The following is a 72,089-nucleotide window of genomic DNA, read 5'->3' on the forward strand; positions in this document are numbered from 1 at the left end:
ACCATTTAACCCACGAGGGGAAACAGAAAATGGGTCCAGATTTCTACACACAATGCCCTGCGGTTCCTCTGGAAAACTGAGTCACACTTGTAACCCTGAGCGAAAATGGCAAGAGCCCAACTCTGCAAATCTAATTAAATTTGAGCTCAAGACACTATTTAGAAAATGCCACATGCTTCATTAATAGTTCTATGTATCTAAAACATAAGAGGGTAGTTTAGTAACTGATGGGACATCATTAGGGTAATAGTTTTATGGGTTGGAAGTTTCATAGACTCTTATTCTATTTAACTGTGGTTGAAAAGGAAGGGCACCACCACTTCTTTCAAATACCAATGTGACTTCAAGAAATGAGAAAAAAAATGACATCAGGATTTAGATTTATTTCAAGTCTTTAAAAATGTTCCTCCCTATCATTTGAGGTAGTGAATGATCTAGCAGCTTTGTATGGTTTGAGGAAACAGAGTACCACAAGATTATCAATAGACAATATGATATTCATAGAATATTATTGTAAAGTTGCATTCTTAACCACTTAGACATTTGCTGCATCCTTGACAGCTCCTCACAGGACGTAGCCTCTCTGATAGATCCAACAAATGGAGCGTTCTCCTTTCTTTCCCAGTGTCTGTTTACCTCAATGTAAGAATTTAAGGCTCATATCTGCTAGTGACAAGTAATGATAAATAACTTATGGAGCCCCAGAATGTTGGTAGCTAAGAACTTTACCACATATTCTAGGAGAGTCTCTCTTTTTGTAGAGCTGGCAAACAGTTAACTATTCGGTATGACCACTGGGATTTCCTAGAAGTCACACATAGTTTTACAGCAGTCTTATCAATGCTGGTACTACCCATCAAAATCCGATGTAAGTTGCACCAGAGGTGCTCAAATACTTGAGGATTCATGGCACTGTTTAAGTATTATAGATTTCAGATCTTTGAAAATGATTCTACTTTCTTGTTTCAATATTAAGTGACCTCATACCCAGCCAATCTCTACTGAAAATGAAGAAGGGCTGATGCTATAACTAGTTAGTTCCCCAGTGGTGAAAAATTCAGTAAGTTCTGGGGTGAATCCATTGATGCACCTGGGTAAGCAAACCTCTATGACAAAGGAATAACACTTTCCCTAATATGGTACAGGGGCATCTTTCCCATATTCAGAGGCTGCTTCTTATTTCATGTTTTATGTCTCATACAGGCTATCACTGCATTTCATAGTTCATTGGCCCAATGATTGATTGAATTGAGAGCAAAGCTGATTGATTGTTCCTCCCTCAAACCTTCCTTTTTATCCAGAATTTTTTTTTAGGAAAAAGCTATTCCTTTAAGGAAGGCCCTGAAAATGAAATTGAATTTTTTAAAAGAGTCTGAGAAAGGAAGCATAGCTACAAAATAATGAGCTTATATAAATCATACAAAAACCAGTCTCATAGTTTTTTACCCACACCTTCAATCATGAACAGCATAAAGTTCTGTGGCTTCAAGGAGCATTTATAAGCCGAAACCAAAAATTGATGACTATTAAAATAAAAAAAGGCTTTAAAAAATTACCAGAATGCTTTATCTTTGAACAAATAAGTAAAGAAGAGGAGATTTCTTAAATAAGAAAGCCTGAGGAAGCCTTCAAGGTATTCTTTTAAACAGTAAGAAATATTCCAATGTAACAATTGTCAAATAGATATTGGCACACTTATTAATTCTGACAAGCTAAATATTTATCTGATCAATCACCTCTTCAGTATTCACTGTGAACACTCACTAAAAGAACCTTTAGAACTGGGTTACAACTGAGGAAATATTGAATGTCAGTGACAGATTCTATGATTTGGACTCTCAACGTCTTTTATAACCACAAGGAGCAAGTGATGTAATCCTAGGTCACTGCTATTGCTATTGCTAGGGCTAGGGCAGAGCCACTGAATAGGAGCTTACATTCTACTCTATCACCTCAAACCAGTCACTCTTCGGGCTCCAAACAATCCGTGAGAGCCAGGACTATGCAACTATGGAGGGAATCATTGAAGAAGACCGAAAGCTGCTATACACTTATAACAAGTTTGGGTTACTAGAGAGAAATAGATATTTTATACCTTCCTGAGACTAAAAACTTAATATTAAATATAATCACTGGTTCTTCCATATTTCAAGCCCTTCTATTTTAAAGCAACAAATGGTGTCATGACATTGTACCATTGGGAAAATGAAAACAAAGCATAAAAGTTAAAACCATTACTTTTCACGATCACATCTGAAGTCATGCTAAACCCAGTAAAATAACATGTAGGACATAACGAAGAGAATGATAGGCTTGGCTGGTATGTGATTCAGAGTGAGGACACATCATCATACTGAAAGTTGAAGCATGCGCTGCAATCCTGCCAGCTGGTCCTCACGTATTCCAAGAACCTGTGAGGAGATCTGGGACCCAAGTTATTGATTCTCTGGCTTGGTTCACAACAAAGCCAATCTCATTCTGTTGTATCATTTGATTGAACTCTGAAAATACTTAAGGGATTTTTTCTTGTCCAGCCAAATGAAGGGAAAGAAAAATAGAAAGCTTATATCCTGTATTAAAGTATAAAAAGAAATAATTTTACATGGGGAAAAATGGAACCATTCAATCAGCCCAATAAAACTAAAATAACACAAACTGTCTTAATGGAGTTGTTCAGGAAAATATAGAAACTTATACACTTGGTTTATAAGAAGCAAAAACTAAGAATAACACATGTAGAGGAAGTTTTTAAGATGAATTCTTAGTGTTGTTACAATGCAACCTTCAGATTAAAGAAGAATAGTCCATCTTTCTGTCTTGCTCCTATAAACAAACATAAGAAAGAATCGATGGTTAGTTCCAAAGGTCAAATTCATTTTTAAAGAAGCAAGAAATATGTCAAAATATATTTTATTTCACTATTTGTTTACTTTCAATATTAATAATGATCAAGTTCACATTTTAAAATGTGTTTGGCAAATGTGTTTCTGAACTTACTAGACATCGTACTGGCTTTAATGAAGTGCCCAAAGGGGAACTTCTGTTAGAAAATTGAATTAAATACAAAGAGTTATACAAAAATTATTTTAGAGTGAAATGTTTAGTTTCATTTAAATCAATCATAACAGAGATAAAACAGTGTAATAGATACATTCCTAAAATATCATGCAGAAATGGAATTTACCATGAGTTAGTAATCCAGTTAAATGAGTGAACTCTGTACTGAGAATTTTTGTAAACAAATAATCACTACCTAGATTATGTAGCATTTCATCTGGTACATTTTGTTTAAAATGAGATATACCTGTTGGAGGCTATAACTTAGTTCAATCCATTCTAAGATAAGTAGTGACATGTTCAAAAGCCTACTGTAAATTGGCCTTTTCTGTTGATCGCTTTCTTTATATAGTACATCTACTAGAAGTTTGCCTAAAGAACATTTTCTTAGACATTTGAGACTTGGTATGTGAACATAATGTTATAAAGACAGAACTAGAGTGGCTTACAGGTCACATTTGTGAGGGATGAAGAAGACTCTCTCAGGTGAAAAATAACCCCCAGCAAGTGTCACATAACAGGTATCTAATCACTTATATGCAATCACAGGCGTCAGCAAGGGATATTTTAACCCTGTCATCTAGAAACTGGCTTATTAATATATGCTTAAAAAAAAGAAGTCTTTAGGAAAAATGATGACTTCATATGTACAATATTTCATGCTTCTTTTATTTTATTCTTTTGTATTTTATATTAAGGAATGACCTTCAAGATGAAAAAGACCATTGTGAGTTTGGAGACTTCATTTGCTAAATTTAAGTTTTTCTGCCTAACGACATAAAGTAGCAACAGGAAAGAAAAATATAATTATGAAAGACAGAGAAGAAAACAGGAGACTATGAAGAATCATTTCTATGTGGATCAAAGGGGGCAGGGAGGCACTCTAGGGTGTTGAGAAATAGAGGAAAAATCTATTTATACAATATACCAATACAGTTTTCAGGGAAAACCGAAAACTGTATCGGTATATTTCATTTCCCAGACACTGCCCTTTTACTCTTTCACAGGGTATTGCTTCTGCTTACATTAACTTGAAAGCAATTTTACTTGCAATCGTGAAATTATTAAGTTATTCCAATTCTTATCAAATATAAAATAATAACATAATAATAAATGATAAATTTAACCAATCAGGGGACTGTGACAAAGTCGGTAAAGACAAGAGGCTGACTATATTGTGTCACCAGGCAGTCTGGCCAGGATGACTTCCCGTGCCTATAGGACCAGAATACACGACAGAGTTCAGAATGGGTGCCGGGTTAGGTTTTCCATTGTCCCACACAGGCCTGTGTCCAGGCAGAAAGGAAAATCATCACACTGCTGCTGGCAATCTAGGCCCAGAGTTGTATAGCATTCTGGAAAGCCTTGGGGAATACTAGAGTACCTTGATCCACGGCCAACTGGCCTGTCCCAAGAGATCAGCCAGCTCTGACTGCAGAGCTATGGAAACTACCTCCAGTTTAAAGGACTATAAAACAGTCCTGGATCAGGTCCCTGATGCTTCCCTGGGAATCTGTAAGGATAAGGAGTGATTATCCTTATAATATCCTTGGCTCTGGTGAGGGCCCCTGAAAGATCAGAAGGTTCCAAGGCATTCATGAGGTTGTAGTCTCCAAGTTTATGTGCTATGAACTCTTTGATATGTCCTTTGTAATGGTTTTATAATTCAATCTTCACAATATTCCTGCAAGGTATCCCCATTTTATTGCTGAGAAAATTGAAGCCCAGAGGGGGCAAATCACTTGTCTTGAGTAGTAAGAGTATTAGATTTTGGGCCAGGACTGCCTGATTTCAAGGGGCACATACTAGAGCTTTAGTGAAACCACACAGCTCCTCTCCAACTAAAATGTATTAATCCATTGGCATCCAGGGGGGATTCCACTCCCTGGTGTGCATCCCACACCTGTCCCTCTCCACATGCACACAGAAACACCCCACCACCAAGAGCCACAGCCCCTAGAAATGCTAACACTGGCTCAAATTCCTCTTTGGGGAATAAAATGCTCTAATAACTAAGGACAGCTAATTTTTTAATCGAAAGAAAAATACATATGGAGGCTTGATATATGCTAGACATTACCAGATTCAAGGTCAGTTTCTGACCTTATTCCTTTCTCTTTTTCCCAGATGACTGAAGAGGTACAATTCATAGAAAGGAACTGAGACCTGGAGGGCAGAGAGTAAGAGAAGGGCAAACGAGCGGCCACCTATAAGAGCATGGCCATGGAGCATGAAGGGCCTAGGTTTCAACTGATCTGTTTCCTTGGGACAAGTTATTTATTTGTCACATAGAGATGAATATAGCAGCTACTTGTTTTAAGAGTCAGATGGCATGATGTTAAATCTTGGCATATGATAGATGATTAATACACATTGGCTATTGCTTTTAATTTTTATTCATTTATAGAGGATAGAGAAGAGAATTATAAAGGCAGTAAAATTTTGGAGAGAAGCACAAAATTAAAAGCAAGAGGAAAGCTACAATCCAATAAAAGAAAAAAGGAGAAGGAAAAGGGCAAAGAAAAAAGGCATTAAGAAGATAATAAAATTAAACAACAGTCACATATAATAATTGAGAAAGGAAGTCACAACCAAGTAAGAGAAAAATAGAAATAAATGAATTGATTAAGAAATGTAATTATGGAGTGAAATGAATATGAAATGTCCAGCTTGCTGCCAACTGGCCTACTCCACAGATGCAAAGAACGTTCTGGTGAGGGAGCTGGCAGGGAGCAGTGGTCCTTTAAGTTTTCTAGTCTGTGATTAAATACAAACTACAAGCAAAAAAAGTGAGATGGAAAGAAGCAAGGTGACACATTAAACTAAATCAGCTTGAAGGGAATGGGAAAGGAAAAACCACAATAAGGAATAAAGCCCCCCTCCCCACTGCAAAAAAAAAAAAAAAAAAAAAAGCAAACAACAGAAAGTAAATTCTCAAACAAATGGCAAGTGAAGAAAGGAGGGGAAGTGAACTAGTGGGAGAAATGCCAGGGAGGAGGACCACCAGCGAAGGGTGGCTCTGGGGAGAAAAAGAGAAGGGGGCTGGAAAGCAGTAAGAAAGAAGCAAACTGAAAAAAAGACTCTGGTGTGGGGGCATTCAGGCGTTGGGTCCCAACTCTGCCCCAAAGGAATGCTGTGACTGAAGAAGAGCCACTTAACCTTTCTGAGGCCCAATTTCCTCCTGCAATTTAACACCATCGGACAGGGACTGGTGATCTAACGACCTCTTTGGGACCTGCTTAGAACACTCTGCAATATCCAGTCCCTTTCTCTGACCTGTGGGGCTCTATTCAGAGGGTTGAAATAACTCTGAAAAGGTAAGGAGAAAAGAAAGACAAACCTGCAGGAGCTACTCCATAAGGCACACTCAGAAATGAATAAACAAATGGATAAAATCTTACAGAAAAAAAAAAGACATTCAAATGTAACAAAGTAATTGCAATACCTACTGCATAGCAGACATAGTGCCAATTAAAGTTTTGTTTTGTTATTATTATATATTTATTTTATCTTTATGCTCTTGTAAATGGTATTTAGTATCAAGTCTCAATAAAAATTTTAAAACAGAAATATGGCATCCCAGGAGATGGACTGGAGAAAGCATGAAAAGGAAAAATATAGGTTCGTGCCTCCCATGATAGAAAACTAAAAACAAAAATAATGTCTTTGGTAAAGGCATCAAAGATCCTGAGGAGCTGGGATGTTCAGAACAAAATCAACAAACAACAGGGGGCTAGAACAGAAAGGTTTTAGCAAAAAAGAAGGAAGTTGTGAAGTTTTGCAGCTGCTGTGCCTCCCATGCTGGTGTGTTACAAATGGGTTCCTGCTGTGACTCTCTGGTCACTGGGCTACTGGATGTACACAGCCTTGTCTGTTTATCACAATCTGCAATGTCATTATTACATAATAATAAAACAAGTAACATCACTAATTATCTTTGAAGTGGGAAAGGCTCACCTATAAAAGCAAACGAAAGGGAAATTCATAGAATAATTAGAAAAAAACAGCAGTTGGTCATGCTCAAATACATACAGGGGCAGAAAGCAAAGCTCCCTGTTACAATGTGCAGCTAAAAATAGAGGATGAAATATTTATTATTTGAGCTGGAAGGAATCTTAAAGGTGAAGACAGGACTTGAACACTAGGTTTGCATTTCTGTGTGTCTGGCGTGTGTCCTCCAGCTGGAGTGCACGCTGCTGGCTGATGCGTCCATACCAGATCACGTGGGGGTTTAGAGTCACCGCAGAGTACACTGTGGCTAGTAGAATGTAAACATGTAATTCATGTTTGTTAAATGAATGGGGGAATTGGTGCATTTCATTCAACACTCATTTTTCAAATGGCCAGAGAGGCAGAGAGTAGATCCCAGGTGTCCTGGCTGCCAGTTGAGATCTCAGTGCACTCTCAGATATCCTTCCTTTGTTCCAGGCTGCCTACCAAGGAACAAACACACAGAGTGGCCTGTGGGGAGCATAGTATGGCCCGGGGCTAAGAGCCATCTCCACAGGTCCTGGCTCTCTCACTCTCTGGGAACTTGAGCCAAACCATTTCTTTCTAAGTCCCAGTTTTCTCCTCTGCAAAATGTTGTCATTGGATCAAATCACTTAAATGACTTAACTGAAAGGGGCACATAAAACCAGACCCTACCTCAAGGAAAATCTCTGGGATAAGGCTGGTTTTCAAAGGAAATTTTGAACTGAAACGAGTGGCCAAGGCTTCTCACAAGGACCATTCATATGAGTATCAGCTGATGAATGAGTGAGTATAATGCAAATTTTGATACATCTGAATAGCATTTAAAATTTTTTTCACACCAGGAAAAGAACTATACACTTGTTTATGTATCTGACTTTTCTTTGGGAAATGGCATAGAACTATAAGGAAGGTGAGTTTTGAAGGATTTTTGTTAGTTATCTGAGTTTTAACAATGAGATTTTAATTTTTTTGCCTGTGTACAAAAAGCTAATTGTTAGTTCTTCACTAGTCTTCTTAAATGGTGAAGCCAGCTTTTGATTTCTGTCTGTCTTCAGGGCTATGGACTAAAAGAAAGGTTTTGCTTTCAAAAGGAAATAAACTCTCAAAAAAATCATTGTTCAAATCTTGAATGCTGAAAACTGTGATTTGTATTTGTGTCTGATGGAAACAAATCCAAGCCTAATCACTTCAGACTTAGCAGACAGGACAAAGGCCAAAGGCAGGTGCCGAGGGGACACTACAGAGCTTGTGTGCCTGGTTTCTCTCTTTGCCCTGTCCTCCCTTCCCCTTGTTTCTGCGCCTCCGCAGTCACACAAAAGCCTTGCAGCATTAGCTGCTCCAAAATAGCCTTAGGTACACGTACCACCTATGCAGAAGATTAAAGTGCTTTTGTCTAGAGGCTACTTTTTTCCTTCTGCAAGACTATTCTCTAGTCCTGAGTTCCCTCCACGTGTGTACTGAATTTTTTCTTTATTTTTTACAACAGACAAAACATGCATTATTTATCTTTAATCTTCCCCCTCCCTCTTTTTTTTTTTTTTTTTGTGATCATCACACAGTACCTGTTACAAACCCTTGGAGAGGAAAATTTCTAATTAATCTATTTCTAGGTTGCAAGTAAAATGAGTCTTGTGCTTTTACCTGAATTCTTCGAGAAAGACCCAAGGATTTTTGAACAGTGGCCTAATTTCGTGTACTCCAATAAATGTAATAACCCCTTAATTTGAAAAGGGCTTTAAATCTGCAGCACACTGTTATACCATCTGACGCTCAGATGCATTTTGAGGAGTAGAGATTATTAACACACGAGTGTCATGGGTGGTAGAGTTTGCAGCCCAAGAACACACAGCTGGTGGGAAGAAGCTTTGACTGTAATCTAATGATCCTACTTCCTAATTTAAGGCTCTTTCATTGGCCAATGAAACAATGTTCCTCTGTTCTTTTTCAGTTCAGATAAATGGCTTATTTCCTTACAGATGCATAGAAAGGGTTTCTCTCTTCCTCATCTCCTTTCTTGGTTTGGTATAACCTTACCAAGAAGTGAAAGTCCAAGAAACGTTCACAAGGTCAACCCTTTCTAACCTGAAGAGAACAGGAGAATGAGGGGCCATTGCCCCCATAGTGCTGACATCTTTGTGTTCGCATCTGAAGTGCGCCCTGATCTCTCCCATGTGTGTGACCTCAAGTGTCCTGACTCAGGCTCACTTTTCCTATCAGGTTTCATGGACTGTATTTACGGCAAGAATTCCTGTCTACGAATTTGGATTAATTCAGGTGTTAGGAATCTACTTTATCTAATTTCCTTTAGAGGGGAGCAAGTAGAAGTTGCTTCTTTTCTGAAGGGAGGACATGCAGATGTGAAAATGAACACCAGGTAGGGACTGGCAGCTGAGAGAATGGATTCAGTCTGAACGACTGGGTCCAACATAGCAGCCCCTGCAAGGAGCCACAGCTTTCAGTAATGGCCCCCCTCATAGATGTCGGCTGTGTGTGTGTGCACGCGCGTGTAACACCTTAAAGACCTGGGACTCATCTAACAAAAAGTATTCTGATTGTCTGCAAACAGAAAAATAAGAGCTTAAAAAAGACATTCTCTTGTATAAGAAACTTCAAGAGGAAGATGTGGGAGAGGGGGAAAAAATCTTCTGGAAATTCAGAAAACCCCCAAACAAGAAAACGTCAGTCTTTGACCCTCCTTACTTCTGAGGAGCAAGCCAATTAACAGTGTTCCCAATGATTTTGCCGGATGTTCTCCCTTCTGTCACTGGCACTGCCAGGAAGAGAGGCTCATGCCACAAAATACGGACTGGGTTTTTGTTTCTCTCCTCTGTGAACTTTCAACAAAGTCTAACCTGACAGATGCAAGGTTCACTTCCCTCCTATTAACAGGTGAGAAAAACACTCAGGCAATGTGAAAAGGTCAAAGGGAAAAGGCCATGAAGACTGAGGAATGGGGAGAGCAGGAAGCTTGGCAAGAAAATTAAGAAAAACTCCTTAATAATTTGGATGGGGTTTTGTTCTATTCTTCAAAAAGAAAATGCCCATTTCTAGACAACTTCCTCTGCTGTAAATCTGACATTTCAAACACACACACACACACACACATAAGCAAACAGGATTGCTCTTAATATTTATATCTGATAATGATCAAAGTCACACTCACCCAGCTCCATCCTGCTTCCTGGTGATTGCTCATCATCTGTGCTCCACCACAAAGCTCATGGTGGTGCCGTCAAAGGAGGGGGGAGCAATGATCCTCGGCCCCAGAGGCTGGGAAGTGATGCTGATGACAGGTTTGCCGTGCAGCTGGGCAAAGCCCTTGGCCCCCACCAGCTGGGATGTGGCTGTTGGGGCTGTAGAGGAAGCAGGAGACTGACCAGAGGCCATGAAGTATGGGGCCTCAGGGAACTTGGCAGCTGCCTCTTTGCTGGGGGATTCTGCAGCCATCTGGGAGAGCTCACTGCTCCCTGGGGTGTGAGCAACTGGTGTGGGCTGCAGGGCACTGGTAGGGAGCACTGTGGGCAGAAACCCAGGGTAGATCATGTAGGTGGGTCCATAGGCCCCAGGACTCAGGGCCAAGGGAGGCACAGGGAGAGACATGGGAGCCACAGCTTGCTGCTGGGAGGTCATGGGCACATCCACATACTGCCCTGTCTCGGGGTCAAACAGTCTCCGGGTCATGGGCTGCACTGGTGTGTCCACCAGGTAGTACTGGCCAGTTGTCACATCCAGGAGCATCTTGCGCTGGGTCTGCTGAGGCTGTGGCTGCTGGAAGGGGTCTGAGGGGACCGGAGCTGGGCCTGCAGGTGCTGGGGCAGGCATGCCAGGTGGGGAGAAGCAAAGGACCTGGGGCTGTGACCCTTGCAAGGTGAAGGGCAGTGACTGCTGGTGGTAGATGGCAGTGGGGGGATGCTGGGGGCTCTGGGGCCCTGTGGGGGCAGCTACTGACTCCCGTGGGTTTTCAGGTTTGGTAGGCCAAGCTGGCCACCTGGTTCCACTGATCTGGGAGCCTTTGGGGCAACCGGGGACCTGACTGCGGGCACTCAGTGGGGGCAAGCTGCAGAGAGTGGCTGCTGAGGAGGCTGGGGGTCCCTCCCTCCCAGCCCTAGGCCTGCCTGGAAGCTCCCCAGCTGCAGAGCTTCCTTTAAGTGGGATGGTCAGGTAATTCTCACAGTCACTATTGCTCTTTTCCAAATTGCTGCCATTTTTCCTGTTGGTCACCTCCTCAAGAGGTGCCCGGGTGGCCGGAGAGATCTTGAGGGACCGAAGTCCCTGAGACTTGATGCTTTTTGCTGCTGAAGGGTTCTCTGGAGAAAGCCCTTGTGGGAATTTGCCAGCGACACCCCCAGTTTTCTGGGCGCTGCTGGCACTCACCGTGAACACATTGCGGTTGCTGGGGAGTGGTGGGAGGGGCTGCAGGGGCTGGGTTCTCTCCATGTCTTTGAGGACTGGGGGAATATAGAGGGATCGGGGCCTTTCCTTGGCCAGGGCCAGGTTCTCGAAGGCAGCAGCACGGGCAGACACACTCTCGGAGCTCGGGTTGGAGTTTCTTCGCTGCAGACGCTCCATGGGTCCCCCTCGCAGGAGCACTCCTCCTTTGTTTCCTGTGCCCCGCTCTCCTACCTCACCCGGCCGTTTGGCCAGCTTGTCGGGGTCCCCCTCAGCACCCCCGGCCCCTTCTCTCTCTTCGCTAGCAATGAGCGACAGAACATGGCTGTCCGTCATCACCGGCAAGGGGTCGCTTTTGCGCTTCCACTCGTTCCTGTTGAAGCTGTACAGTTCTTCCATGGACCTCACCGCAGCAGTCAGCTTCTCCAGGGCATTCCGAGATGGCTTCCGGTCTCGCCCTTCCTCCTCGTCCTTGGCCTTCTCTGGGGTCTTCTGAGCAGAAGCCTTGGAGACGATCTTGAGCACAGGCAGGTATGAGCCCTGCTCAGGCTTATTGGGGGCAATGGTGGCCACGGGCAGCCTGCCAGATGCCCTGTGAACCAAGACCGTGCCTTCTGGCGAGGAGGCATTCAAGCCGTTGCTGCTGCCACCTTTGCCCAGGCTCTCCCTCAGCTCTCGGTCCATGCTCTCTTCCCTTTGGTTCAGCACTGCCTGGCACGTAATCACCATGGGGGACAGGGATCTGGATCCGCCAGCTGCAGCAGCCAGCTGCCTGGGTTTGGGCCCAGTCAGCCCCTGCTCTGGAGTAACACTGCCCTTGTCACTGCTATCGCCTGACCCTTTGATTAGTTTCCTGACATCTCTCACCTGGTGGAGAGGGGCCTGAGCCTTGGACTTGTCTCTGACGTCTCTCACCTGGAATTGGGGCGCTTTTTCCATGTTGTCCCCCCGGCAGAGTTTCTGTTGCACCCTAGTGTTGTCCTCAATGGTCCTGAGGAGGTTAGAGGAGCTGCCACTGGTCAGCTTGGGCGTGAGCAGCTTGGCAATGTTGAAGTCTGAGCTTGGCTGCTGCACGCTCCCCAGCCGGATCTTGATTTCCGGAGCTTTGGGCTTAATCACTGCGGTGGAGGTGGCCTGCGCAGCAGGGTACTTGGTGGCCTGTTTCCCCGGCTGCTTGTCCTTGGGTGTCTGCTGGATGTTGGGGACAAAGAGACGCGACATGATGGTGGACTTGCTGGCAGAGATCTCCCCTAGATCAGCCCTCCAGTCACCCCCCTTGGGCAGCTGAAGCTTTCCAATGGGGGCTTTTTCTTCCCGATTCTCAGCCTCTTTCTCTTTCCAGGACCGGAATGCACTGTTCTGACTACGGAGGAAGATGCCCTTGACAGTCTCTGATGCACTCTTTTTAATTTCACACACTTCCTCTGTGTGGCCATCAGGGAAAGTTCGGCCAGAGCCTGCATTGCTCTCCCGAGGAGCACTGGCTCTGAACACTGGAGACTTAGACCCCACCACGGACCCCTCGGCACCTGCATCAGACACACTGAGCACAGTGTACTCGGAGCCGGCCTCTGAGTGGCGAGAGCCCTGCCTCTGCAGGCCCCTCTCCCGCTGCTTCTCACCCAAGGAGGCGGGGGCGCCCTCTGCCTCCTTGGATGTGCTGGAGAGGTTATGGGATGTGTCAGTGACTTCTCCCCTCTCCATTTTGAACTCCTGTTCCCGCTGCATCTTCTTGGAGATGACATTTTTGAGCAGACTGGAAGCAAACTTGGACTTCTTCTGGGGGCCTTCTGCACGGGCGGCAGGCTTGCTGCTCTCAGAGGTCTCTGAGCCGTCATCTGTGCACACCGACCCGGGGCCCTTGCCTTTGGTAGTCCTGCAGGGCCCAGTGGTGGAGCTGGCTTTGCTCTCACTGCGTAAATTCAGAGGCTCCAGAAGGGTGACCACGCGTGAGCCTGTCTGGACCTGCTTCTGGAAACACAGAGGTGTCTCCACATGCTTGATTTCCCCTTCGACCTTGCTGACCACAAACTCCAAGGCCTTGGTCTGGGACTTCCTGGAGTGGATGTAGAGCTGGTCTGCGGTTGTCCTGGCACCACCGTCCTTCCTAAGACTTGCGGCCACTGAGGCTGCACTGCTCCGGAGCAGGCTCTGTTCCACCCTGGCTCCAACACCCCCACATTTTAGGTCTAGGAGGGTTGACCAACGCCCAAAGCCGACTTCGGAGAGTGTGGAGGACTCTCGGGAGCTGATGTTCAGAGCCTCAAAGTAGGGGTAAGCGAGGCTCCGGAAAGCGCGGGAGGTCAGGTTACGAACCTCTTTGTCCGCATCGTCCAGTTCACTCACGGCGCTGGAGGCCCCGCTGGAATAGTCCACCAGCTCCTTAGCCCGGATAGCCCCACACCGTGTTTGCAGGCGAGCAGGGACAGCAATGAATTTTTTTGCATGGTCCTGAGCCACGGCTGCAGCCGGGTCTTGCTTCAGTGAACTTGAATTGTGTTCAGCAGCCGTAGAGACTCGGAGGCTCATGTCGCCTTCATGCTTGGCAGCATAAATAATGTTTTGCTTTGCGCGCACGTTGCTAGGCTCATTTATAGCCCGGGAAGTCGGTTTGATTGATAGGAGGATCTGGCTTGCTGAACTCCCACAGCTGCTTGCTGCGGCTGCTGCCCCTGAAGCTGCCTCCGGGGGCTCCGGCAAGGGCTCAGGCCGAGTGGCAGTGCCAGGCCCAGTGGGTGGGGGAGTGGGGCCACTGTCAGTAGGGTCACTGCCCACTTCCGTGCTGCTGGTGTCGCGACCACTGCTGCCTGCGCTGGGGCGGGGAGGGTCACTGCTGGAGGGGCTCGGTGTCCGGGTGGCATTGGTGCTGGGAGTAGTGCTGAGGTAGCAGCTGTTGTCCTCCTCTTCGGTTGGGGTGGTGATGTCCCCCGGGGTCTCGTCACTGCCACCAAAGGAGGCATAGTCCACGAATGAGTAGATCACGTTGTTGTCCTCGAAATCCCAGTGGGAGGCCAGCCCCACGTCGAAATCCATGTCCTGCTCCACCTCACTCAGCTGGATCTCGTGGGTGGTGATGTAGTGAGCCTGCTCGTTTTTTGGGGGGCCCCTACTTCCCTGAGACTTGGCAATAATGTCCCTGCACTCTGTTCCATCTTCTCCCCCTCCTCCTCCTCTTCCTCCCCCTCCTCCTCCTCCTGCCGTTTTCCCTCCCACTCCTCCCCTGCGCTGGCAGCTCACTGCACTCTCCCCACTGTCACTCTCAAAGCCTAAAGATGAAGACGAGGTGGCCAGAGCCCCTGTTGATATGGTGGGTCCATTCAGCTCGGAAAGGCCACCTTCTGCTTTGCCCACCGGGGAGGAGGAGGAGGAAGAGGAGGAGGAGAAGTTGCTGCCCTCTTCCGTGCTGCAGCTCTGGGATCCGGTGAGTTCCGAGGAGGCAGAACTCTTCTGGGGGGTTGGAGCCTTGCTCTCTTGACTTCTGGGTTCATCTTGGGCTTTCTCCTTGGGATTCCTAGAGGCCCTTTGATCCCCAGGTGAGCACTCCAGAGTCCGTTTCATGGCCTGTGGACTCTCCCTCTGGACTCCAGCTGAAGTGCACATCTCCACATATTTCGCTTCTTGCTGGGAGGAGGCTGATGACTTGGGCAGTGGCTGCAGCTGCTGCTTTAGCTCCTGGCTATCTTGAGCTCTGCTCAACCCGTCCCCCACCTCCTTCAGTCTGGCCTGTGGATTCAGCTCAGGAGTGGCAGCTTCCATTCTGAGCCCTTGCTTAGGTATCAGCGACAGGAAGAGACAGTGGTGAGTGCTGGGGCTGTCCTGGGTCCCTCCCTGGTGCTGGAGGGGCTGCAGGGTTGCCCGAAGCAGGGTCCTATGTGCCTGGACTCTCCCCAAGGCTGTAGACACCACTTTCTTTGCTACCACCACCTCCCAGTTCTTCAGCCCCTGTGGCGGGGCCCAGGCAAGCCTGAGGGAAGTGGGAAATCTCCTGGACGGGGTGGCAGAGGTGGTCTGTGGCTTGGGGGATGCTGCTCTGGCCGAGACTGTGGCCACCTTCCTGTAGCTGAGCTGTCCTGTCCAGTTGTTTGCCTGGCACCATTGGCAGCTTGGAGTCCAAATGCCATCGGCCATGGAAGGAGCAACATCTGTAGGTCGACCCTGGAACTCTCAGAAATGAAAGGCAAGTATGTGCTGTTTCTTGTGAAGCCTTGTCCCTTTCCTGGATGGGGCGAGAGAGGGTCACGTCATTCCAGAAATATTTTTAGTGTCTATTCCCTAGTCAGAGTGAAACCACACTGGAGGGTACAGAGGAGACTCTAAAATGAAAAGAGAAGGTTGAGGGTGGATGAGGCATGTGGGTTCTAATTCAAATCAACCAAATGTTCTATGTCGTCTATTATAATCATGTCTAAGAAGTGTGAAATAATGCTTCACTCACTGCCACTTTCACTGCTAAGCCTGATTAAGGAACCCTCCATTCCCAAATAAAATCCAAATTCTTCATTGCGTTTTAAATCCATTTAAGGAAAATCCAGAACGATTTCAAAATCCCCCTTGGACATATGGTAAGTTTTATGTTTGCCTCAAAAGCTAAGCATTTTCTTCTCTTTCAACTCAAATCAGATGAGTTGTAGTTAATAAAAGTTTTCATGAGAATAAAACATTTCATCCTCTTTTTCCTGAAGTTACACTCCATGAAACATAATCCATTTGTTTCAAAATAGGAAGAGTCCCTTCTAGAATGCTCACTGGGCTGATATGAAGAACAAAGGGCAATTTTCAAAAACTGAAAACATAAGGCTTTAAATAAACTTTTAGTTGCAATCACTAAAAAAAGGAGCTCGTGGGGTCAAAATTGACACTACTCCAACTCAACATATCCAATCAATCTCAGAAAACATTCCCTAAACTTCTAAAACCGTGAGAAGACAATAAACCTCCAATTAAATATAGCCTGAGCTTCAGCCTCCTGATTCGGTTACGCTGGCTGAACTCCAGACCTGCAGGGCACGAAGTCAATAGGCACGAAAGAACAACGAACACACTTACCCTTCATGAGTACAGTGCTGCTTGGAGGGAGGTTCAGAGAGGAAATGTGACCCGCTGGCATGCCCCATGGAAACAAAGCCAAAGTCCCAGTTCACTGGCTCTGAGGTACATCCATTTCAAACAGTTCAGTGGTTGTGCAAGTGAATTTGCCAGGCAGCCCATGATGGGGGTTCTGCGCTGACCATCCTCATAAAAATCCCTTGGGTGTTATCAGTGGAGAACCACGACTCTTGGTTTTGGTGAGATCTGGCCCTCATCACCTGCCAGGACCCGTTCCACCACTATACATAGTCTATGTGTCACTTATGCCGATTGAATAAAGCACTATTTTAAACATCCACATTTGTGGGGAACAAAAATAACACCGTCAACCATCTCCTTCCAACATGAAAGCCACCCCCGCACAGAAAAATGTTCCTTCCTCTGTTAGGCGTGGGGTAGGTATGGAGTGGGAGCCCCTAACAACTGAAGCATTTACCTTCCCATACTTGAGAGGTGGACAGCACAGCCCCGCCGCTCTCCCCGTGACAACTTGGATCTGCCCACATCATTGCCATTAAAAACACTACATAGGGAAAGACTGGAAGTATCAAGTGTCACAATGTGGATGTGAAGCCAGAGCCCAGCGTGAAGAGAGCAAAAGAGAAAAGGCAAGAGAAAGAAACAGAGAAAGGGTGACAGGAAGGGAAGAAAAGAATAAAGAGAGAATTTGCCAAATTTGTGACCAACTTTTTCATTACAAAGAATCTAGGATTTTGTGCTTGATAATAAGAATTAAAAGTAATAATTATGACTAAGCACTATTTGAAGTACTTTTGAATGTGTATATTAATTTATTTAACTCTCATAACAACCTTGATGAGTTAGGTACAATTATTGCAGTGACTTTGTAGACAGGAAAGCTGAGGCACAGAGACGTTAAGGAACTACAGAGCGGAATTCAAACCCCGGCAGTTTGCTCCAGAGGCTGAACTTTACCCGTGGTTATACTACGGAGCCTTGCTGACCTCCATGCTCAAATACTGTCCATGGCACCCTGATGCTCAACTGGAATGTAGCAACACAACCGCTAGGCAATTTCATCTACAAGACCATAGATAAATCGTATAACCATATCTTGGTTTTCTTTTTTTCATATCATCAACTTGTATACACATTATGTACTCAGGAGTTAAGGAATCTGAAACAATAAATAAAATGAAATAAAATATAATTTTCTCCTTCAGGCAAACAGTATTTTTAAAGTCCCATTTTAATGTTGCTTAGAGGCTTAAACAATAAACCCTGAACACTGCCTCAAGCACTGTGGGCCATGCACATACCATAGCTGAATAGAAGGCAGTGTTTCTGCCCAATTATAGTCTAAGGAGGAATTCTTCCATCACTTTCCATATGGCCCTGTCTGTCATGACAACTTGAACAGATTTCAGCAGTTCCCCCCTGCATTTGGCAAAGTGCAACATTTTGGAAGGTCAGATGCCCTTGGGTACAGTGTATAATTACTTAACACCCAAGTTCTGGAAATCTACTTCCGGAGTCCTGCTTTTTTCCACAGAGCCAAAGCTCCCCAGGAGACAAAGAGAAAGTTATCCTAAAAGAGGTACTTACCTCCAAAATATTTGTGTGGCTCCTTTCCTGTTTTCTATCTCAATGAATGCCAGTGTAGGAAAAAGCTTGTCAGGAAATCCTTTTCAATTTTCAAAATGTAGGGTTTAATTCAAACCACAAATTCTATTTAAAAATCAAACAAGCAGAGAACTTGTAGTAGGACAGTCTCTAGTAAAATATATATATATTTTTTTAAAAAGCAACTCAAATAGAGAAATAATGATCCACTGAAGGGTAAAGTAAAACAAGTACCCTAAATGGCCTGCCCTCTGGTATTTTCAGAGTTCGGGGCTGTGTATGTTACTATGAAATATTCTCAATTCTATTGAAATAATTTGCAGTGATTTGGTAGCCATGGAGCCTTTTATTCCTTAACATGACGATGGTCATTTTTTTTTTTTACAGATGAGCTCAGTGATTGCCTACCTGATCTCAACTCTTGAGCAACCACCAGTGACTAATGTCACAAGCTTATCCATGGTAAGCAGGCACACTTGGTAGACCAGGCAAGGTATATTTGGTAGATAACTTTATATGGGAATTCAAAGAGCAGCAAGGGAAATGACTCAGTGTCATTATTTTTATCTGTGCAGAGAAAGTTTCTTAGCATTCTCTGGAAGTTTTGTGAGATGCAATCATAGTATGGAAATTTTTAACATGATTAAAGAAATTAGGAATGAATTTAAAATGAAGACCAGAATGTCCACCAACCAGTAAAAGGGCATGGCTATATTTCGGGTCTCTGACAGTGGCCAGTATGACAGACAAATTATCATTCAAAAGGAAGAATAGTTTGTCAGAGGTAGACAATGAGACTAGCAATGAAGAGATATATTTAAACTCTGACTCAAACTAGGAGTCGACAAAAAAATTGTACCAAACACAGACATTCTCAGGATTCTCTGGGATACAATTGCAGGTATTCTCTGGTTGCTTTAAATTTTGTGTAAGGCTTTCCATAAACACCTGCACACCTCTTTTCACACACTGATGTGAAGGTGGCCTTTCTGCTGGCCATGGCTTCATGCCCAGAGTGTGACCAGCTACCTCTTAGGTGGGCACACCAAGAATTACATCCCCCCAAAAAGACACCATATTATTTATTTTTTGCCTGAGGGTGCCAAAGAGTGTCAATTTAGTTAATGAAGTAAATGCTTTAAATATTTTAGCTTATCTAACCTTCTCAAAAACATTTGAAAGAGCAATTATTATTCCCATCTAATGGATAAAAAATTGAGGGTAAGTGAACACACGCACACTGCATGACTTTTCAAAGTTAATCAGTCCTGGAACCCTTCTGTCCAGTTCTGAGTGACTGAAGCCCACACTCAGTTGATGATTGAGCACTCAATCCATCAGGTGGAGGTCACAGGCTCATTCCCACTGCTGGCCAATTAGCTGTTCCTCAGTCTTAACCAGCTGCATGCACATGGGACCAGCTGGTCACATGGAATCCAAGGAAACGGAGTGCCAGGATTAGTGTAAAACTATCTCTGTGAATAAAAACAGCATGTACCATGAAGATGAATAAGTAGCACTATCTTCTAGTGCAAAGAAGAGCACGGTACTGTAGAATCGTGCCATGTGCATTGCAGACACAACCCCTTAGCTATGCCCTTAAAACTTGGAAGGACAGGAAGGAACAGTTCACCACCAGAAATAAAACTTTGACACTCAAGCCTGCACACACAGAGGGAAAAGGTGGTGCATAAAATGTTCTTTACTTTTCCCCTGAAGTCAGTAAGTATATGAAGGCATTCCTCTCTCTGGTCCCCATTCTTCCCTCTTTTCCTCTCTCTCAACAGTCTCCTAGGCTTTTTGTTCTTCCTTTCCCCAGCCCTATTCCTCCTCTTCTTCCTCTTGATGATAGTTTTCAACTGGTTCTCTCCTGAGAGAGCAGTGGAGGTTTTGGTGTTCCAGATCTTACTGGGTAAAGGAAAATTACCCCTTCCAGACCAGCTTCCAGGTCGTGAGAGGGATGTGGGGAAGGGTACCTCCTTGGTCTGGGATAGCAAGTCAGAAGAGATGCCTCAGTAGGCTTTAACAAGATACTATAAGTTTTTCCAGCTTGGTGTGGAAATAGAATTTAAATAAGCAGTCAACTCAGCTGCCTATCTATAGGATAACACAAATGAATTATTCCTATGATTTTAGAAAAAAAATTTTCTTTGCCTTTTAATTCTTAATATTGCATTTTGGGGCATAAAATCATATTTCCATTTTGTTACTTGGGAAAATATTTCTTCCACATTTCTGATTTCAGACTTCAACAATTTCAAACATTAACCTTTAAAGATATACTTGATGTTTTATTTTTCAGCTTTCTATTTTCTATAAATATTTGGAATAACTATGTAAATTAAGATCCTGTTTCTTTTCTTGCTTCAAATCTTATGTTCAAATCTGCTCAAAACTCAAATACTAAGATGAAAATTAAGCAACTTTTTAGGAAACAATTGACCGTTTCTATCTAGCATACAGCAGAAGAACACTAGGGTTTAATAACATACGTAAAGGGACGTTTATTGCAGCACGTCATGATAGCAGAAATTGGAAACCACCTAAATATCAATCAGTTGAGGAGTGGTTGATTGATGATAGCGCATGGACGCTGTGCCACATGAACTCTGCAGACATTAAAGGACCAAGAACATGTATTCCAATCGGAAAGAATTCCCATGAAAAAAGAAAATTACAGAATAAAATGTATTAGTATGATTGCATTTCAAAAACAACAATAATAAAGCTCATTAAGTGAACATCTACTTGTATCAACAGAAAATATATAGAAGCATAGTATAAATGCCAAACTAACATTGTATTTGTATATGTGGAGAAGTAAGATTGAACAATCGTTATCAAATTTTCCTTTATTCTGTGAGGTGTTGTTTCAACTGTTACAATAAACATGTTTTTCTTTTATAATAGAGAAAATTATTTTATTTTGGAAAATGATTTCCTCTATCAACTTGCCTTAAGTTAAACCTATTCAGTTTAGAATTGAAGCAAAGACAACTCATACTGGGGTAGACCAAAGAGAACTTTTAACTTTGTTTCCTGTTTTGTTAACGTGGACCACACAGCTATGAGGGGCAGAGGAGGACAAGAATTCATTTCTCCTGACCCCAAATTCAGTGCTTGTTCCTGTGTTGCTCAAACTTTGTCATCAAATTGACCAAAGGGAAAAGGAGACTAGATTGTTTTCTCAAAAACTGTGGATGTACTCTCTAAAAAAGCAAATAATTTTCTTGTGGCATTATGTTTTGCCTTATAAACTAATGTGAATTAAATAAACAATCTACTGCCATGTACAACAATGTAGATGAATCTCCTAAATTAATGTTTGGAAAACGAAGATAGCTGCAAAGAGAACACACTCCATGATTCTCTTCGTATAAAAATATGAAAGAGGACAAACTACTCACTAGTGTTGGAAGTCAGGACAGTGGTTACTCTGGGTGATGGTGTCAGAGAGGGGGCAATGGGGGCTCTGCAGGGCTGGAATGTTGTTCTGTGTCTTCATCTCTGCTGATCGCATCGGTGCCTTCACTTTGTAAAAGCACATCGAGCTGTATGCTTAGAATTGTTCCCTTTTCTGGACACATGTTATAAAATATATTCATTAAAATTAATGTGAATCTTATAACATGAATACCCATGTCTATTTTTATGTATATTTTTCAAATCTTGAAATAAAGTTGATAATGTATTAAAATATACAGTATTTACGTTGTCACTTCACATACCACTGTGTGAACTCCAGAGGGGTCCAACCCTGGTTGGGAGGAAAAGCATGGTGTCAAGGACATCTCTGGCTGCGGCAGTGAGTCAGGACATTCCAGGGCGGTCAACAGAGCGTTCCAGAGCTTGGGCACTGGAGTTGCACCTATACCACAGGAGTTTGAATATGACTCCACTTTTCCTAGCTGTGTAACTGAGGACAAGTAATTTAACTTCCCTTTACTCCACCGGGGTTCACTTCGTTAGGGTTGTGAGGATTAAATTGGATAATCCATTTAAAGCACTTAGCACAGGGCCTGGCCCATAGTAAGCAGGGAACAAATGTTAATTATTGCTCACTATTGTTATTCTATGTGGAAATTTTAACCCTCTCCCCTTACGTGTGCATCTCCCATCCCCACCCCTGCAGCCAGCGTACTACGCATTATTTTATATGTATCAGATGTTCAATATTTTTTAAATTGAATTGAATCCAATGATTCCTCATGGTCTATAAGAGAAAGTCTATCTCCTTAGTTTGCATTGAAGTTTGTCCCGTACTTCAGTCCTCTCCTATTTTCCAGCTTCAGTTTCTTAACTGTTCTTTATTAATGCCTGTCCCAATCACACAAGTCTTAAACCATTTCCAAGCATGCCTTGCATTTTTCTTTCTCATAATGTTTCTATGCTTATGTCTTTCACTCTCCCCACTTCCAGAAATATCTTTCCTCATTCTCTGTACTTCTATAATTTAACCAATCTTTTTAAGACCATGATTAAATTGACCTCCTGTAACAATATTCCCAATCTTTTTTGATTCACAAAACCCTTAAAGAATTTAACAATTTCAATTTGACAATTTTATCTCTTAGAAAAAAAGCAGGTACATATATACAGAGCATCCCTTTGAAGGTTTCACAGTTCCTGTGAGTCTCAGTCAGTACCCTGCTGCGGTCTTAGACTTCCGCCACCATGACAAAGTGACTCATTCTCAATGCCCGCGGTAGCTCCTCTCTGAATTAATAAAGTGCCCTCTTTGTCGACATTTACTTTCACTTTCATGTGTTTTTCCTCACACCCAAAATTTAAGGACCTTGAGGACACGCAGGCTTTGACTTACATATCTGTTTGCTCACTGTCTAATCAGTATGCCTTATCCATAAGGATTCCCCAATAAAAAAAATGTGTTGACTAACTGTGCCCTTATCATCAGTAGTCTCAGGTGACTCATCCTGGCCTATAGTTTTAAACTCTGTACATTTGCTGGTGGTGCCAACATTATGCCTTCAGCCTCAATTCCAGATTTATATATCCCAGAGATTTTCAACCAGTGCACTATAGCACACTGGTGTGCTGCAAGAATTTTTAAAATATGCAACACCTGACTATTTAGTCAGGGGCATTGACCTCTTTTCTGTTAGATTGTCAAATTAAAAAAATGACAGCAGCCAATGCGACATAGCCATCTGGTGTGAATAAATCAAAATCATATCTATTTTTTGTCAGATCAGCAAAAAAATTTTCTTTTGGTGCGCCGCAGAATTTTAGTAATTAGTTTATGTGTGTCTGAGATGAAAAAGGTTGAAAATCACTGCTATATCACAGAGCTTTATGGCCCTCTCATGTGGATGGCCAATTGACATCACAGATATAACATGTCAAGAAATGAACTCATGGTTATTTACAACACTCTTCCCTTTCTCTGGCCAAACTAATTTCTATCCCCATCTTTTCCATCTCAATATTTGGCACTTCCATCAATTGAGATCTGGTTCCTTCCTTTTACTCTGTTTATTCCCATCCCATTCTTCAGTAAGTCCTCTCAAATCCACCTCCAAAACATAGCTCAAAGCCACTGCTCCACTCCTGAGCCACGGACACGGCCCAAACCCTCACCACTTTTATACAGCCTCCAAATAGCTCTCCCTTTTCCGCCTTTGCTCCTCTGCCATCCAATTCTCAAGTTGGCAGAATGATTTTTTTGCAAATACAAATTAATTTTGCCACTCCCTTTCTTAAAACCCTTTCCTTCTCACTTAAAATCCAAACCATGAGTGACCTGTGACTCTGGGACTGCTCACAGTAAACTCTGATCATAGCAGGCTCCCTCCCTCCCTCCCTCCTTCTCTCTCTCTCTCTCTCTCTCTCACACACACACACACTCACACACACACTCACACACACACTCACTCACTCATTCACACACTCGAGCCAGCAGCAAACTATTCCTTGCCTTGGGCTATCAATCTGTCTGGAAAACCTCCTCTGCCCTTCCTCTGGCTCATAAATACCTGGCTTATTATCCTTCCTGTTTTAGCTTAATCTCATTTCCTCAGGAGATCTTCCCTGACCACTCTGTCTAAAGTGGGGCTCAGAATGACCATGTATCCCATCACCCAGTATGTTGCATTACATTGCAATCCAATTACCTTTATAAAATTGTTGTCTGGATTTAGTACCCGTCTTTCTCACCAGAACTGAAACTCTCTGTAGGCAGGGGTGTTGTCGGAGTTGTTTATTGTCTTGATTCCAACATCTAGGAAAATGTAAGCTCCGAAAAGGCAGAGATTTGCTTCTCTTTCTTTTTTTCTTTCTTACTGTTGTTCTCTGGGATCATTCCCGGTGCCTACAAAAGGGCCTGTCACACAGTAGGCACACAACGAATCTTTGTTGACTATTTAATGAAAGGTAGGAACCCATTAAATGCTCTTTGGCTTATATTATTAAATCAATAAATCAATCAATAGTTTAATTATTATTTTGGATGACTAGAGAGAAACTGGCAAAATTATTTAGGGAGCATTCTCTTTAAATGAATACCTAAAAATGATTTGTAATGAATGTGTCAAAACATCATGATCTATGGGTACTAATACCATGTTGTTCATAAATGGTCATATCCAAAGTCCTTAGAAACACTTAGCACTCAACAGTTAGCGAACCACTCCTCTGTTTTCTCATTAACTTTATAAAGTAACAAACTTTTAAAAATAGTGCAAAGATAAACTTCCAAATGCTGTACATTGTTATCAAATAACACAGTTTCAGAATGAATAAATCCTAAAACAATGACTTCTGTTTATAATTCAACTCAATAGTCATTGAGGTAAATTCAGAACAGGCCTCTTTGGCATATTCCACAGCATTTCAGTGAATCAGTCACTGTCTCCAACACAACTCTTTGCTGTCTATAGACTCGTCCGTTACATCATGCAAGAGCCTCCTGGGTGAAAAGTGGTCTCTGAATATGTAGTCTTTAAAAGATCAGGGCTCATTAGTCAAGAAAAACTGTTTACTTTAAGCTGAGAAACTGACCATTTTCTGCCAGCAGCTGCGGGTGATGAAGGGCACAAGGACATCTGACTTATACTGCTGAGCTTCTGGGCTTAGTGGGATCACAAAGGAAGGAGAAATCAGGCAGATACATTTCAGGCCTGTAGACCCTTCTTATATTTATAACAAGATGTTTTCCTAGTAACAGTTTATTTTGCTGAAAACATTTAAATAAAAACTTCCAGAGACTCTTTTGAAAAGATGGGTTTGCATTCCCCAGTCAAGCACCTGCCTGACTTTAATGTGCTCCTATTTTAGTCCCTGTAAATATATATCCCCTTCCATGAGACTTGAGTTGCTCTCTGCATAATTACCACACACACAGCCTCTGAGAAGAGATTAAGTGCAGAAGGTTTTTCTGGCTAGCTCTGGTGAACTGTCCTCTCCATATGCCCTCAGCAGCTACAGAAGCAAACTCATGGGCATGAAAACCATTTGTAACTCAACACAATACACTTCTAATACGATTGCTCACAAAACACTCTCTCACTGATTTTGGAATACGTTCTCCTAGTTTTGAAAGATTTTCTCACCTAAGTTTTCTCCCAATTGCCTTAGTGTGACTAAAGCAAACTTTGTACAATTCTGCATGGCATCAAAACGTTCCTGAGTCTCTCTGACCTCATTTCCTTCTCTAGTCCTGGTGAATTCCAGTATCTGACAGAAAGACCCCACCTTAATAATAATCAGATCTGAATTAGTACTTGGAACCAGGAGACATCTATCCCATGGACCCTTTCCCTCCCTGAGGGACATTTTAATTCACACTGGCTCATAGGCTGGTTGGGCATCTAAGACTGTGCTCGAGACAAAAGGCAAGTAAGGTCAAAATTACCCTGGGAAATCCCTTAAATTACCCATGATTTCAGGGTTTTTTTTTTTCAGAGTTTTGGGTTTTATTTCAGGGTGTTGAGTATATAGCCCTCTATAATACAACATGTGAATGTGAACAATTATGTTACTATCTAATATATAAGTGCACATTTATTCAGCACATAATAAAGGATATGTATGCAAAATAATATTTTGTAACATTTTATTTCCAGTGCCCCCACTCATGTAGAATGATTGCATTGGTATTAGTCAAATGCAGTTGAATTCAAGGCTCTCTACTTCAGAGGTGAGAGAAACCTTTTGGCCTCTAAGTTCTATCTTAAAGCTTTGCTTCCTGTTCTATGCTTCAAACAAGCCCTTTTGGAGCCAGTTATGTACCTTGGATATTGTTTCCATGGAAACATTTTAATGAATATCAACAAATTTAATTAGATAAATCAGATAGTCACAGGAAACCCACCATACCTAGGCACCCACTGACCCATACGAATATGTGGAAAGGCAGGCAGTTTTTTCTACATGACCCTTAATCTTTTCAAATTTCGGTTATTTGCTGCCTTTCTTCTATAAAATGATTCATTCACCTGACTGAGTTTCAGTGTGAGATTTGAGGTTTTTAAAAAGCCAGAAAACATAAAATACGTTCCATTTCTATTGTAGCATGCAATCGAACTTAAGTTACCTAAAATGGCTGAAGCAAATGCCTTGTGTGTGTGCAGTGTGTGTGTGGTGGGAGTGGAAAGTGGAGAGAACTGAATTTTACATCTTCCAAGCCAAGCGTTGCACCTCTCAGAACGGACTAGTTCTAGACCATGCGTACCCCTCTGCTCTGAACGACGTCTTACACAGTTCTCACTTTGAAGAATGGCATTTTTTAAAGTTCAGCTCCCACTGTTGCTGGCAGGAAGAAGAGCATGTTAATGACTCTATGGAGAAAGTAAGAAAGCTCCGCTTTGTCGGATGAGTGGAGAATGTAGAGTACTCTTAACGAGATACCAAGCAACTCTGTAAACTGAGAATAACAACAGTTAATAGGGCCAAGGTGAGGATTAAAAGAAGTAAAACCCATCAGTTGCTTAAAATGTTGCTCAGCATACAGGGGCCTTCCACTGTTGTTGATAATGCTGCTAGTGCTGGTGTCACGACAGCAGGCATCCTGGGGATAAGCGTAGATCTTCTTGGATCTTATTCCCACCTACTGAAGTTTTTTAGCTTACTGACCCAAGATATTCTAAAGATATATAAAAGGCGGATAGAGTTCACCTTTAAGACTAGTCATTTAGAAACAAAGATTCAACCAAGCTTTTCACCTTTGGTAGTCTTTGGTGAAGGGGAGGTAGGTCTGTGAGTTCCCCTGTTGGAGAATGAGTAGAAATCTGAAAAAAGAATGGCCTTATAGGTCATTTAGTTCAATCCAGATACTTTAAACTTGATAAAATTGAGAACAATGGAGGCACCAAGGTAACAGCTACCTGTCACTATTGGTAGGTCTACACTGCAAATTGGTCTTCTTTCCTCGTTTGTCAAATTTTATGAAGAAAGGAAAACCAAAGTTACATTTAACCATGAAATGGAAACATAGGCTATCTTCTAAATAAAGCAAACTCTATGTAAATTTTAAAATGAATCCTATTATAGATATTTAACTTACCCAACAAAATTTTCAGGTATGTGGCCAAAGCTATAGTTATATGTCTCTACAAAGAGTTGAATAGTTGAACAATTTATGCACTTTTATTATAGATTTAATAACAGTCCAGTTATCTATGAAGAAGTAAACAATAGAAATATAAATAATCATCAACATTAAATATATTGCTAAAACTGTGCCTTAATCAGCTGAGTAGTATGTGCTTTTATTATGTAACATACTTGCTTTATTGTGGGCTACAGAAAAGGAAGTGAAGAAAGTAGAGAAATATATATGTTGCAAAATTAAATAATGTTTATTATAGATATAATTACATATGTGCAAGAAGGAGTAAAGGATAATAACTTAGACCACTATAAAGAAGTGAAAATATTCTTTTACCTCATAAAGAATTTACCTGCAAGTTGAAAACAAGGAGATTTTTACCTTCTCCATCATCCTCATCCTCATCATCATATCATCTGTATCATCATCACCATCAGTAGATTTTAGGAGCCAGAAATGTGCTGAGTGTTTTATATAAATTACTAATTAATCCTTACATCAGTCTTTCGGATTAGGCTTTTATTACAATCATGATACTGACCAGAAAACGGAGGCACATCTTCCCTAAGGTCATACTGCTAATGAGAGGTGGCGGGACAGTGATTTAACTAAGTCTGTGAACTCCAAAGCCCAGTTTCTGAATCACTGAGCTCTATGGTAAAGGGGTAAAATGTCCAGAACCTGGAAATGTTTTCAAATAGAAATTAAATTGTACATTGAGAGATCAGAGGAATGAAATTAATTTTAGCACTCTAGGATTTGAGGGAGGACAGTACCTTCAAAAAGTTCCATGTGACACTGTATTCGCTATCAACTGCTGTATAACATATTACGCTACAACTTAAAACAAGAAATATTATTTCACACGATTTCTGTGGGTCCGGAATTTGGAAGGTGCTCAGCTGAAGGGTTCTGGCTCAGAAAGTCTCATGAGGTTACAGTGAAGATGTTACAGGGGATGAAAATATATGAGGGTTTAGATGGGACCAGAAAATCTACTTTCATGATGGCTTCTTCCCTCGGTTCCTCACTAGCAGTCGGTAGGAGGCCTCAGTCCCTGACCACGTGGACCTCTCCACCTGGCTGTTTGCGTGTCTTCCTAGCATGGCATCTGTCTTACCCAGAGCAAAAGCTCTGAGAGAAAGCAACACAGGAACTAGGATGCCTTTTGTGACCTAGCTTTGGAAGTCACATGCCATCATTTCCGCCTCACTCTATGGATCGCAGCGGTGGGGAGAACAGGCGGGAGCGTGAGTACTAGAAGGGCGTGGTCACTGGGGGCCCTCTGGGAGGCTGGCTACCACAGGCAACTTCCAAAATTCTCCACATTGTCAACTTAGGTAAATGGTAAATTTTATACATAGTTTTTCCTAGGATGCCTAATCACTCTGGTCATTCTAAGGTATATCATTGTGTTTATTTTCAGGAAGTTTTCATAAAATATTTACATGAAAGAACATGGACAAAGAAAATTAGTTTGGATTTTCTCTGTGGATAATATACTTTAGCGGTTATTATTCAACAACTTCCCATTCTTATCCCATCATTTATTTTTCAAAGGAATTTAGATTTTGCAATCCATTATCATCATTATGGCACCAGCTTGTTATCAAATGGAGCCATAACATAAGAGCCAACATAAGTCCCTAAAGAATACTCTTATCGTGTTTTTTTGGATGACAAATATCTATTAGGAATCCTCTGACCTTCTTTTTATCTGTGTGCTCCTAATATGCAGCATAATCTGGCATAGGGTGATGCAAATAACATGAATCTTAATGCCACTCTTGGTGACAATAACTTAGTGGAGGTTTCCATATGGGATGATTTGAAAGAGAAAGTTCCAAAATCGATTCAAAAGAATTCAGAGGAAGATAGGCTACTAGGGAGATAGAGCTCTTCACGAAAACCATATGTCCACTAAAAGAAACTAAGTCTTCTGGCCAGCTCAGGAAATGAAGGGTACCAGCCTCAGTCTGGTGAGTCGGCCTCAGGAAAAATGAACTAGGCTGAGTGGAAAGGAAGAAAGAAACTGGGTAGGATCTTTCTTTGGTAGGAAAGCTTTACCAACAACCCAACCTGTGGTAAGCATTTTGATACCTGTACCTGGTTCTGTCTAAAGCCAGGACAAATCCAGTAACACTAAACCATGAACATAATGCCAAAGTAAAAAAGGTCAGGGTAAGAGAGAGCTGGAAGGAATTCATCATTGAGGCTTTCAGAGACAATGTGACTGAGACACATAGTTATTTAAAGGAGTCCAAGTTGCCTTGGCCAGATAGCTCACTTGGTTGGAGGACCGTCCCATACACTTAAAGGTTGCTGGTTCAATCCCTGATCGGGGCATCTATGGGAGACAACTAATTGATGTTTCTCTCTCATATTGATGTTTCTCTCTTTTTCCATACCCCGCCTCCTGCAAATCAATAAACATATCCTTGGGTGATGATTTTTTAAAAATAAGAAGTAGAAAAGAAATTATAAAGACTCAAAGTCGTAAGTATGGAAATGGGGCCAAGCACCAAGTCCAAACCTGATATGAAGACAGAAATGAGAAGAGAACAAGGTAAATATGTAGGAGAATAAGATGCAGGGCAGAAACAGGACTAGGCTAGGGAACAGGGCTCTGAAGCAGATTGCAGGTGATTTAATCCAGTCGAGCTTTATTTACCCTCACCACTCCTTCAAAACTACTCTTGTAAGAGGAACCAATGAGTCCTGGGATTTAACAGTAAGCTGTATGCTTTAAATACAAAGGCTAGTCCTCTACTTTTCTTCAGCAGCATTGGACACAGCTGACCATTCTTTTTTCCTTGATGGTAACTTTCCTCATGTGGCTTCCAGGAAACTGCATTCCTTCCTGGTATTCCTCCCACCTCAGTGATTGCTCCTTCTCAGTCTTTTGTGCTTGTTCATTTTCTCAGTACATGGTCTTCTTCTCTTCTCTCTATGTGTACATTCACTTTGTAATTTCACCCAGTCCAATTCAGCACTTTCAGTATAATGGATATATCAATAGTTTCCAAATGAGTATCTCCAGCCTAACCTCTCTCATGATCTCAGATTCAAGTCTCCATGGGGTATCTAATAGACATCTCAAACTTCATACGTCCAAGATTGAACTGCTTCTCTTATCCTAAAATCTGTTTTACCTGCAGCCTTTGCCATTTCAGCTGATGAGAACTCTATCCTTTCAGATGCTCAGGTCAAAATCCTTAATGACATCTTTGAATCCTCTCATTCTCTCACCTCACAGCCAATCCATCATCAAATCCTACTGGCTCTGCCCTCAAAACATATCCAGAACCCTACCTCTCCTTTCCACTTCATCTGTTTATTCCCCTGCTTGTACCCCACCATCTTCTCTCTCGTGGGTTACTGATGCAGCCTCCCAACCTTTCTTCCTGTTTAAACCTTTTCCCTACAGTTTATCCTCCACACAGCAGCCATATCGTTTCTTCTTGAAGAATAAGTCATTCCAATGCTCAGAACCCATTTCCCACAGAGTAACAGCCAGATTATTTAGAAGACCCAACCAAACCTTTGTGAGATTAACCCCCTTACATCTCTGATTCATCCTAACTTCTCTCCCCCTTGCTCTCTGCTCCGACCACAATGGCTTCCTGTTTCACTTTTGCTATTTATTTTGGCTGTTCCCACTGCCTGCAACACTTTCCCCCAATTATCCACGTGGCTAACTCCTCCCTTTTCTTTAAGTTCTTGTTTAAATGTCAATTTCTCAGTGAGGTCTACCTTGCCCCATGCCCTCCCCGCCATTCAAAGTTTCAACCTGCTCCCATTCCACTACTTCTGATACCTTGTCTCTACTCAATTAAAAAAAAAAAATCAGTGCTTACTTCTTTCTAATATATTCTACAACTTATTTATACTTATCATCACATGACTGTCTCTCGCTACTAGAAAACAAGCTCAACAAGGAAAAGGGTTTCTGTCTGTTTTGTTTACTCATCTGCCCAAAGTGTCTGGCAGAATGCCTGACATACCGCAGGGGCTCTGTAATTACATGTTAAGGAAAGGGTCGTCATACTGAACGGATACATCTCGATGTTCTCTGTACAGAAAAGACTTCTCTAGAAGGGTGAGAAGTCTTAGTTAGGAGCCTAGTGTTCTAGTTCAGGTGAGAGCTGATGGGGGCTTGGACTAGGTGGTAGAGCTGAGGAATTCTGTCCCTGGCCCAGCTGCCTTGCCTGAACAGAGCTGGCCTCACTGTTTGGGAGTGCTGTACAATATGTCCCCATTCAGCCCTGGCCTTACTCCTAAGTGTTGTTGGATGGTATCTCTTAAAGCCCAGCTTAAAGTCAATATCCATATGTAGCTGTAACAAACTTCTGCTCCACCCCAGGCCAAATTCATTGCCCTCATTTTTTGTTTCTACAACATCTTTCCCATACTTTTTATATAATATTTATCACCCTATATGAAAATTAAATTATATACCTTTACATAGTCATGAATTTGAACTTCCCTTGGTAGACTAGACTGTGAGCCCCTGAGAACAATGATTATGTTTTATTGGTCTTTATCTTTGTAACTAAACCAAGATTAATTCCTTCCCATGGTAGATTGTCAGCAAATACATAAATGACATTTACTTTAGATCCATCTTGAATTTCATTTTAAAGAGGGATATCTTTTTATCTTTAACAATTTTAATTTAATTGGATAGTAGGAGATGCAAAGATAATTCTTTCTTAGAAGACATGCATTTTAACAAAGAAAAACATTTTAAGTAAAAAAGAGGGACCACCATTTTTAAATGCAGAATAACTCAAGCGTAATAGCTTGTTTGGGGGTTGGGGGTTTTTTTGTGTATTTTTTTTTTTAACCAGGTTTCTGGCCTTGGAAGTAAGCACGCCCTCAGCAGCTCTAAAGAGGCAGATTAAACCAGTTGTGCTGTCAGCTTGAAGCATTTGGAATCTGGCCAGACTGCCTAAGAATTTTTTTTTCCCTTCTTATTCTCTTTCTGCCAGGCCGCTCACTGAGTTTATTTGCAGAATCAAATGAAAATCAATCCCTTTTATGCAAATCTTCCTGAAGCAGCAGGGCTATGTTTGGTCACAGGAGTGGAGGTTCGTGCAGTGGAAGCCCTGGTGGTGATTTCTCCCGACCCAGGGCTCGCCAAGGCCCTTTCCACCACGTAGCAGTGAAAGGGAGGATCAAACAGCTCTCTCAAAGCCAGGCCAGGCATCAGACCTGCCTTTTCTAAATATAGTGCACTTCAGTAAACACCATTGTAAATTTGCAGTCTGCTTACTGGGAAATATAATGCCTCCTCCACCAAAATTTTATGCCTGCATGTATGTATGTAGGTATTATTGGACCCCTTTTATCAACTAAAATACTAAGCAAATTCCCTTTTTATTTTAAAATTTGACATTCAATCAGTTTCAACGAGGCACTTTCGATAAATTAACTTGAGGAAAAGAGCTCCAAATCAGATAAGGTTGAATGAGCGCAGTTTAACTGAAAACAAGGTTGAGGTCTGAGAGTTTTGAAAATACCACCTTAGGCCAGGCTGCTAAGGTCCACTGCCACATGTCCGTGATGTGACCCTTCCGCCAGTTCAACGAAGACGAAGTTGATCAAATTAGGACAGTGCATTTCTTTAGACAAATTCTCCTGAGCAGTGTCTGCTGATATAATTGTAAATATATGTTCTGATTTATTGTCTGAAAGACCCTAAAGGTGAAGGTGCTATCCTTATTTTTGATTTACGTTCACCTTTGATCTTGATGGAAACTGAACATCTCTGTTCCGCAGCCAACACCCGATCCTCGGGCTTCTGTTCACCCTCACCTAAAAAAAGATCAGGAGAGAGAGCACACAAAGTGTGCAAAGCCCAACAGCAATTTAGGGCAAGGACCAACAGCATGATCTCCTGTGGAAGCCATGGGGATCACCACCAAAGAATGTGAAATTTTGAGCTGACTTTGGCCCATGAAGGCCCCACGCAGGTAGGAGAGATATGGAAATCTGAGCAACCACACAAGAGCAGAGCCCACCCTCTGGGACACCTCTGAAGGGTGAGATTTTATGGGCTCAACCTCTCTCACCACCAAGATCACGTGCTACAGTTTTTACAGAGGAGAAATCTGGGGGCTCCGATGATCGGGACTCTTTCCATCTATGATTTTTAATACCTGTGATTTTGGGTTTTTCATTCCTCTGTAGAACAGTTTCTACTTCATTATTTATCAAATTATCCCAACAAATTGTATTCCCAAATTTTAAAAAATAAATATTTTAGTCTTGAATCAGACAGATTAAAGAAGTAAAACATGATATAATCCTAGCTCAATAAGTGAGTAGATCCTAATAGAATGTGTGTGTGTATTCTGCTTTTTCCTTTTTTTTCCTTTTTGTGGCCACCAGCCATTTGTGTATCCTTTATGTGCCTTAAATACTCCATTTTCAAAATGAGGGTAAATTAGGATTTTATGCATTTATAAGGTGAGAGCCCCATTCTAGGAAAATCCAAAATAATAGCAAAAAAAGAAAATGACTTATAAAATATACATTTAATTTGGTTTTCTTTTTTCCAAGAGGGCTCCCCAGTAGGTTCCTTTAATCAGAATTATGTAAACCAAAGCTTTTACAAGCAGCTGCCAAGTGGTGGAAAGAATCAAAGATCTCAATTAATAATCTAGCTACACTATTTATTAGCTGTGTGACCTTGAGCATTTAAGTCAGTTACCCTTTTTGCACTTCTGTTTTCTCTTCTATGACGATAATAACACCTACTTCACAGATTTGCTAAGATCAAATGCCATCACATGTATAGAAAAGCTTGGTTAACATAACTCATTAATTCGTGATTTCAGTGAACATTCATGGAGCATCTACTTTGTGGTAGGCACTGTTAGGCGATGATATCATAATCTACACAGAACGTGCTAATTTCATTTCTTAGAGACTTCCAATTTGTGTTGAAATTTGAGTATGTAGTGAAGGATAATTACACACATTTATTTACTTCTTCATATATTTCATATGCATCATGAATTGTGAGCAAAGGCCCTACTACTAGAAGACTTATCCTCTTTATTGGCTAATGTGAAGCAAATGAATGTGCATGAACCTCGGCCTTTCCCAAACACAGAATGGAAGGAAAGGCCTCTTGGTATGTGGGTGCAGATGCTAATGAGGGACTTGGCGTTGTGGACACTATTGCAAGTTCCTCTGCAGTCCATCCCCTGAGTCCTTGAATTGGGCATCATGGCCGGGTGTCCTTGGTGGGGTTGGTTACTATGTTCCATAGGTGCATGATATCAGCGGAAGTTCTGCTAGAGTCTGTTCTGTTGCCAAGTGCTTTGCATAACCCCCGTGAGCCCTCCCCACACTGCCTGAGGGCCTCCTGCCATCTGCACTCCTCTCCTCTCTCAGCGCCTGTGTGAAGCAGGGCCTCTGTCAGTCTTGTATTAGATTCTAAAAGCTACCAATAGTAATCTTGCCTTGCCCTACTACTTCTATTTAATAGGGTTTAAACACCCCACAACATTTCTGAAGAAGCTGTGTAGACTATTGCCAGAAACTTCCATTTGTGCAACCACAAAAAGCAGGATGCTAGCATTGAACAACCTGAAAGGGGTTTCAAATACATTGCAGTCTATGTCGGCAGCATCTTCTGGAGCTGTGCAGTGTCCAGCCATAGTCAGTAGCCCTGACAGGAAAACCGGAAGCTCTGGAATATTTCCTAAAGTTGAATCTGAGGTTTGATCACATGTGAAATCTGCACTTTCTTTCATGCCCCCCAAATTGTTTTTGCCACTTTAATCTGGCTTACTGTTCAACACTGAAAAGTATTTTAAATACAGGCATTCTTGATGCCTTGGAATCTATGTCCTCCATTCTATCAAACTGTCACTGCCTTCATTCAGGTCTCCATCATCTTTCCCCTGGATCCCTGTAGCCACCCCCTCTCTGGTCTTCTTGCTTTCAGTCCCACCTCTTACCACTTTCCCTTTTCTAGAGTTGAAAGGGTGACCCCTCTAAATCATAAATTGGGTCATGTCATCACCGTGCTTACAATCTGTTAATAACTTTCATTGCCTTCAGTATAAAATCCAGACTCTTTAGCATGAGTATAAGGCCCTTCGTGATTCTGGTCCCTGCTCACATCTTCTCCTCTGATGCACTGTACTAGTTCAAGTCAAGTCAAAGCCTTTGCATTTGAGGTTTGCTCTGCCTAGAATGCCTTCCACCTCTCTCCCCTTTCTCCTGACCAAGCCTAGATCAGATGTTAGCTCCCTTGGGAGCAATTTGAAGGCAAATGCAGAGACTGTGTACTTAGCATTGAAAATTGCTAAGCAATAAAAATCTTTGGCCCATGAATTGTGGAAAAGTAACAGTCCTGAGGAAAGGTCAAAATGAACATCATGCCTAGCCCACCACACACTGAGAGGGAGGGCCATGCTGAACGTGTTCCACTATGTTCCTTCCTGGCCTCTGGGCTGCAACACAGAGATAATCAGATGGCAGAAAGGCCCTATGAGGGGCATCATCAAGTGGCCTGGGAAATAAAAGACAGAAAATATAGCAGTAAAGTTTAAGCTTAGAAACCAGAATAACTGAGCTTTGGTTATAATATCTTTAGATCTCAGTTTATCATTTCACTATGCAAGGATTGGGGTCTGTGAGAGATTTCATGTTGTGCTTCACTCAGCCCTAGGTATCCAGACGTTCTTCAAGGGCTACCTTGGGGAATAACAGGACTATAGAGGAGATGATACCCCCAGAACACCTTCACTCTTGTCGCATATTCTGCTCTTCTGTGTAACATTTCATCTGACAAAAGGGTTATGCTGCTAAGAGAGATTAATAAACAGAAGATGTTTCTTGAACTGACCTACACCTCACCTTCTCCCAGAATTAAGGCCTGTTGACTGATGCCTTGGTGGCTACATGGGCATTGCTTATGGCTGCTTCCCCAGTCACCTACCTCCCTGGGGTCTCTCTAGCTGACTTGCTCACTGTCCAAGGATCAGTTGGATTTTTGTCCCCAAACCAGTCAATGCCAGTTGCACTTGTTATTTTTATTATATTATTTAATCACATATTACATAAGCCAGTGAAATGAGAGTCTCTTTTTTTCTATGAATACTACAGAGAATATAAAAACAAGTCACTCAAAATATTGCTGTGGGATTATATGTGTGCAAGTTAGTTCCTTGGGGAAAAATTGTAAAAATCTAGATGGGATCTATGCTTAGACTGTTTCACAGGTGTCTTGAAGTTCTGATTCCACTTTGAAGGAATCCAACCTGGAAATTGTACAGGCTATGTCAGTAAGTGTGGTCAGAAAGTGTGGTTCACCCTAAAGAGGCGACAACACAACTCCAAACAGTGTGTCCACACCCAAATGAAGCCTTTGCCTACATTCAGCATTGGAAAACAGACATCTATGTTTTAAAATAAAACAAAATATTTAAACATATATGTTATTTGTGTGATCCCTCACTTGACTTTCAATTAACTGCTAGTCTAACCATCAATGTGTGCATGTTTGAGTGTATATATTAAGAAACCAGCCAAAAAGTGATCTTTCTGCAAAAACAATCAAGCCTGCAGCAACAGCCCAGGATCTGAGTTGGCATCTGATTTTTAAACAGAGGAGGCACTTCTACAGAAGTGGGCCCTGGCCGGGTTGCTTTGTGCAGCTATCATGCTCAATGGTCACTATAACACAGACAACACTGTCATTCCAACTACAGCAGGTGTCCCTGATTTTTAGTCTTTCTTAAATTTCAGCAGAGAGTGCAGTATGATCATGAAAAAAAAAAAATTGGACAAGAAGAAGAAGGATAGTTGGGGGTGCAGGGTGAATGGTGTGACCAGGAAGCTCTCTCTCTAATGTGTGTAGTGCCAGGGAGCTCTGCTTGGCAAACCCAACGTTACAAAGATTTACTGATTCTGCTTTCAGCTGTGATCAGTCACTGAATGACTTACCTCGTTTTTTGTTGGGTAGTGTGACAGGACACTGACCATACAAAGCCATCTTTGCCCAATGATAGTGGTAACTGTTTACAGAAAAATCAGCACTCCCAGGGGTCAACAGAAATGTGTCAACTAGGTGGATATCAACCTAAAAGGAGAAACACATTAGCATGTGGAAGATGTGTTGGACTCCTTGGTGGAAGGTATAGCCATTCTGAAATCTGAGTGTGGGTCCCTGGTGTGTAAAGCAGTTTCACGAATGATTAACAATTTATTTTATTAGGAGTCTCTATGTCCTATAATTAAAGTAAAGCTTTAGGAAACAAATGGATAGCTCAGTACCTTAAATTATAAAGTATAAGCTTCCTAAGTGGCATCTTGTCTCCTGTGGAATTCCACTGAGGATGGCGAGGGCTTGAAAATCTCTGAGAAGCAAACATCTGCTTCTCACTGGTCTCTGACCTCTCAGCCCTTCTTCCCTGAGAGCCATTGTCTCAGGCCAGACATGTTTTACACATATTGAAATATGTTTTCTTTTTACAGCATTTGAAATCACATCCTGTGTACTGTTCTGCAACTTGTTTTTGGTGACTTACTTTTTGAGTTATACCATAGTGTGCAATTCTATGTATTTACTAAAGATTATTTATCTAGCTAGCTCATGTTTTACTTTATACACGGAATATGGGCATAATGGGGGAAAACATTAAAACGATGCAGACGGATATAATATTTTTTTAAAAAACTGATGAAAATGATACAAGAAATACTCTGAGAGGTGGGAAGGGTCTGGCATCTGAGGATTAGCAGTTTGAGAGCAGGAATAGGCCTGCTGGTAGTGGGCCTTGCTTCCTTCTGTGAACTTCAGCGCTGACCTCAGGCTTGATGGGAATTTGTCAATTTCCCTGGGCGCAGTCTGTAGAACAGAGGTTGAGTAATATCAGCAAATTTCCTCCAACATTGTCACTATCCCTAACCGATCTCTGCTAGTTTATAGTACTTCAACTAAGGTACATATTAAGTAGGAGTCAAATTTTCAAAAGCCAGTCTTTCTGGTGAAAGTCAAGCCACTATCAGAAGTCTTTATTCCCTTGGTTAATATTTTTCCTTTCATCCAGGACTGTGCTTAGTTCTTTGGGGCGGAAGCTAAGTGAGCTCAATGGAGTCTCCCAAACTGAAAGTACCAAGGAGAGGACAGTTCTTAAGGGGATAAAGAGTTGTGATCCTCAGCTTCCATCAGTGGGGAGGGGGTCATAAAGTCCTTCAAGAAGGGTATTGGCTTTGGGTCTGACCATGTGCTTGGGTTCAAATCCATGGTCTACTATAGACTAGCTGTCTTACCTAGACATGACTTAACCCTCCAAGCCTCTATTTCTTCACATGTAAGATGAAGTATATCAATCCCTTTACTATATAGGGTTACTGGGAGAAGTAAATAAAGTAATATGTGTGCTCAGAGCCAGGCCCCTATGTGACCCCATGGGCCAGGAACTGTGTTGTGTTTCCAAAGGCTGGACACATGCTAAGCACATGGCAGGCAGTCATTAAAGACAGATGAAAACTATTCATGATTTTTTTCAGGGAAAAAAAGCAGGTTATAAAGCAATTTGTAGAGATTGATTTACTTTGTTTAAATTAATATAAAATTATAAATAAGTGCTTATGACAGGCAAATAACTAGGGAGAATACTTCATACTTGTATGAACTATCTAATAACAGTCCTATAAGGATGATACTGATATTATCCTCCTTTTAAAGGTAAGGAAAATAAAGCTTTTAATGGCGAAACACTTGCCTGTGTCTCAGCACTACCTGTAGTAATCTTCTCCAGTTAGGACTATTTACTGTCTCTCTCTCTTCAAATTTTCTGTAATGAACATGGGTTAATTTTACCATAAATCATAATTAATTTAAAAATATACATAAACATTTTAAATAACAAAAAGTTTTCTTGATGCAGCATTGTCAAATACCAGTAAGATAAATTTTTATACTGTGTAATTTCAATTGCTTTCTAAAGAGAATATACTGGAAAGAAATTGGTACAAATGTTTAAATGAATCCATGTTCTCTGTGTTTAGGCAGTTTTGCATTTCCAAATTTCTTGCAATTACCTAGTATTTGTTTTTATCACTGAACAATTTTCCCACGCCACCTACTGTAGAGCAGTCAGCATTGAGACACTTCAATTTCAGACCAAATCCCCAGAGCATCTGAGGCAATTTCAACTCTTAGCCCAGTGTCAGGTGAAAGAGAGTTTAAAAATTGTTTTCTATAAAGAATATCTGTTTCAAATCTTTATTTTTCAAGAATGGAAAAATTTTGTTCTCAATACATTTCACCCCCCCTTCTCTCCAAGCCCACCTCCACCTTCACCCTTCCCGCACCGCCTTCCCATGGAGTCAGCCACGGTGTTCCACCGCACCTCAACATACCAGGGAAAAAGCCACGTGTGTTAGTATTTCAGAAATATTATCTTTCCTGACATCAGTAGTACTGAAACCATCAGACTCCAAACCAAAGTAACCTGGATTTCCCCGCTGAGTGATGCTCACACTGGCCTTTGCGAGATGCGACTGAGTTATAAAACTTCCACCTCCTGTGACTTAGTCAGCCAGGCTGACGTGACCTCTCTTTCATCAGGTTGAGGATTTATTGTCAAATGGAGATAGAATCCTCTTTACCTAGAAAGGGTGGTCACATCAGGACATCCTGGAGGGAACAAAAAGAGTTCATTGGAGCCTGAGCTGGCAGCTGCTTTGCCTACTAAGTAGCCTTTCTACTCTAGAGCAGATGGCATTGGCAGCACCATGTAAGTCACCCTGCAAAGACACAAACATATTTAAAAGTTGGCTTTGACTTTCCACATCATTGATATACGTGTGTGTGTGTGTGTATAACTTCACTAGCATTTTCATATAAGATTTACTTTGCAGACTGGTCTGTCAGTGTATTTTCAATGCCTACCTCACCCAGTGTTGGCGGTATGCCAGGGACACAGCCACAGCAGAGAGTTGGCCTCAAGTTCAGTTTGTCTCATGACTCAGGAGAGCTTCAGGTACAAAGGCGTTCCCTAGGTAGCCAAGACCAGCCAGAGGCTCACAGGTAGGGAGGCAGTAACTCCTCGTGGCGGCTACAGAGTGTCAGGGGTTTTATGAACCTGGTGTTGAGGCAGCCAAGAATCCAATTGCAAAAAAAATGTCATGAGTTTGGAAATTTGGAACTTGGTGCCTGGCGACAACCTCTGTTTCTATTATCAATGTCATGATCATTAACTTTGCAATTACATTTATCTGAACACCTACACATCAGGCACTATGCCAAGTACTTTGTTTTCAATTGTTACAACCTCCCTGGAAGGTATTATTATCTCCATGTTACAAATGAGGAAATGAGCCCCAGAGAGGCTAAATAACTTTCTCAAGGCTCCCAGCTAAGGAAAGGCTTTCCTTCTCAGCTCAGAAATTCATGAATGACTCCCCATTATCCAAGATTGCCATTCATGTCTATGTTTCAAAGAGCTGTAGGGGTGCCACAGAGTGGCCTCAGGAGCCCTTGGAATATCAGTCAGGTGGCAAGTTCCAAGATTCCTCCCAGCAGTGTATATTTTGATGAAGTGTCTCTGATTTCCTCTATTTTCAATACTAGTCAGCCATGTAAGATTTAATTTGATTACTTTAAGGCTTTACTCTGATGTTGGGGGAAAAAATAAAAGAAAGAAAGAAAGGAAAAGATTGAAATAGGAAGGGAAGAAGGGAGGAAACAAATTAAAAACAATTGGCCTAAAGAATAAAAGCTAAACTTCGTAAATTTGGCATTTTTGAACCTTCAGAAATGTTTCCCAACATGCTGTCCCTTGTGTAACACAACTGTCGTCCTTGAACATGTTTGCGCCCATCACACTGGCCACGGTGCTGTCTCCTGAACACTCTTCTCTCTTTGCCTGTCTCTTGTCTTCAGTCTCCCAAGCTCATGCGTTTTTTCTCCCCTTCTTTTCCAGCTGTCTCACAGTCTGCCTCCTGTAAACTTCACTAGTTTCCCCTGCCTGGAAGTTGCCTAGAAGGGCAGAGAGATTGCGGGGGCGAGGTGGGGTGGGAAGGAGGTGCTAGCGGCACCTAGAGGGTACAGGCCAAAGATGCTAACTAAACATTTCACAATGCACAGGATAAACCCTACTTGTCAATGGTGCCAAGGCTGGGAAACCCTCCAACAAGGCATAAAAACTAAGTATACTATCATAAAAGATGGAAAGAAAAAGGTAAAACCATCATTATTCTCAGATGATGTGATTGTTAATGTAGAAAATCCCAAGGAATCTAAAAGTACTACTGAGACTAATAAGTGAATTTATGAAGGTCATAGGATATGAGGTCAATATACCAAAATTTTTTTATTTTTATGTATTGCAGAAAACAATTAGGAAATAATTTTTAAATCATAAAATATTTCAAAATAAACATAAGACATGCAACATTTAATTTACATTGAAAACTACAAACATTGCTGAAAGAAATTAAAAAGTCCTTACTAAATAGAAAGATATAGAATGTTTATGGATCAGCAGACACAATATTGTTACAATGTCAATTTCCCCAAATTCATCTATATATTAAATATCCTAATCAAAACACTAACTTTTTAAAGAAATTGACTCAATATGAATCCAGCATTATTTCACACAAATGTGGAGAACTCATAAGTTTTAAGGTGACTTTAAGATATTTTAAAGCTACAGTACTCAATATAATATGGAATTCTCATAAGTATAAACACATAAATTGATGGAAGAGACCACATAGAGTCAAGTGATTGTCTGCAAATGTATCAAAACAATTCAATAGGTAAAGAAAAGCATTTTAAGCAAATAGAGCTGGGAAAATTAGAATAAATATATGGGGAAAAAATGAACTCAATCTCTACCTCACACCTTGCATAAAAATTAATTTAAGATGGATCATAGAGCTAAATGCAAAGACTCAAATTATAAAGCTCCTAGAAGAAAGTGTAGGAGAATATCTTTAGAAACTTGGAAAGCAAAGATTATTTAGAGGTGATACAAAAATCACTAATTATATAGGACATGTTGAGCAGTTGACTAAGCTGATGTTACCAGTTATCTCTACTTTAAGTTTATTCTTTTGCCTTTGTATTCAGTAAACATTTTGTGGAAAGATATCTTGATGATATCTAAACATCCTGTTCTTCATCAACTTTTGCCTCCATTAAAGTTTCTTGCCTGAATTATTACTATATGTCTGCTAAAGAATGATCTTTTAATTTCATCCTTAATTAGGTGTCATGTTATTGTAGGTAACACTAGAAGAATTTTTCTCTTCTCTTAATTTATTTATCCATTTATTTATTTGTGTCAGCATGGACTTACAGATTCCAATTTAAATCAGTAGGCTGTAATTCATTACTATTATTATTTATTAGATGCTTAAATTGTTTCATATTTGGCCCAGAGGAGACCCTTCAAGCTGTCTTCTTTGTATTTTTTACATGTGTTTATCATTCACTGAGTTCTTCCTTACTTCCCAATGGGATTAACATTGTAGTTTCCCTGAGCCAGTACTGGAATCAGTCATTTCTCCAATAATCCCAGTTCTTTTTCATGGTGAGTGGTATTTATAAACTAAGATGTGCATACTGGGTGTGCTTGTTGCTATTGGGGAAGTAAATATACAAGGGTCTGTCTGGAAAAAGTCCAGCCATTGTTAATATGACAAGAATGATTTGCACGACATCAATGTAACTTGGCAGGTTAGGAGAGTGGACTGGAATGTGCATGTGTGAACAATGACGACTTCACTGTACTAGTCAGTGGGGGTGGTAGACACTGCTGAGTGAGCATGTGTACTATGGCTGTCACATTCAAAATGACTGAGCAAGTAGAGCAACAAGTCTGCATCAAATTTTGCATTAAGCTTGAACATTCCTCCGCAGAAACTACTCGGATGGTTTAGAAGGCCACAGCTATGGGCAACTGGTGATCAGCAGCTTCATCAGCACAACATGCCCATTCATGCATCATGTCTTATGCAGAGTTTTTTTGTGAAACATCACATCACCCAGGTGACTCAGCCCCCCTACAGCCCAGATTTTGGTGCTCTGCAACTTCTGGCTTTTCACAAAACTAAAATCACCTTTGAAAGGGAAGAGATTTCAGACCATCAATGACATTCAGGAAAATACAATAGATAGGGCTGCTGATGGCAATTCCAACAAAGGATTTTGCAGAGTGTTTTGAGCAGTGGAAGAGTTCTTCCACTGGGAGAACTGCATGAAGTCCCAAGGTACCTACTTTGAAGGGGACAGAGGCATCATTGTCCTAATGGTTCTTATATCTTGTATCTTCTTCAGTAAATGTCTCTATTTTTCCTAGTACATAGCTGCATGCTTTCTGGACAGAACTTGTATGCATGCATACAGAGAGAGAGAGACCTGCACACATCCACACACACACATATTATCTTTACTGTCTTCTTTCATATTGCAAACTACAAGGTTTATTTTAGCTGTCTCCCTTTCCATAGTTGTAACTTCTTTCTCCAACTTTGAGAAATCTGGCTCCCATTATCCTTGATATACTTACCTATATGGTCAGTCCTCATATGAAATCAATCTACTGACCTTGCCTGTCTTCCACACAACTAGGTAACTAGGTGCACCTTTCTCACGAGAACCCCCAACACATCTCTGAAAAGCTACCACCTTTGCAAGACAGACCTTCCTATCTCAGGCTTCTGTTCCTACCAACTTTGGAGATGCATTAGTATGGAAGGAAGGGATGGATGGAAGGGGAAAAGAAGGGTGGGAGGAAGGGAGGGAAGGAGGAAACGTTCTTGTATTTGATATAATTGAATTTATCAATATTTTCCTCCATGGTTTGGATTTCTTTTATCTAAGAAATTTTCCCTATTTCAACTCTATAAAGATATTATAATATATATCATTCTAGAAGTTTTATAATTTTATAATTTTTTCTTCCTTATTTAACTCTTTAGTCCACTTTGTGTTGACTTTTGTGGCATGTGGTAGGCACTCACTATCTTTTCTTCTTTTTTTCTCCTCTTTTTTAAAAAAGATTTTATTTATTTGTTTTTAGAGAGAGGGGAAGGGAGAAAGGAGAGAGGAGAAACATCAATGATGTGCAAGAGAAACATCTATGGGTTGCCTTTTCCATTGACTCTCACACATCCCCAACTGAGGACCTGGCCTGCAACCCAGGCATGTGCCCTGACTGGGAGTCGAACCAGTGACCTTTCAGTTTGCAGGCCAGTGCTCAATCCACTGAATCACAACAGCCAGGGCTCTCTTCTTTTTCTTCATCTTATTTTGTAACATGGAAAAGAGCTGTCCCAATACTACCTATTGAAGTATATTGCTTCCACATGAAGTATAATTTTTAAAATTGTAAAGGGAAAATAATAAGTTTGAAAAAGAACAGAAGAAAGAGAATTTAAACTCTGTGCCATGCCTTAGCTTTAACAGACCATGTACCTTTATCTTCAATTACAATCATTTTGTTTTATACTGTGTTTCTGAGGAAGGAAATTCAAATGCCAAACCAAGATAGGCAGTAGACCTAAAGGATTATTACTACTACTTCCTTTAGTAAAACTAAAGAATTATTCTGATCGTATTGCCAATCAACTATAATATATTGTAGGAAAAATAAGAGAACCACTCATGTAACATGTCATTAAAAGGCATACCCTGGCCCTTTGTAGGCCACACATTTTCTCTGATTAACATTATGCCCATAAATGCTCATGGTTGTCCTTCGACATGAAAACTTGTCACAACTGACAGTGATGGACACAGAATCCTTTCTGACTGACCAGCTGGTTATGTTGATTTATCAAAACATGAACCCTCTAATTTTTCTCAAGAAAATAATATAACAACACAGAATGTTCTTTGATTAAAACAATTCCAAACACAGAAGAAATTATGGAAATAAATTTTCCAATGAAGTATATCTAAGAAGTGTGTAGAACGCTTATGGCTGAAGCAGGCGCAGTGTCTGTCTAACTGATGCCTACAGTGTGTGCCAGAGGTCTGACCTCTGCTGATATAACTTCTTACTTCTCCTGAATCGTGGTATGATGACTTTAATTGTTCAAATGAGGTGAGCTATATGCATATTACGTGTAGTCAATAATTTTTAAAACACCTTATGGAGGCCAGCCACACTATGGGTTTTGTGGAGCAAGAAAGTCACTTTCAAAATCAAGACGGTGGGCTCTTTCCAATATTAATCTTAGAGGTCATTGATACTTCAGATTTGTCCATTACTAACTCTTTTTTTTCCCCCTGACAGAGACCATATCTGTTGCATTTATAGTCAGTAAAAAATAGTTCTGCTGTTGTGAAACAAGTGGGAGGTATGGGATTCCAGAAAATGGCATGTTAGAGTTTCCTAATGGATGAGTCACCAAGTGGAACTCGTGCAGAGTGAAGCTGCTTACATGAATTCGGTTACTCATTAAGGGTGTCTCTGTTCTGAAGGTGGACTAAGATTTAAAGGTCTCTTTCAGAGAGGAACTCAGTGGGAGACCAAGATGAAAATGGATACTTTCCAAAAGAAAAGACCAAGATTCTCTTTCTCATAGTTAGAAGTAATGGATAGAGATTAGAAATGGGGATAGATGGGATCTGTCACCAAAGACAGATAAATAACGATAAGATTAAACCCTGATGCTAAGTTGGAATAGTAGGTAAGGAAGCTAAGCTTATTTTGAGGTTGAAATGAACCTTACTATCTAGCTAGCTAGTGAACATGTGTCAAGTAAATCATACAAGTTGGACAGAAATGGATAAGGGCTTAAGGCTGAACAGGCAGGGCCCCAATGTCAGAGAGCCCTCCAGGAATGGAGTTAATGAAATGGCGATGGCTCAAAATAGAAAGACTGAGGACACACAGGCACACTGAGAAATGGCTTTCTCCCTAGGGGCCAGTGAGGGGGGCAGGACTCCGGACACGGTGACTGAGCAGCCTGGGGCCCAGGTTTGGGGATGATATTTAGAATCTGTTTTGGGTGAGCCTTAACAGTGCTCATCCGAATCTACTTAGTTTAGTCTAGAAAACACAGAGTGGGATCACTAAGAAGGAACCATGGTGGGTCGGTTGCCTTGTTAAAATACATGTATGTGATTAGGCTGAGTCAGATTAGGTGAAGAAATCTATGCTTTCTGTGTCAGCCAAGTCCATGCTAGAGTCAAAGACTAACCCTGACTCAGGTGAACTAAGAGATGAAGTAATTTTCTTAAATTGGTGACAGTAAGGATAGGATGACTATCATGTACTCCATAGGGCCTGACTCTGAGTGTTGAGACTGTTTTCCTATATTTTCTGCTTCTGTTTCTAAAACTGTGATTGTCTACGTTTTAACACAAAAACTCCCATATCCTGAGACAGCCCTCAGTTCCAGGGAAAGAATATGTATGTATGTATGGATATGTGTGTGTGTGTGTATATATATATTTATACATATTTATCCATCCATACATATATATGGATATATATGTATATATCCTTTCAATAGTCCTAATTAACTGAGTTAACTAGCAAAGCATTGATGGTTATTAAGATCTAATCATGTTAAATATTCTTCATCCCCTGACAAGTAAAACTGCTTAATCAACACAAGGTAAAGCGATGCCCTCATTTTTAATAAGCAAAATAGTGAAAATGACATTTGTTTAATATCATTTGCATACTTGTGCAATAGAATGCTGCACTGGGGTTTAGGAGGCCTGTGTGTGCTTCCAGCAGCCTGTGTGTGCTTCCAGCAGCTTAGTGATCCCACTCTGTGTTTTCTAGACTAAACTAAGTAGATTCGGATGAACACTGCACTGGGGTTTAGGAGGCCTGTGTGTGCTTCCAGCAGCCTGTGTGACCTTGGGTGGGTTGTGGAAGAGCACAGTGGTAGTGCGCACTTTCTGAAGGGCGTTTACAGTCTTCTTTTTGACAATTTGTTCTCTAGACCTTTGGGAAAGTTACTTAATTTTTGAGCCCAAATTTTCTCATTTGTAAAATAAAGATTCTAATAATCTAGCTTTTAGGATCATTATAGGAAATATATGAAATAGTGTATGTGAAATTATTATCCTATTGCTGGTATATTATATGCTTCAATAAATTTATATACTCTGAAAATATATTTTTCTTGCTAAACCTTCTGTTGTGGGCTGAATTGGGCTTGTCACTGTCTCCCTCCATCCCCCACAAATATGCTGAAGTGCTATCCCTCAGTGCCTTAGGATGAGTATTTGAAGATGAGGCCTTTAAAGAGGTGATCAAGTTAAAATGAGGTCATCAGAGTGGGGCTTTATTTAGTATGAGTGGTGTTCTATAAAAAGAGGAAAGTAGGACACACACAAGTACAGAGGGAAGATGATGTGAGGATCCAAGGACCAGACGGCCATCTACCAGTCAAGGAGAGAGGCCTTGGAAGACAACCACCTTGCCAACATCTTGATTCCAGATTCCTAGTCTCCACGATCTTGGGAAAATTTCTGTTGTTCAAACCATTAGTCTGTGGTACATTTTTATAACACTCTGAGCAATCTAATATACCATTTTAAGATGATAACATCCTAGTTTAAGAAAATAAATCGAGATAGAGTAGTAACATACTACCAACTGCTAATTGGTTGATTAATGTTTGATTTAATCTACATCTGATTCTCATACATAAATAAGAAAATATCATGCAAAATGTTTCTATTCAAGCGATCTGCTCTGTAGCAACAAAATGTTTAAATGGTTCAGATTAGTGGGTTTCTAAAGATGTGACTGAAATTACATTTTTTGAACTATATAAATCCTAAAATCACCTACTTGAAACAGATTCATATTTTTTCATGAACACTTGAGTATTTAATGTCAACAAATACAAAAATGAGTGTTTCAGAGAGTTGTCTACACACTCCATGAGAAAATGCTGTCATAGCCAGCGAAGCAGTGAAGTGCCTCTTAGAGGAAATGGCTATTGTCAAGGATTCCCTCTTGCCCATGCATCATCCTCAGTTCTGGGTCCCTGCCCCAGCTGCTGGGACAATTGGGAATCTTCTGGTGCTGACGAGCTCCAGGGCATCGATGTCCACACAGTGGGATCCTCCGTGCAGGGAACTGCTGGAGACGGCCAGGGGAAGCTATGTCCTGCATCTGTCATGCCTGTGATAGGGTAGCTTGTAATAAAAGCACCCAGTGAAGGGAGGACCATCAAAAGAAAAGGACTTCATAGTGTAATGAGTTGACTTTGTAGCCTTGACCTTTTCACTGGAATCACGGAAATTTCCTGCCCTCCCTTAACAGACACAGGTTCTCTGCCAATGCCTGGCTGGTTTTGAAAAAGACTGAGGTTGCTCCATTTCCTACATTCCCAGAGTGAACTGACTCTCACTCAGGTACCAACTATCAGGTGCTTAGGTATAATATCCTCCAAAAAGACAGGAGAGGTAAAATAAAATAAAATAATAAATAAATAAATAAATAAATAAATAAATAAATAAATAAAATAGGCAGTCTTGTCAGGCTAAGTTGCAGCCACAACCGAAACAAAATAACACCACAGCAAATAGGCTGTAAACCATTGGAATCACCCTCTCTCCAGAAAAAGTCACGATAACTTTGGATGCCTCTCATGTGGAAAAGAGAGTTTACAAAGGTTTTAAAAACCCAGGAAACCCCCCCCCAGCAACATGGAGTATCTAAGAAGCAATAAAATGCTATTTAATTAGTGTCCACACAGTGACAAAGCCCTGCATCAATGTCACCATTTTAAGGCCCACTGTAGTCAGTATTCTACTACCCTCCCTTGTAACATCTCCTAGAACATCAACCTCCATGGGACCTCTGAGCTCGACTCTCTTCTGCTCCCCTGAGGTTAGCCAGGAGAAGGGATGAAAGTGGAATTGGAGGGGGCAAGAATTGCTTCTCAGGTTGTCAAAGAAGCAGCTGTTTCCTCCTGGAAGGGCCTGAATTTTAGCCTGAATTTTTTGTCACAATGCTTTTTACCTCCTTTTGAACCATGTCTTAATTTTAGGATTTGATCATGTCTTAACATTTTAGGACCTTGTTCATCAAATGACGCAGTCACCAGCAAGCAGTGTCCGTGGTGTTGTGGCTGAGACGAGACAAATTCACATGGACTACCGAGTCCCATGGAGGAAAAGGGACAGCACAGCCACTCTCTCAAGGGGAGAGCACCCCAACCCTTGCCTTGACAGGCTTTTATTGGCTTAATTTGCATAGGAATACAGGGCATATATGGAAAGTTCATCAATCATTGTCAGTCAGTAATAATCAAATAGATAACATTCAAAGAACTCTGAGGGCTTATTTTAAGTCAGGATCAGATAGTTAAAGGACCATAAAACTTTGGGGAAACAACCTCATTTCATGCTTGGACCCTTATCATTTAAGTTGAGGGTATTAACAAAGCAGGTTTGACAGGATTTTGTGCATTCTTTCTTAGGCCTGATAACCCTTGGGGAACCCACACTTTCCAGCACAGGACTGCACCCACCTCCTGGCATTGTTTCAGGCTTAAGACATTGTTTCAGGCTTAAGTCAGGGAGGGGAAATAAGGCAGCCAAGAGAGTAGGAGACTCCTTGTAGATAGAATGAGGACTCAGGCTATGTCAAAGCTGAGGGGCGAGGGTCCATCAGCCTCTTTTTCTATAGCCCCCCCAAGTTCTTCCCTGAAGGCCCCTTCATGACAGTGCCTGTCTTAGGTCGTCTCTCCTTTGAGGAATCTTACCCATCATTGGCTAACCGGTCATGCACTGGGGGCCAGGCAGGGTGAAGTGAAATGGAGCAGAGGCGGTGCTCCTGCCAGGGAAGATAAGCTTTGTCTCCTAAGTGGCTTATGGTCCCAAGGTCTTCTTACTCAGCCTTAGCCATTGGAGATTACAGCTTCTGAAACCAGGCAGGGCATTTCCCAACAAACAAATATGTATAATTTACAGTGTTACATGCTGGAACTGTAGCAGTCATGACTGGTTTTCTACCCAAAACCGAATCCCTGCCCCCCACCACTATCACTTCCTTATTAATTTTGTTCAAGGTAACAATGTGCTGGGCTATAAATCTCAACTTCCTAGACTCTCTCAGTGTTGGAAGTGGCAAAGACACAACACTGGGGACAACAAAATACAAAACGAGGACTTTTCAGAAACTTCTATGAGCATAAGCCATTCTTGAAACAGTGCTCTATTACTTGCAGCTGAATGAATCTCTGACAATACAGCAAAAGACAAACCCAAGTACCACTGAAATTTAGCAGTGATCTGCCAGAGGAATGACAGGGCTTAAATGTCCTGAACTTTTTATTTCTACATCAATCTGAAATTTTCTCAGTGGGTGGATGAATGAGAAGAATGGAGGAAACACACCTTCCCCTGTTTTAAGGAAGGAAGAGGATTACAGACCCAGGTTATTGCCATCAGGCCTAAAATGCAGTGTGGGTGTGGGCTGCAAGGTAGCATGCATGCTAATGAATCCCTTTAGAGTTTGTCCTCTGGAGAGGGGTAAAAAGCAAAGTTGTAAGAGAAGTGAAGGATCCATTCCCACAGGACTATCGAAGTCCTCCTGGGCAGCAATCTGGCCATTTCCGGGGAGGCAGATGATCATGATAGGAAGGCACAGAAGGCATTTTCTGTTCTGTAAATTCAGATTTCCTTACAGACACTGCCATTTTATGCCCTTGAGGAGAAGTCAGACCAGGACAAGAATTTCATTACTAGCAAACAAATTGTGACAAAAAGCCAAAGCAAACAGCAGAGGAATGTTTGGTTTGGCGAGAGGGGGTGATGCTAAATGAATTGAAATGGAGATATGTTTCTGCATTTCCTGCCCCTCTTTCAGAGTCACCTCAGTCCTTAGATCATCTTTTGTAGTAATCATTCACCCCTACTGGTCATGGGTGAGTAAATATAGTAAGACACTCGAAATGCAATGCCTTTGAGAAGCTGAACTCCTCTATAGGCAGCAGCCTCATCTTGAGAACAAAGAGATAATAAAGGGACCTCCAGCTGGCCTGATGGGTGTTCTGGAACTCAACAGCTGCTTCCGGACGTATCATTCCCACCTTTCACAGCCTTTCAGCGGAAATATTTACTGGCTCACTCATGGAATAGAAACTCTTTCTAATTAAGCAAGTTGGTTATAAAGGCACAAAGTGGGGAGCTGGCAAAGTTTCCTTGTGGATCCCACCTCGAATGGCAGCCTGAGTCCATGCTGGGCCAGGTGGTTCTGTGCACATCAGATTCCTTTAGTCACAGACATAGATAGGATGGGTGCCTAGCATGGGTCCTTCTCATTTATTTGTATTATTATTTCTGGTGCCAGGTTCTTTAGTTTCTCCAAGCCATAACCATAAATACTCCCCAGGCAGCCATAAGTGTGTGTGCGTGTGCGTGTGTGTGCATCCACATGTCTGCATATGTTTGGAAAGAAGGGAAATTGAGAGGGGTGAAAGAGCAACTTTCCCCCTGTAGACTAAGGTATATGCAATTATTCAAGACATTTATGAGTAAATATATTTACAGTACTGTGTGAGTGACTCAAATACAAGAAATGTGTAATAGAAGGTATTGGACTAAATTAAAAAGTGAGTCTTAGGAAAGGGACTTTCTGTTGAGTTTAAAGAAGAGGTTTTTTTCTCCCTCTATCACCTGCCTGCAAGGTCCCAGCCAACTCATCCTGCCAAGGCCAGTGACTCAGCAAAGCAAGCATCCAGCAGCCACTGAGTGACACACTCAGAGCACTTCCTGTGGGTTTCTCCACCCTATGAGCAACGTGGTGACCAATGGGACATTATATCTGTGCTCTTGCTATTTCCATGTTGAAATGGATGCCCATAACCATGCATTTTCTGCATTACTTCAGTATTATAAAGTAATGCAGTAAAGGGCTGCTAGAGAGATCTCCTGCAGTCTTCAGTCTCAAGCCTGCAATTTTCTTATCTGAGTTGGCATTAGAACAGCTGGATGGCTCCCACCCCTGCCAAATGCTCCTTGGACCCATGCACTGGGGGTGTGTTGCTTTGTGATGTGATCAAGTGAAAGCACACACTTTCTGTTCCATTGACTTTCTCTGTGCCCAGGACTGAAATCAATCCAAACAGTAAAATCGTGATGCAGCAAATGATAAACCCAAGGGCTTACTTCTGTTACTGAGAAAAACCCAAACTCAGCTCCCTGGAGGCCACTGGGGGAGTTTACCCTTTACCTGAACACCATGAATTCCCTCCCTTTTGAAAAGCATGGAATTACCATTAGATGGAGCTCATTGAAAGAAAGAATAGAGAATGGGCTTTTTCTGGATTAGAAAAGGGTTTCTATGGAAAGTCTATTGGAACTTTAAACAGGCAAGTTTATGTGATTTTACAGAGTAAGTCTCCCTATAAATCCAGCAGACATCCCGCTGACATTGCTATTATCCATGCAAACCCCTAAGCATGAATATCAGAGAGGAACCTGGCAAATGTGAAAACATAAGGCCCTAGGAAATGATACCAAAATCAAATAGAATAATCTAATTTACAGCATGTTAGAATTTAGAGTACACAAAGCAAACCCAGATTTCCTTATAATTTGTAAAATGAGGTCTATCTTGTTTCCATTTCTCTGCTCCTGAATCATCCCCACCACTGGGAGACCTTTTGCTGTTCATACATGGGGAAAGCTGGCGTCAAAGAGATGAATGCCCTGGGAAGAAAAGGGCAAGTTAGTGTTACGGTCCAAAGGAAGTGTCTGTCCCGTCTGGCTTTGGGTGATGGGGGATGTGATGGCTGAGTCAACTGCTACAGCCAGACAAGACCGTTGTCTTGTTTGCTTATGGGTAAGGTCAAATGAGAACGTGCATGACCCTGTATAATGGGTGGAAATGTATGTGTCATGGAAAAAATACAACTCTTCGGAGAGTCATGGGGAAGAAAAAATTGAATTTTTTTTGTTAACACCCAGCAATAATATCTTTTAATTATATACAAATATAACCATTTAAACTCCATTGAGTAACACAAGGAATCTGTGAGAATGTTTCATTAAGAACTTCTGCATGCTGAGGTCTATACTATCATAGAGTTCAAAACATCAAGGAAAAGGAAATAAAAATAAATCATTTATCTATATTAATTTATACCCACATTAAACCATAGTGTGAGATTTGTATGCTACAAGCAATGAAGAGACTATAGATTTAAAAAGTGAATTTGGTTCTAGTAAATGATCTGTACCAATCAAATTTTGAAAGAATTGATTTTCCCTCTTTTCTAATTGTACCTGTACAATTCTTCCATCAATGCACTGATTGCAATTTGTCTTTTCCTCTCTACCCCATGTACATTACTTTACATTAGAAGAGATGTGCTTCCAAAACATTTGTTTGTAAATCAAAATATGTTTTAATTGCGTTGAGAGAATCTTTGTTACAGTATTAGGAATAATTTCACAAACAAAACATTTTTTAGAGAGTAAATTTTTAAACCATAGTAAATCTTTTTTACATAAATAGAATTTCATATACTAAGTGTGCATAATGCAAAATACCTCACACAAAGTAGTAAATTGTGGTACCATCTACACATATGCCAGATGTTCTCAGTTTGGCCAATTAGCTCATGCTTTCCAGAAAGTTGTCCCAAAGGTACTCAGACATTCCAAAGATCTGAGCTCCTCTACTAGATTTCAGATGATGACCTCACACACCTTTGCTTATGTCCTAATTTCCATTCTGAAAATGACTGTTCACCTAGTCTTGAGTCCCTTTATTTCCAAAACAAAAGCAGTAAGGTACCAGGAAACAATGGACTTGTTACTGAGTCTCCATGAAGATATTTTCTCCCCCAAATAAGGGGAAAAGTCTCAAGGGATAAGAGGGCAAGAAGCAAGAAAAGGTAGAGGACAACATAGCATAATTAAACAGTATCGTGACATCAGTCTGACTCATTAGTGAGTGCATATGTGAAATATTAATTTAAATTTCTTTTTTGTTTTGCCTTTTTTGTTTTTTTAAAGTATATTTTATTGATTATGCTATTACAGTTGTCCCAGTATTTTTCTCTCCTTTATCCCCCTCCTCCCTGCACCACTCCCCCAACTGCCAGCATACCGCCCCCACACTTCATGTCTATGGGTCATATATATAACTTCTTTGGCTTCTCCATTTCCTACACTATTCTTAACTTCCCCCTGCCTATTCTGTGCCTACATATTATGCTTCTTATTCCCTATGCCTTTTCTCCCTGTTTTCCCTCTCCCCCTCCCCACTGATAACCCTTTATGTGATCTCCATTTCTGTGATTCTGTTCCTGTTCTAATTGTTTGCTTAGTTTTTGTTTTTTAGGTTTAGTTGTTGATGGTTGTGAGTTTGTTGTCATTTTACTGTTCATAGTTTTTGATCTTCTATTTCTTAGATAAGTCCTTTTAGCATTTCATATAATAAGGGCTTGGTGATGATGAAGCCCTTTAACTTTACTTCATCTGGGAAGCACTTTATCTGCCCTTCCATTCTAAATGATAGCTTTGCTGGATAGAGTAATATTGGACACAGGTCCTTGCCTTTTTTTTTTTTTTCATGACTTTGAATACTCTTTCCAGCCCGTTCTTGCCTGTAAGGTTTCTTTTGAGAAATCAGCTGATAGTCTGATGGGAACTCCTTTGTAGGTGACTATCTCCTTTTTTCTTGCTGCTTTTAAGATTCTCTCCTTATCTTTGATCTTGGGTAATGTAATTATGATGTGTCTTGGTGTGTTCCTCCTTGGATCCAACTTCTTTGGGACTCTTTGAGCTTCCTGGACTTCCTGGAAGTCTATTTCCTTCGCCAGATTGGGGAAGTTCTCCTTCATTATTTGTCCAAATACATTTTCAATATCTTGCTATTCCTCTTCTCCTTCTGGTATTCCCATGATTCGGATGTTGGAATGTTTAAAGTTGTCCCAGAGGTTCCTAAACCTTTCCTCTTTTTTTTTTTTTTTTTTTTTGCAATCTTGTTTCTTCATTCTGTTCTGGTTGGGCACTTATTTCTCCTTTTGTTCCAAATCACTGATTTGAGTCTCAGTTTCCTTCCCTTCACTGTTGGTTCCCTGTAAAATTTGCTTTATTTCACTTTGTGTAGCCTTCATTTCTTCCTTCATTTTGCAACCAAGCTCAATCAATTCTGTGAGCATCCTGATTATCAGTGTTTTGACCTCTGCATCAGATAGGTTGTATATCTCCTTGTCGCTTAGTTCTTTTTCTGGAGTTTTGTTCTGTTCTTTCATTTGGGGCATATTTCTTTGTCTTGGTGCACCTCTTATGTGGCAAGGGTGGATCCTTAGGTATTTGCCAGGGCAGGGCAACCCTCTTTGCTTCATTGTGGTGCTGTATGTGAGAGAGGGTTCAGAGAGGGAACAATGCCACTTGTTCAACTCTCATCTCACTTTCTGCCACTTCCCTCACTTCCCACAAGCAGATTGTGTCCTTTTAGGTGTTGATTTGCAGGTGGGTAGGTTTGTGTACACCTTAGGACCCTGTGGGTCTCTCCAATGAATTCTCCTGTGAGGCTGGGAGTTTCTCCCTCCACCACAACCCCAACAAATATTTTTATACCCTGGGGTTTTAAGTCTTTAGTTTCCCTCACTGAAACCCTGGGTTTCATGGCCTGTCTCACTCCCCTGATGTTCCAGTTTCTCTGCACAGAATGTGGGATCTCCCATGTGGTCCGCTGGTCCACTGCCTTGCCCGTCCTCTCTGCCCCAGCTGCCTGTCGCCACTGCTCCTAGCATCTGGATGAATGTTTCTTTAACTCCTTGGTTGTTAGACTTCCATGCAAATGTTTTTCTGGCAGTTCTGGTTGTTCTTTGTTTTTAAATTGGTTGTTATCCTTCTTTTGATTGTGCAAGGAAGCAGAGCATTTCTGCCTGCACCTCCATCTTGGCCAGAACTCCCTAATTTAAATTTCTATTCCTGCTTTTACCCCCTTTAGTAAAGAAAAAAATGTAGATTCCCCAGTGACTGATTGGGAGAGAGAGAAAGAAAAGGATCAAGGAGGATGTTGTGTTCCTGAGTTGGATCACTGGTGGGTGATGATGTTTACTGAGATCAGGGTGGGTACCTCTATAACAAGTTCCCCACCAGATTGATGGATGCAGAACACACCTGTCTGTATTTTGTGAAAGACAGTGTTATAATGAATGGCAACACTGCATTTATTTATATCACACTTATGTAATATGTTATAGTTCTCAAAGTATTTTCAAAAACACTATTTCCTTTGATACAGCAGCCCAATAAAATATATAGATTAATTATTATTAAGTATGCTTTAGAGATAAGGAAACTGAGGCCCCAAGTGCTCAAGTGATTTTCCAAAGATCACAGGGGAAGTAGGTGGCAGGGTGGGGCTTGAACTTTGGTCTTCTGACTCTAAATCATTAGACCACTAAATTTAGTACTTATTCTTCCTAACTTCATGAACATTGGTTATGTTGCAGTTTTGTGATTAGAGTATATAATCCCTGAAGAAGAAGATGATGGTATATATTTAGTACCAGAGTATTCAACCTTAGCATTATTGACCTTTTGGGCCAGGGGTTGTCCTATGCATTATGGGATATTTAGTAGCACTCCTGGCCTCTACCCACTGAGCACCAGTAGTATGCCCCAAGATGTGACAGATAAATATGCTTTCAGTGTTTGCCAATTATCCCCTGAAAGACAAAATTGACCCTGGTTGATAATCACTGGTTCAGTCACTTCATCATCCTGGGCTCATAGAAACTTAGTAAATTCCTGGTGATTCATTGAAAACTAATGTGCATTCTGAAGTGATTTAAATAGAACCTCTTCAAAAGATGAATTTAAGTTTGAGTATGAGGTCTAGGACTTTGCCTTTTTAGCGTTTGAAACGGTGCCTGACAAACTGGGGAGACTGGTTGTGCAGGACCGTTTTATAAGGATCAATTAGGGAAAAGAAAAGGGACACTGTTTCTTTCAGAAGTAGATATGTGCACAGTTTTGTGTCTCCTTCCACACTGAAACAGTGAGTCTTGAGCAAAGGATGCAGTCCAGTCCATTTTACTTGTTTAGAAACCCCAGCCACTGGAGAGAGCTCGTTATGGGCTGTACGTAGAAGAAGCTCAGGAACTGAGCACCTGGGGAGTGGAATCTATTTCTATCTCTGCTACTAACCGAGTAGTAAGACCTTTGGCAGCTCACTGCACCTTTCTGGCCTCAGCGTCCTCATTCATAAAACAAGGAGGTTGGAATATGCATATTATTTCTTAAGTATCTTCCAACCTGAACATTTATTTATGATTCTATGATACCAACCCTCAATCCCCCATTCAAAAACCTCAAGATTGCCTATGTTACTAACATCACACTTTTTACATTCTTTCGAAGATAATAAAGCGCATAAACTATTTTTTACAACACTTCCAATGGCTCTGAGGCAACACCTGCAAATCAAACATATTAATATTTCTGCAGTAAAATGTGTGGCTGTTCACACTCAGCAAAGTAAATAAAGTTAATCAACAGTTTTGCATCAGTTCTGGTTAGATTTTGTGGCTGTTTGAGTTTGCTACACAAGCAAATAAACAAAAACACTTTTGGTTTTCAGACTACTTTAAATTTCATAATTGTGGATGTGCAATTGTGTATGTGCACTCAATTCTGATTATTGGTAATTCATTTATAAATCTTGTTACAAATCAGTAAAATTTGCTAAATAAGCCTAGGGTATATTGTTTAACTCTTTGGAGATGGTGTCTTTAAAAATATAAAAAGCCTTTCATAATATTTATTCTTTTAGTTTCCAAATTTCAAGGCTAACACAATAAACTGTCTCTCAGGCCTTGACTTTTATTCTAATATTTTGCCATTATGCAAAAAATTATTATTCCAAGTAATGCATGTGTATGTATGGGGAGAATATGAATGAAGATAAAAATTAAATGAATTATTTATCTTAATGTAAAAACATATAATACATTTCAGGGGAATAGTAACTTATTTAAAACTTATCAAAATAAATATAACACAAAACAATTTAACAAATAAAGTATTATTTTTGGTTTTTTTTATATTAATCAAACTACGGGTCATGTTGACCCATAGTTTGATGAGATAAAAAGGGGGACAAATTTAGTAAATATCGTTTACAAGGCAGTGCTACCACACAGCTCTGCCATTCCTGGCTGGCACAGGCATCAAGTTCTCGGGCTGGACTTGAGTCCTACTCCTGCAGATCTCAGTTTCCCAAGTTGCTATTAATAGTGCTGCCACCACGGCACTTTTCTTCACCCCCTCAGCACTTTCTGTCACACATTAATAATACCCCTCAACAGAAAAACACCATTAAGCTAAATATGCTAAAACCAAATAGAAAATGCATGCTCACCACACTGAAAAGAAATCTAAGGGAAATAGTGAGCCAGCAGTTAAAGTCAGGAGCTAAGGACAGAATATAACTGTTTTACACTCTGTGAGCAGCAAAGTATATTTAAAGCCATAGAGAAATCAAGAGAGAAGGGGCTGGTAGGGATGGAATGAGGAAAGAAAGGACCTCAGGGGGGAAAGTTTGTGAAATGGTATAGGTCATGGAAATTTCTTATGTAACATCCAGTAGTTCAGTTGTCTGTTCTGTCTCACTCATTACAACGATAATGAAGAAGATAATAATAATGTCAGTCTCTGTGCTAGGTATTGCGAAACAGTGATGTAAAAGACATTTGAAACTGACAGATTAGCAATATGATCAGGCAATAAACAAGTAAGGAAATAGATGCAATTGCAGACAATGAAACATGCTGTGAAGGAAAGCAACCATGTCATCAAATGACAAGTAGCTTGTGTAGAACACTTCTGATGAGACTGTTGATGAAGGCCTTTCTAGGAGGTGAGAGTTAGATTGCCAACTGAAGGAGGAGAGTCAGCCATAGGAGACACTCCCAGAGCCAAAGCCAGAGACAGGAAAGGGCTTGGAAGTCCTCTGGAAGAGACAGGACTCAGGGAAATGACGTGAGAGAAGAGGCAGGATCCAGGGGCAGGGGCTGCTGAGTCATGGGAAGGAGGCTGTACTTTATGGCAAGGATGATGAGAAGCCCTCAAGGCTTAAGCAAAATAGAGATAATGTGTTTTATATTTCAAACCAAACATGACAACTGCCTGTGGAGAACGGTTTGGGAAAGGGCACAGGCAGAAGTGAGAACTCTAGTTAGAAGGCTGATGTGGATGAAGCTATTGTAAGAATTTTAAGAATGCCTTGACCTCTAAGACTAAGGGTTAGTTAATGAGAGGTTAGGATATTACCTTTTCATGTTATCTTTGAAGCTTATGATGTTTCTAAGTTTTACATGTATCTGTCTATATTTCAACCTATAACATCTACACAATCAAAAAAGAATGTCTGTGTCCTGGTTTGGATACCTTTTTTAATAATCCAAATATAGACCAGACATCCAAAAAGACCTAAGTACTCACACTGACATCAGATGAACAAGTTCTCTTTAACTTGACCACATCCTGTAGGATATTAGAGACTTAAATTATATTTCCTTTCAACCTTTGTCTTCCTAGGTTGAAAATATCTGTCTCATGTAATGCCCCTTGATTATTGTACCTATTTTAGGTCCTCCTACAACTCTTTTTTCCCTGTTGACCAGTGGATTTTTTTGAGATATAGAGCACTGCACCTGAAGAGCCAAACATAAATACTGGGTTTTACTTTGTTTCTTTTAGAGCAACATCCTTTTTTGGTCGTCTGTATTATGTTTAAATGGATGAGCAATTTGTTTTAACTAGGAACTATAAGCTAAAGGGAGTCAGACCCTGTTGTGTTGTGTTCGTGTGTGTGTGCACACTGCCTTTAATTAACATATCATCAAACTTTTAGCCAGGTTTTCAAATATCTGCATCAACTTTTGTCATTCTGTTAAGACTGCTTTCATGGTGGGCTAAGTGGTCTCAATGGTCTCACTGGTGAAGTGAGGTCAGATAAGATTTAATTAGTTACCTGTTTCTGTGTGACAAATTTCCAAATGATAACAACAATAAATATTTCTTATCTCACAGTTTCCATAGTGCAGGAAATCGGGAGCATCTTAGCAGGTTGGTTTCAGTTCAGGATCTCCCATGAAGGTCCAATCAAATGTCTGTTAGGGCCGCAGTCATCTGAAAGCCTGAATGGAGCTAAAAGGTCGGCTTCCAAGATGGCTTGTTCCCATGCTCACAACTCGAAGCTGGCTCTTGGCAGGAGGCCTCAGTTCCTTCACAGGGATGACTTCACGTTCTCATGACATGGTAGCTGGCTCCCCCCAGAACCAGGAATCCAAGCGAGAATGAGGTAGAAGCCCCAACCTTGCAACTTACATTACATCATTTCTGCAGCATCCTACTGGTTACACAGGTCAGCTCTGTTCAGCGTACACCCAGGCATGAATACCAGGAGGTAGAAACACTGAGGGCCATCGTGGAGGCTGCCTACCCCAGGATGGGAACTGGAACAGGGAGGGGCAGGCTGGGAAGGAGAAGGCCATGGAAACAGACACACACCATGACAAGGAGACCAATTGATTTTCCTATGGGGAAGTCCCACTGGCCAGATGCAGTAAATAAAAATGTAGCCAAAAATGCCACCACTGGAAGGTAGAGGGCCAAGCAGGATACTCAGCCAGCAATTGGAAAAATATTTTTTTGTTTGTTTATCTTTAGTATGTGTATTACATTTATTTAACTGTATTTTTCCATAACCATTTATTCCTCCATAAGCTCTTTCACTGTCACCTTCCCCTGACTCCAGCCCTTGACCCCTCATTACCACACTGTTGTCCGTGTCCACGAATTCTTTCTCATCTTTTTTTTTTCCTTTTTGGCTTGATCCCACCCCCCTCCCCTAAGTCCCCTAGCCCCCCAGACCTGACAGCCTGCTCTCTATCTATGAGTCTGCCTATATTTTCCTTGTTAGTTCAGTTTGATCATAGACTCCACACATGAGTAAATCATATGGTATTTGTCTTTCTCTGACTGGCTTATTTCACTCAGCATAATGTTCTCCAGGTCCATCCATGCTGCCACAAAGGGTAAAATTTTCTTCTTTTTTTATGAATAAGTAGGATGGCCTGTGTAAAAGTACCATAGCTGTTCTATCCACTTATCTACTGATAGACACTTGGGCTGCATCTAAACCCTGACAATTGTACATAATGCTGCAATGAACATAGGGGTACATTTATTTGTCCAAATTAATGTTTCAGGTTTCTTCATAAAAATTCCCAGAAGTGTAATTGGTGGGTCATAAGGCAGATCCATTTTTAATGTTCTCAGGTATCTCCATACTGCTTTCTACAGTGGTTGCACCAATCTGCATTCCCACCAACAGTACAGAGGGTTTCCCTTTCTCCACATCCTCGCCAACATGTATTGTTTGTTAATTTATTGATGATAGTCATTCTGACAGGTATGAGATGATATCTCATTTGGGTTTTAATTTGCATTTTTCTGGTTATTAGTGACATTGAGCATCTTTTCATATGTCTATTGGCCATCTGTATGTCCTCTTTGGAGAAGTATCTATTCAGGTCCTTTGCCCATTTTTTAATTGGATTTGGGGTGGGGTTGGTGTTGAGCTTTAAAAGTTCTTTATAAATTTGCATATTAACAAATATGTTCTCCCATTCAGTAGGTTGTCTTTTCACTTTGTGATGGTTTTTTTTCCTGTGTAAAACTTTTTAATTTGACGTAGTCCCATTTGTTTATTTTTTCTTTTGTTTCCCTTGCCCGAGGAGCTATATCAGAAAATATGTTGCTACAAAAAACATCCATGATTTTACTGCCTATGGTTTCTTCTAGAATTTTTATAGTTTTAAGTCTAACATTTAAATCTTTAATCCATTTTGAGTTAATTTTTGTGTGTGACATAAGAAAGTGGTCTAATTTTATTTTTTGTGTGTATCTGTCCAATTTTCCCAACACCATTTATTGAATAGACTATCTTTAGCCCCTATGTTTTTGCCTCCTTTGTCAAATATTAATTGATTATAAAAGCATGGATTTATTTCTGGGATCTTTATTCTGTTCCATTGATTTTTGTGTCTGTCTTTATGCCGGTACCATGCTGTTTTGATTACTATGGCCTTATAGTATAGTTTGATATTAGGTAGCATGATTCCTCCAACTTTGTTCTTCTTTCTCAACACTGTTGTTGCTATTTGGGTTTTTTTATGATTTCATATAACATATTGGTGTATTTGTTCTAGTTCTATGAAGTATGCCATTGGTATCATGATAAGAATTGCATTGAATCTATAGATTGCTTTGGATAGTATGGACATTTTAATGATGTTAACTCTTCCTATCCATGAACACAGTATATGCTTCCACTTATTTGCATCTTCTTTAATGTCTTGTATTTTTCCAAGTACAAATCGTTTACATTCTTGGTTAAATTTATTCCTAGGTATTTTTTTTTTTTGAAGCAATTGTGGATGGGATTGGTTTCTTAATTCTCTTTCTGATAGTTCATTATTGGCATATAAAAATGCAACTGATTTTTGGATATTAATTTTGTATCCTGCTAATTTACTAAATTCATATATCAGTTCTAGTAGTTTTTTGGTGGAATTTTTAGGTTTCTCTATATATAGCATCATGTCATCTTGCAAAAATGACAGTTTTACTTCTTTTCCAATTCAGATGCCTTTTACTTCTTCTCATCTGATTGCTGTGGCTAAGACTTCCAGTACTATGTTGAATAAGAGCAGTAAAATTGGACATTCCTGTCTTGTTCCTGATCTTAAGGGAAATGCATTTAGTTTTCCTTATTGAGTATGATGTTGGCTGTGGGTTTGTCATATATGCCCTTTTTTACATTGAGGTATGTTCCCTCTATTCCCACTTTGCCATGCATTTTTAACATAAATGGGTGCTAGATTTTATCAAATGCTTTTTCTTCATCTATTGATATGATCATGTGGTTTTTATCCTCCATTTATTGTGTATGATGTGTCATGTTTATTGATTTGTAGATATTGTACCAACATTGCATCCCAAGAATAAATCCCACTTGATCACAGTGTATGATCTTTTTGATGTATTGCTGTCTTTGGTTTGCTAACATTTTGTTGAAGATTTTGGCTTTTATGTTCATCAGGTATATTGGCTTATAATTTTGTTTTTTGTAGTATCTTTATCTGGTTTTGAATTTGAAAATGCTGGCCTCATAAAATGATTTCTGGAATCTTCCTCTACCTTAAATTTTTGGAATAGTTTGAGGAGAAGTGTTAGTTCTTCACTGAATGTTTGGCAAAATTCACCTGTGCAGCTATCCAGTCCAGGGCATTTGTTTGTTAGGAGTTTGTTTGTTTGTTATTACTGCTTCAATTTCACTAGTTGTAGTTTGTCTGTTTAGATTCCTGATCCTTCCTGATTTCATTTGGGAAGATTGTGTGTTTCTAGGAATTTACCCATTTTGTCTAGATAGTACAATTTATTGGCATATAATTGTTTGTAGTATTTTCTTTAAAATCCTTTGTGTTTGTATGATGTGAGTTGTCACTTCTCTTTCATTTCTGATTCTACTTATTTGAGTCCTCTTTTTTTTTCTTGATGAGTCTGGTAAAGATTTGTCTATCTTGCTGTTTTTAAAGAACAAGCTCTTGAATTCATTGACATTTTGTATTTTTTGACTCTATTTTGTTTATTTCTGCTCTGATCTTTATTATTTCCTTCCTTATACTCACTTTGGGCTTTGTTGTTCAAGCTCCTTTAAGCTCTTTTCAAGCTCCTTTAAGTGTAAAGTTAGATTGTGTATTTAAGCTTTTTCTTGTTTCTTGAGATAGGCTGTACATCTATAAATTTCCCAATTAAGACTGCTTTTCTTGTGTCCCACAGGTTTTGGGTTGCTGCATTCTCATTTTTATTTGCTCCAAAGTATTTTCAATTTCTCTCTTGATCTTATTGGTAACCCATTCATTATTAGTACCATGTTATTTAGCCTCCATGTCTTTGCTTGGATTTCAGGGTTTTTTTTTCTTGTAGTTGATTTCTAGTTTTATACTATTATGATCAGAGAAGATGCTTGATATAGTTTCAATATTCTTCAATTTAGTGAGACTTATTTTGTGTCCTAACATGTGGTCTATCTATCCTAGAAAACATTCCATGTGCACTTGAAAAGAATGTGTATTCTGCTGCTTTGGCGTGAAATGCTCTGAAGATATTAATTAAATCCATTTGACAAAGTGTGTCATTTAAGGCCATCATCTTACTGATTTTCTGTTTTGGAGATCTATCCATTTATGTCATTGAGGTGTTAAAATCCTCTAATATGACTCTATTTCTGCCGATCTCTCCCTTAAGTCCACAAGATTTGCTTTACGTATTTAGGTGCTCCTATGTTGGGTGCATACATGTTTACTAGGGTTATATCCTCTTGTTCAATGTTCCTTTTATCTTTATGTAGTATCCTTCTTTGTCTCTTACCATAAGCTTGGTTTCAAATTCTATTTTGTGAAATATAAGTATTGCTATCCCAACTTCTTTTTCTTTTCCATTTGCATGAAATATGCTTTTCCATCCCTTTATTTTTACTCTGTGTGTATATTTTGTTCTGAGGTGGGTCTCTTATAGACAGCATATATATGGATCTTATTTTCTTACCCATTCAGCTACCCTGAATATAAGGCATTTACATTTAAAATGAATATTGATAGATAGGTATTTATTACCATTTTTTACCTATGTTCCTCTTTTTTATCTTTTTCTTCTTGTCCTCCTTCTTCAAGCAAACCCTTTAACATTTGTTGTAATACTGGTTTGGTAGTAACAAGCTGCTTTAACTTTACTGGTCTGGGAAGCTCTTTATTTCTCCTTCAATTTAAATGATATCATTGCTGTGTAAAGTAGCCTTGGTTGTAGGTCCTTGCTTTTCATCTCTTTGAATATTTCATGCCAACCCCTTTTGGCCTGAATTTTTCTGTTGAAGCATCAAATGACAGTCTTATGGGAGTTCCCTTGTAGTTAACTAACTGCCTTTTTCTTGTGGCTTTTAAGACTCTCTCCTTGTCTTTAAGCTTTGCTATTTAATTATGATGTGTCTTGATGTGGGCCTCTTTGGGTCCATCTTGTTTGGGACTGTCAGTGCATTTTGGATTTGAGTCTTTTTCCTTCATCATTTTAGGGGAGTTTTTGATCATTATTTCCTCAAATAGCTTCTCAATCCCTTGCTCTATCTCTTTTTCTTCTGTTATCCTTATGATGCAGATGTTGTCATACTTCATGTTGTTCCAAAGGTCCCTTAACCATCCTCATTTTATAAAATTTATTTTTATTTTTTTGCTGCTGCTCTGCTTGGATGTTTTTTTTCTACTCTGCCTTCCAAATTTGATTTGATCCTCTGCTTCATTTAACCTACTCTTTATTCCTTCCAGTGTATTATTTATTTCAGATATTGAATTCTTTATTTCTGACTGGTCCTTCTTGTTTTAGGTATTAAGAAAACTTGCAAAAACTCTGGTGCACACTTATATCAGACACTGACTGTGACTGGCCCTGGGCAAACTGTCAGGAGCTATCAGTGATCCACAGGTTATGCTCCCTCTGCTGGGCCTGGGTGCAAGTAGAAAGGACCAAGCTGTGCACCAACACCAGCTTTTAGTAGCTCTGGTCCTGGGGCACATCAGCAAAAGTCTCAAAGCACCTAGAAATCCACATTAGCCTGCAGGCTACCTGTTAGGTTTAGTCACTGAAACAGCCTCTGGCTGTACTCATCAGCAGGGTTTAAGCTCCACAAGGTGTAGTGAAAGGGATTCCTGTGAGGTGGGGTTATTACTTAACCCCAGGTTGATGCTGCATGGAGGAGAGTGCTCTGCCAGAGAAAGATGTCTTTTACAGTATGGTGGATGACTGAGCACAGGGACCCTGGTGCCTGACTCTTCAGCTCTCTCCCCAGAGCCACCTACCCCAGACTCTCCTCATATGACTCCAGTCCACTCTCCCCTTCCTCCACTGGAGTCCAGGGTAAGTGGCTACAAACAAAATTGTGTGTGTTGGCCCTTTAAGTGGATAGCTGCATCTCTAGCCATCTCTCCCTGGCAGACAGAAACCCTGCTGCTTTTCACAAGTGGATGTTTTGTGGCTGCCTTTATTGGTTCTGTTGCTCTAGGCTGGGGAGCCTGGCTTGGAGTTTAGACACCACACTTCTCATGGGAATCCCTTCCCCCAGGGCTGTGATATGCCTTTGGAACTCAGCTGCTGCCTGTAGGGGACCAGCCAGCCCTCTCATATCTCCACACTTTCTACTAGTCTTGATGTGGCTTCTTCTGTAAGTCCTTGGTTATAAGTCTTCTCTCCATCTAGTCTTCAGTTGATTATTTAGGCTGATTTTTCTATAATTTAATTGTAATTCCAGTTTGATCCTGGGAGGAGGTTAGTGGACCTTCCACCTGATCCATCACCACCTTGAATCCTCCTTTATTATTCACTTATTTAGTAAATATTTACTGAGAAACTACAGTGCACTGGGCACTAAAGATACAGTGGGAAGATGGACTGCCTGTCATCATGAAGCTTAGAATCTAGGAGGGATTGTGTGTAAGTAAAAAGTTAATGATGCTATAATGTGATGAGTTCTGACAGGAAAAGTGTGGGATGGTAGGGATTTCATAAGAGGAATATTTGACCAAGAACTGAGAGGTCAACAGAGGCTCAAGGAGGAAGTGATATTGGAACCAAGCTTAAAAAGGAATTGGTAGGTGAAAGACAGGGGGACAGAGAGTATTCTTGACTGACAGAATAGCACATGGAGCAAGAATAACCCTGGAGCAAGATAAAACAAGTTCCCCCATAGCAACTACAAGAGTGCCTAGAGATAAGCATGCAACACTGAGGATAATAAAAAGTAAGAATGGAGTGGCAATCCAGTAGCAGGACCTAAGACAGGATTAAGGAGTAGGACCACAATCTCAGAAGGGAGGGGAAGCTCATGGCCCAGCCCTGGAGCCACAGAGATTCTTGGGAGTTCTCAAGATAGGAATTGTGAGGCTGAAACAGATATCAGGTGGGAGGATGCCCCAACTCAGGCAGTATCCAAGATGGAAGGGCTCTTAGATTGTTCACATCAGAAGTAGTCACCCTCATAAAAGTGCTGGGACAAGGAGGACTGGGAGAGTACCAGGGAGGCAGGATGGCACATGAACTGAAAGGATGAGGCTATAGACACACACAGGAGTCCTCAAAAAAGAATTTCAAGAAAATGATGTAGAAATGAAATGTAGAGCAGATAAGGGTTAAGAGCTAAACCCACAAATTCTGGACTCTGCCGAGCCATCGGTGTCTTTCTAGAAGAAGAGTAGCTCCTTAGAAAGCTGTCTGAGACCAGACCAGATGAGTAAGGGAGAACTACAATCTAGCAATACCAGGTACTCAGCATACCCACTCTGCACTTTCACCTAGGCAGTAGACACAATGACAATGCCCTGACTTCTGCACAGATATAGGGAAGACAAGGATGATGGCAACTTCCACCCTATAATTCTGAGCCATTTCATCTGTAGGAACACAAGGCAGATAATTTTGCCTCAATTTTTATGAATGAGAAAGTTGGAGCCCCAAAAGTTTACATGGCTAATGAAAAAGTCAGGATTCAAACCCAGGTCTTCATATGTAGGATAGTTTGTTGGTTTTTTTCCCCCCTTACTACACTGCCTTTCTATACAATAAATGGAAATGCTACAAAAAATAACATCTAGCTAGATATCGGAGTAGGACTCAAAAAAAGAGAAAGAAAATAATACACTAATTATGCATACAAGGAATAATAAGCTAATGGCATCCAAGTCTAAATGCTTAGGTACCCTCCTTTGGGGAGTTTGTATGACACATTTAAGACCTATACATATTGAAACTTTCAGTCAAGATGGCAGCATAGGTAAACATGGCTCACCTCTTCGCACAACCACATCAAAATTACAACTAAAATATAGAACAACCATCACTCAGAACCATCAGAAAATGAGTTGAATGGAAGTTTGACAACTACAGAATTAAAGAAACTACATCCATTGAGACTGGTGGGAGGGGTGCAGACATGGAACGGGCTGGTCTGTCACCCATGTATGATGGATAAAAATTCAGGAGGGACATTTCAGGAGTAAGGAGTCCCAACCCCACACCAGGCTACCCAGCCCAGGGTTCTAGTGCCAGGAATATAAGTCCCTATAACTTCTGGCTGAAAAATCCATGGGGATTGAGTTGGTGGGAAAAACTGCTGGATCCCCAAGCAGTTCCTCTTAAAGAACCCGCACATGGACTCACCTACTCAGACTCACTCCCTCTGAGCTCCAGCACCAGGGTGGCAGATTGAAGGGTACCAGTGGCATACTGGCAGAGGCTGAGGTGTCTGACATCGGGGAAAGCAGAGGCCATTGTCCCTTTTCTGAGCCTTCTCCCCATGGAGCCATGGAGCCACAGAGCCAGCAGGCCTCTGCCACATTTGAGACTCCATCAACCTGGCCAACACTGTTTGACCTGCCTTGGAGATCCCCAGGGACTCTACCCCACCCAATTTATGGGCCCACCCAACCTGCTTTACCATATGAATGGCTAGTCTTGGCTCTTACTTCGAACTTTCTAAAGCCTATCAAGTAACAGCTGGCCTCAGTGAGCTTCAGGCCCAGTACTAGCAGCAGCCAGGTTAGTTTCACAGCTTGGTTTCCAGGGAATCTCCAAGCCCAGCACAAGAGCAGCCATCTTAGATTGTTTTATAGCTCAGGAAGGGTGACCCCAAGCAAAACACATATTTTGACCTTGGCCTGAACAACCTAGGATACCCCAAGTCCAATGCACCCAGTGGGCAGCTACAGACCACTTCGGAGCACCTCCATCCTGCTCTGGCACAATTCATCCTCCAAGGTGGGCAGAGGTTGGTGGTCAGTGGTCACAGTCAATCCTTGCAGCTGACTGGCCTGAGTAAATCCCTCCCACTGATCTGCCAACAGCAGCCAAAACTCAACTACAAGAAAAGGATGTACTCAGTTCACACAAAGGGTGCACCTTGAATACCCAGCTTGGGTGATAGAAAAGGCTATGCCACTGGACCTTACAGGACACCTACTATGTGAGAGCACACTACAAAGACACAGAGCCAATGCAGCTCTACCCAATACATATAAACAAACACAGGGAGGCTGCCAAAATGAGGAAACAAAGACACATGGCCCAAATGGAAGAACAGATCAAAGCTCCAGAAAAAGAGCTAAACAAAATGGAGATAAGCAATTTATCAGATGCAGAGGTCAAAACAGTGGTTATAAGGATGTTGAAGGAATTTAGTGAGGACCTAGGCAGCATGAAAAAGATCCAGTCAGAAACAAAGAATACACTAATTGAAATAAATAACAATTTATGGGGAAACAACAGTAGGGTGGATGAAGCTCAGAATTAAATTAATGATTTGGACATAAGGAAGCAAAAAGCAACCAATCAGAACAACAAGAAGAAAAAAGAATCCAGAAAGTGAGGGTAGTGTAAGCAGCCTCTGGGACAACTTCAAGAGGTCCAACATTCATATCATGGGGTGCCAAAAGGAGAAGAGCAAGAACAAGATATTGGAAATCTATTTGAAAAAATAATGAAAGAAAACTTCCCTAATTTGGCAAAGGAAATAGACATGTAAGTCCAGGAAGCACAGAGAGCCCAAATCAAGTTGGACCCAAAGAGGACCACACCAAGACACATCATAATTAAATTGCCAGAAGTTAAAGAAAAAGAGAATCTTACAAGCAGCAAGAGAAAAGCAGAGAATTACCTACAAAAGAGTTCCATTAAGACTGTCAGCTGATTTCTCAAAAGAAACTTTGAAGGCAAGAAGGGTCTGGCAAGAAGTATTCAAAGTGATAAAAAGCAAGGACCTACAACCAAGATTACTCTATCCAGCAAAGCTATCACTTAGAATTGAAGGGCGGATAAAGTGCTCCCCAGACAAGGTAAAGCTAAAGGAGTTCATCATCCCCAGATCATTATTACATGAAATATTAAAGGAACTTATTGAAGAAAAAGAAGATCAAAACTAGGAAATTAAAATGACAACTAACTCGTAGTTATCAATAACAGAATCTTAAAAATAAAAACAAAAACAAGAACAAACTAAGCAAACAACTAGTACAAGAACAGAATCATAGGTATGAGGATCATTTGGAGGGTTATCAACGGGTAGGGGAAGAAGAAGAAAGGGGGAAAGGCTGTAGAGACCAAGAAGCATAATTGGTAGGAACAAAATAGACAGAGGTATATTAAGAATAGTATAGGAAAGGGAGAAGCCAAAGAACTTACACACATGACCTTGGGACATGAACTAAGGGGGTATTTCTGGAGGGAAGGGGGTACCGAGTGGAGGGCAGCAAAGGGAAAAAAATGGAACAACTGTAACAGCATAATCTATAAAATATACTTAAAAAAAGAAAAAAGAAAAAAAGACCTGTACATCTAAAATGACTTTGAGCTGTACAGATATGGAGAAGTAAACTTTATGCAGTTATGGAAGTTAACAGAGTAACATGCTACATATGGGGTTGTTAAATGGTTGTAAGAAGATGCTACAAAGAGTATTTTTATACCTGCTTTTGAGACTATGTAGGAGAACCATACTCAGCATTATGTGTTGAGCACCTACTCTGTACTAGGGGTTTTAAAGAGATTATCTCATGTAGCTCTGAAAACAACCAGGAGAGGTAGAAATTGGCTCCCATATTATCCGAAGAATAACTGAGAGTTAGAGTAAGTTGTTCAGTGGGGCAGGACTTGTAAGTGATGGAGAGTCTGTCTGACTCCAGTCCACATGTTCTTGCTCCTACACAAGAGGCTCACCTGATTCTTTAATGCTGAGTTTGTTAAATCTATCCTTGTTAATTTTCATTTCTCTCAAATCTGCTTCTCTTCTTCTGTTTTCTCTCTGTAACCATCCAGCAGTCATCCCAATCAGCCAGGCTTGATGCCTTTCTTCTGTTCATCACCATTCTCTCCCCCATTCGATCTGTTTGAAGGTCCCAGCAGTTCTAATTCTCTTTTCATTTTCACATCATTCCTCTATCTCTGCCAAACAGGAACCACCTACTACAATGTCTCACTACTTCTAGCTTTCCAGGCTGAAATAACCTCCAAAATGGCTCCTGATGGTCCTGGCCACAAATATTTGCAACTTTGAGTAATCCTCTCCCCTTGCCTGTAGACTGGGCTTGGCAAGTCACTTTGAGTGAATACACTATAAGGCACAATGAATGGAATACAGCATATGTGATGGGATATCACTTCTGAGATTTTACAAGAAAACTGGTTTCCATCTTGGTTGCCCTTTCTTATCTCTCACTTGCTGGCTCTGATGGAAGCCAACTGCCACATTATGAGCTGTCCTACAGAAAGGCTTACCTCTTGAGGAAGTGAGGGAGGTCTCTGGCTGATGGCCACGAAGGAATGAGGTTCACA

General features: G+C 41.0%; 1 protein-coding gene across 1 annotated transcript; it reads right to left on the minus strand.

Moving 5' to 3' along the window:
* Nucleotides 1-997: 997 nt before the first annotated feature.
* C4H4orf54 (chromosome 4 C4orf54 homolog) lies at nt 998-37,673 on the minus strand. The gene is given in 5 exon segments (XM_053923464.2): nt 998-2,823; nt 10,196-15,637; nt 21,805-21,961; nt 33,395-33,475; nt 37,625-37,673. Coding segments are annotated over 4 exon segments (5,697 nt in total). The 3' UTR covers nt 998-2,823; nt 10,196-10,227.
* Nucleotides 37,674-72,089: the final 34,416 nt, after the last annotated feature.

Source organism: Desmodus rotundus, chromosome 4, assembly GCF_022682495.2.
Source record: "Desmodus rotundus isolate HL8 chromosome 4, HLdesRot8A.1, whole genome shotgun sequence".
In the NCBI taxonomy this organism is placed as follows: domain Eukaryota; kingdom Metazoa; phylum Chordata; class Mammalia; order Chiroptera; family Phyllostomidae; genus Desmodus; species Desmodus rotundus.